Genomic DNA, 59,915 nt, shown 5'->3' with positions numbered 1-59,915 from the left:
CCCTGCTGGGTCGGACTAGCGCGCTGGCCCTGGCTTGAGTTTCCTATGATGACGCTCCTGTGCCTGTAAGCTTGGAGATAATTACATTAATCCTTTATAGACGGAAGAGTGTTTGCTCAGTCTAGAGTCAGCTAGTCCTCACACAACCCATGTACTCCAGTCTGGATGCATTTGTGTGTGAGAAAGCAACACCTGCTGAATATTCACTGGCTCGGCCTCTTTTTTAATAATGTGCATCTTAGCCCATTCCATCAGATACACTCTGACCTGCTTCCTAAGGCACAGCGCAGTTCTTCTTAGGCAACAGTTGTCTAGACAGGGTGACTGTGCATATAGTCACGCACTTCAGAAGGGCTTATAAAAGGGCAAAAGAGGTGGAGGGAATGGAGAAAGGGGCGGCGGGATGATTTGTTATGGTCTTTCAGGAGAATTCCCAAGTCCCAGATGCCTTTTTCCTCGCTGCCACTGAGCAGAAAGATTGGCCTATATATCTGTTCAAGTAGCCTCCACCCCTCAGCCAGCATGTACAGACATATCTTGTGATCTAGATCCTCCGTGCTTTTACTCACTCCCGTTTCAGTTTTTCCCCACTTCCCAAGGCCCATTCTCTTCTCTGAAGCCAGCTGAGCCCATTAGCAGAGCGCATAGAAGCCAGATCAATCTCTTTGACAGTCAGATCTTTCAATCCAGACGTGGAAATGTATTGCACGAGAGGCAGGGGAAATGCCAGACTCTGACAAAAAGGTAGGGTTTGAAAAGGACCCCGCAGTGCTGAAAGCGTGCCTGGATCTGAGGCTGTTGAAGTGGTGGCCTACCAGGGGCGGAGGGGTCAAAGGTCACCAGGCAGGAAGCAGCACTCAGGCAGGAAGCAGCACTAAAGCAGGACAGAACGAGGCCAGCTGTCAGCAATTCATGATCACTGTGGAAATCATCTGCTTGTGTTCAATAATTGAAGAAACGACCTTTCACCAGTCTCGGTAAAATCCTGCTGCTCCACGACAGTTTTTTTTGTTTTTTAAGAGCTAAGCCTCCCAAACACATCCAAAGAGGTCAGTGTTGAGAGCGAAGATGCAGATCTTACTCAACCTGCTTAGGAGAAAAATGTGTGGCGGATAAATAATGGACTGAGGGAAGGGGTTATAATTCACGGCTGAGGGATAAAAAGCAGTGCACGCTTCTGATTAAGACGATAGAAATTAATTAAGAGGAGCTGTGGATTCGCGCTGTCCGGTTGTTTTCATCCATTATGTGCTTCACAAATGGATAGGGAAATGCTCTGAGGCACGTTAAGCAATTTCTGACAATGTGTAAAATATCATGCTTAGTACAGTGAGACGCAAACACTGCAGATGCTGTTATTCCTGATCGATTTAGATTCACGCAGTATTTAGTCATTACAAAGAATTACTGTGGACACGGGTTTTTTAATATTCATGTGAATTTTTGGTCTGCTTTTTGTTCATAGATTTTGCTTGCTGGGATGAGATGTTGTCATTTTCGTGGAGTTTAGTAGACTTAAAGTCAGAAAATGGCGCCCCTTGTGTTGAAGTGTGTTGACTGCTCGAACTGCCCCATGTTAAATCTTAAAATCTGGCGTGAATCATTAAAAGAGAACCTTTTTTCACTCATTAAATGCGATTATTAATTACTATTATTATCACACATGATTAATAATAAAAATATGGTTATTACATTTAATAATTGTTCATTAAAAAGATTCAAGTGCTGTGTAGCGATGCAATAATGAAATAAATGTATCTTTTAATGTTTATGAAAAAGCAGAGTAAAGTTCTTACTTTGAATTTTTCAATTAATGCCAGAAAAAAAAAAAAATATATATATATATATATATATATAGATATAGATATATAGATATAGATATAGATAGATAGATATAGACATTAAATATAATGTCTATATATATATATATATATATATATGTCTATATGTATATGTTGTTTAGCCTAGACTCTGTCCTGCCATTTAGAAAAACAGAAAGAAGCTTTAATAATGTCAAAATGAATGCATATTTAATGTCTTAATGATCTTTGATCATTTTTTTCTACAGAAATGTTGAAATGTTAATACTGTAATACTGTTTGTGTCTCTAACAAAGACAGTGTATGAAACCTCATTTAATCGCTGTCTGTTGAGACATGAGAAATTTGACAAATGGCAGAACCAGCAACTTCAGCACAGGAGTTATTCAGGCACTACAACTAGCCGACTGTCCCTAAATCCATTTCTAATGTAGTTAACCTTATACTTAAAGACAGTTAAGATGTATGGTCTAGCGCAGTTAAATGCGCTGCTTATTCTGACAGGACAGAAAACAATGGGTGTTGAATAAAAGTAAGATCCTGCATGGATGCCTGATTATCTGCACTTTATCTTCTATTACGCATTAACGTCACTAAAGAAGACCACATCACACACTGATGGAGTAGATGAGTGTGGTGTGTTTCGCACTGAGGGGGTCGTCTGTTGGCTTGTGATGAGTCACGCTTTATTTGCTCTAACAACAGATGCTCTGTTAGAGGAGCAGAGAGAGAAGGTGACTGAACTGGCTTATGATGAGCTGGAGAAGATAAATATGGCTGCTGTGTCTCCAGTAGGACATGATTCAGTGTTTACGTTACATCATAAATTACCTAATGCATCAGATAACTCATATACTACACTGAGCTGTTCAGGGTCTCAGACTCATTATTAGTTTCCATGGCAACGCTCATATCACGTCAAAATGAATCCCTGGGCAGTTTTATTGTTGACACTTATTTATTGTATCTATTCATGAACATATTACATGGTAATAGTAGTCTTTTATTAAAATGGCATGTGAAACAAATATTTATAGAGACTGAACCTAGCTATCTTTATCAAGTGAAGCCATTTTTCTGTGTTTTTACAGAGAGAAATATACATTTTTATTTTGTAATATTCAATATTTCTTTGCGGAACGTGATTTTAGAATTAATGTAAAATTTATTTTCATTTTATTGCTCTATTTTAGTAGTATTTATATACTATTAATGCATATTTTGAATTGCTTTTTTATATTTTTATTTACATTTTGATTTTTAAATAAAACTAAAAACTAAATAAAATCCTGCACATAACTAATACTCTAAATGTAACCACAAACATAATACACAAAATTTACATACATTGCGTTATATTAATTATATATCAAAAATATATATAAGAAGTGGAGTTGATGTATTTATTGGGTATTTTCTCCTATCGATTACCTGCAGATAAGCGATGGTCGATTGTTAATTACAATTAAGCTATTTAAAATAATATTTAAATGTAATTTTTAAAACATTTTTGTAATCTTGCTTTTTAGCTTTATTTATTTTACTTTTTATTAATGTAAGTGAATTCATTTAAATGCTTTTTTTATTTAGTTAGATAAATTAGGTTTTTTTGGTTTCTTTTTTCCATTTGGTCCCATTTTATTATGAGGCTTGTACTTGCAGTTGAATTAATACTTTTGTAAAAACGCATACAAGTGCATTATATCATTGTACTTCTTTGTATTTTAAAAATATGCGTAGTTACATCTGTAATTCATTTCTATATTTATATTCATAATTGTACTGTTGTCCTCGCACTTTAAAATTACTATATCCCAACTCAATAGCAGCAACTGCTGCTTTAGAATTTTTTAATGTAATTCCACCTAATATAAAGTGTAACCTAGATTTAACTAATAAACATGAGTGCCAAGGAGTCCAGATAGTTCATTGAACTATCTTTTCATTGCCAAGGTGTTCCTTTTTGTGTTTTGCTGCCCTATTGACACCTTGCAAAACATAATATTGAGGTTCGTGAGTTCAATGGATCTTATTCTGTATAAACATCCTCCTTGACATGGGTATGTGAGGCTGCAGATAATCATGTCAAATTTACATTTTTTCTTTTATTTCGTGTAAACTGGACATGCAAACTCTCTAACGCTAATCAAAAACCACTTCCACCCTCAGTCTCCCAAGAAACGTAAGGTGAGAAAGCCCGTAAGCCTCACCTTCACTGCCCAGCCCACCGTGACGGAGCTCCAGACGCATGTTTCAGCATCGCCGCACTGACACTAGCCCCACAGAGAGTGTGTCCGCCTGGCTGAGAAGATCCTCACTGACCTGGAAGGTGAACGATATCATTGGCTTCGCATATTATCATGCTAGCACTGAACAGGTACATGTTAATATTGGATTAGCCAAGTGCTTAATTAATGTTAATGATAAAATCATTTTAAAACATGCAAAAAAAGGGGACTATCCGTAATTATGCTGAGTTTTGGCCATGGCAAGCACCACTCATTTTCTTCAGAAAATTTACATATCTAGTTATTATTATTTTATTAACTTTAGTAATAATATATCTGCTTCAGTGCTGACGAACAATTAATCGCGATCCAAATAAGTTTTTGTTTACATTATTTGTGTATTTTTTTGTATACATATGATATATAATGTGATTGCTTATACATTTATATATTCATGTTCTTGTATTTTATATTATAGAAAATATAACTTATATTTACATCTCTATATGTTAAGTGTGTGTGTGTATATATGTGTGTGTGTGTGTGTGTAGTAGTGTGTGTGTGTGTATATATATATATATATATATATACACACTAAAAATTTTTATTTTGGATGTGATTATTTTAAGTTATGCTTAGTGTTATGGCTAGAGATTGTTAACAAATAATTATAAATACAATAATAGCTTTGTTATTAGATTTAATGTTATTATTACACACCTGGACTTGCTGCGGCTTCTAGTGAGACGACTGATACAAGTGTTATTAAACATTAAACTCTGTCATCCGCAGGTGCTCATGTTTGGTTCCTTGTGAGAGGGCAGAGCTCAGCCTGCTCCCGACAGCAGGAGAACACCTGATCCACACGCGGCAGAAGACGAGAACAGTGGGAAGATCTCCGAGAGCTCCCAGAGCAGAACCGACTTCCACCGCAACGCTGATGCCTCCGCCTCCATCTGTCCCTGACACAGACACTCCAACACCAGAGCAACTCACAGCAGAGGGCAGCAACGCTTTAAAGCATTACGAGCAGCAAGATCCAAAGGTGCTGAAGTCCCGATGAGTCCCCCCAGCTTAACCAAAGCAGGTGGCTGCTGGCGACTCAAAACTCCAGAGACGGCATAGCACTTTCTTCAAGTGCCTGGTGAACGTGGAAGGAGAAGAGAACGATGTGGTGGTGGAGATGCATTGGGTGGAAGGGCTTCAATAAAGATCGATGAACCAGTTTCTGCACTTGTTTGAAGAACTCGGCTCTTTCGATACTAAATCACTTCTGAACACTCACACAAAATTAAACTGAACCTACACTCATCATATTTTATTAGCAACCGATTGATGTTGTGATTCGAATTTCTATTACGCTGTAATAAAACATTTAAAATAATTTTGCTTGTTAGTGTCACTTTGATTAAATGCACACATCATCATTTTGGTTTATTTGATGCAATTTTCATTAACAAAACTAATAACTGCTACTTTTGTTTCAAATTAACTCCTAATTTGCTGCTTATTAATAGTAAGGTAGTTTTTTAGGGTTTGGGTATTGGTAGGATTAGGGATGTAGAATGGCGTATTAATAAACATATTAATATACATTACATGATATTAAAATACATTAAAATAACTTCAGTTATTAGGACAAATTGGTTTATTATGTTATTATTTATTCATTTAGGAGTTATTTTTTTAATTTATATTTAAGCATATTTTTAATTGTAGATTTTAATGTTTGTCAATTAAATATTATTAACATTTTCAAGCAATAGTAATGAACAGACAGATCTGTCGAAGAATTGGCTGAAAAGAAAAGGTTAAGGGCATGGATTTGGTTTAACAGCATTTCTGGAGAACAATGCCTTTAAATTAGAAAAATTTAGCATTTCTCAGAAATGATAAAGATTTGAAACAAATATAAAAGAGATTAAAAACAGTTTTAGCTTTCTTCTGATGTCATATTGATTGTTTTTTTTATGTTAAATATATATTATTTGAAATACATTTTCTTAATAGTAAAGTTTGTCCTTTGTTTTAACTAACTAAACTCCAGTTTACTTAAGAGGCAAATGTTGGACAAAAGGTTGTCCCATATATTTTATACATGAAATATTTGAAAGCGAACGACTCGATAATAGGTTGTGTTCCTTTTTGCTTTTTGCCTTCCTCTGGAATGCCTTTTTGGTAGTTTCACAGGAGGTTTGAGTTAGTATGTGTGTGTCCCGAGAGGAGCAGCTTTCCTGTTATGAAGGCCTGCCTTCCCAGACGCTTATACTAACTCAAACCTCCTGTGAAACTACCAAAAAGGCATTCCAGAGAAGGCAAAAGCAAAGGAACACAACCTATTATCGAAGTCGCTCGTTTCCAAATATTTCATGTATAAAATATATGGGATAACCTTTGTCCAACATTTGCCTCTTAAGTAAACTGGTTTTGCTATTAAAACAAGGACCAAATCCTTACTATTAAGAAATGTATTTCAAATAATATATATTTAATGAAAAATGTCAATGCCCAAGCATCAGAGAGCTAAAACTGTTTTAATCATATTTTTATATTTGTTTCAATCTTTATCATTTCTGAGAAATGCTAATTTTTCTAATTTAAAGGCATTGTTCTCAGAAATGCTGTTAAACTAAGTCCATGCCCTTAACCTTTCTTTTTCAATAATTCTCGACAGATCTGTCTGTTCATTACAACCTTGAAAAAATGTTAATAATATTTAATTGATAAACATTAAAATCTACAATTAAAAATATGCTTAAATATAAATTAAAAATAACTCTAAAATGAATAAATAATAAATATAATAAAACCAATTTGTCCTGTATTAACTAGGTTATTTTAATGTATTTTAATATCATGTAATGTATATTAATATGTTTAATATTAATACATATAAAGCACATTCTACATCCCTAATCCTACCCAATACCCAAACCTAAAAACTATCTACTATTAATAAGCAGCAAATTAGGAGTTAATTTAGCAAAGTAACAGTTATTGGTTTGTTAATAGAAGTAGAATTGCATCTTAAAATAAAGCCAAATGTATTTATTTGTGTGCATTTAATCAAAGTGACACCAACAACAAAAATTATTTTAAATGTTTTATTACAAACGTAATAAAATTCAGATCACAACATCAATCAGTTGCTAATAAAATATGAGTGGAGGTGGAGTTCATTAATTTGTGTGGTGTTCGGTAGGTTTGGCTACCTGTCAAAGAGCGCAGTTCTTCAAACAAGTGCAGAGCTGGTTCATCAGATCTTTTATTCGGCCCTTCCACCCAACAATGCATCTCCACCAATTACATCGTTTTCTTCCTTCACGCTCACCAGGCACTTGAAGAGAAAGTGCTGTACTGTTTCTGGGTTTTGAGTCCCCACAGCAGCCACCTGCTTTGGTTCGCTGGGGACCCATCGACTTGGCACCTTTCCCTGGATCTTGCTGCTCGCCGTGCCCTTTGGCGTTGTGCCTCTGCCGTGGGTTGCTCTGGTGTTGGAGTGTCTGTGTCAGGGACAGATGAGCGGAGGCATCAGCGCTATGGTGGAGGTCGTTCTGCTCTAGGAGCTCTCGGAGATGTCTTCCTGTTCTCGCCTCTTCTGCCGCAGGATCCAGGTGTTCTCCACCGCTGTCAGGAACAGGCTGAGCCTGCCTCCACAAGGAACCGCTTTATGAAGCACCTGCAGATGACAAGTTTAATGTTTGTGGGCAACACTCTTGTATCAGCCATCGCTCTCTACACTAAGCCTACAGCAAGTCAGAGTGGCTGCTTATCATTAAACATTAAATAAAACAACAGCTATTATTATTATTTATAATTATTTATTTGGCTAATTATTAATACATAACACTACATAACTTAAAAATAATCACATCCAAAATAAAAGTTTGGTGTGTATATATATATATATATATATATATACACACACACACACACACACACACACACACACACACACACACATATATGTACACACACACACTTAATATATAGAGATGTGAAATATAGAGGTGTATTTCTATAATATAAAATACAAGAAATAAGAATATATAAATGTATAAGCAAATATTTTCGCATTATATATCATATGTATACAAAAAAATACACAAATAATGTAAACAAAACTTATTTTGATGCGATTAATTGTTCACAGCATTAGTAGTAGATATATTATTACTAAAGTTAATAAAAATAATAATAACTAGATATGTAAATTTTTCTGAAGAAAATGAGTGGTGCTTTCATATGTCAAAACTCGCATGGTACAGTTAGTTAGGTCCCTTTTTTGCATGTTTTAAAATGATTTATCATTTAACATTAATTAAGTAATTTAGCTAATCAATATTAATATGCCTGTTCAGTGCTAGCATGATAATGTAAACGAAACCAATGATGTCCGCTTCACCTTCAGGTCAGTGAGGATCTTCTCCAGCCAGGCGGACACACTCTCTGTGGGGCTGGTGTCAGTGCAGCCGATGCTGGCGCCTGCGCCTGAGCTCCGCCACGGTGGGCTTGTGGACGGTGAAGGTGAGGGGCTTACGGCTTTCCACCTTAATGCTTGGCAGGGGGAGACTGAGAGATTAGGATGGAAATTAGTTTTTGATTAACGTTAAGAGAGTTTACATGTCGTTTACACAGAAATAAAGAAAAATGTAAATTTGACATGATTATCTGCAGCCTCACATACCCATGTCAAGGAGGGATGTTTTATACAGAATAAGATCCATTGAACTCACGAACCTCACAATATGTTTTAGCAAAGGTGGTCAATAGAGGCAGCAAACACAAGAACACTCAGACGAAAAAGATAGTTCAATGAACTATCTGGACTCCTTGGTGGCACTCCATGTTTATTAATTAAAATCTAGGGGTTAATTTTTATATTAGGTGGAAATTACATTAAAATTCTAAAACGCTGCTGCTGCTATTGAGTTGGGATATGAGGGTTTAAAGTGCAAGGACAACAGTACAATTATGAATATAAATATAGAAATGAATTACAGATGTAACTACATATTTTTAAAAAATACAAAAGTACAATGATATAATGCAATTTATTGTGTACGCTTACAAAGTATTAATTCAACTGCAGCATAAGCCTCATAATACAAAATGGGACCAAATGGAAAAAAGAAAACCAAAAAACCTAATTTGCATCTAACTAAATAAAAAACCATTTAGGTTGAATTTACATTAATAAAAGTAAAATAAATAAAGTTAAAAAAAGCATAAGATTACAAAAATGTTTTAAAATTACATTTAAATATTATTTTAAAGAAGCTAATTGTAATTAATAATCGACTCATCGCACATCTGGTAATCGGGAGTAGGGAGAAAATACTCACAATATATCAACCTACTTCTTTATATATATTATTTTGATATATAATTAATATATAACACCCAATGTAGGTATATATTTTTGTATTATGTTTGTGTTACATTTGGTAAGTATATTAGTTATGTGCAGGATTTTATTTAGTTTTTTAGTTTATTTAAAAATCAAAATGTAAATAAAAATATAAAAGCTAATCTAAAATATGCATTATTACTAGTATATAAATACTACTAAAATAGGACAATAAAATAAGAAAATAAATTACATTAATTCTAAAGTACGCTCCAAGTAAAGAAATATTGAATATTACAAAATAAATGAAGATATTTCTCTAAAAATACAGAAAATGGCTTCCATGATAAAGATAGCTAGGTTCCAGTCTCTATAAATATTTGTTTGACATGCCATTTTAATAAAAGCGTTTACTATTACCATAGCAATATGTTCAAGTGAATGAATGCAATAAATAAAAGCCACAATAAAACTGCCCAGGGATTCACTTGACATTATGAGCGCTACATGGAAAATCCACACGAGTCTGAGACCCTGAACAGTCAGTGTAGTACATGAGTTATCTGAATGAGAGTAATTTATGATGTAACGTGAACACTGAATCATGTCCCACTGGAGACACAGCAGCCATATTTATCTTCCAGCTCATCATAGCGATTCAGTCACATGTCTCTGCTCCTTAACAGAGCATCTGTTGTTAGAGCAAAACAAACGTGACTCATCTACAAGCCAACAGATCACCCTCAGTGTGCCGGTGCAAAAACACACCACACCTATCATCTACTCCATCAGCGCGTGATGTGGTCTTCTTTTGGTGACCGTTAATCGTATTGTAATAGAAGATAAAGTGTACAGATAATCAGGCATCCATCACAGGATCTTACTTTATTCAACACCTCATTGTTTCTGTCCTGTCAGAATAAGCAGCGCATTTAGCACACGCTAGACCATACATCTTAACTGTCTTCCTCGTATATGTTAACTATACATTAAGTAAATTGGATTTAGGGACAGTCGGCTATTGTAGTGTGCCTGGAATAACTCCCCTGTGCTGAAGTTGCTGGTTCTGCCATTTGTCAAATTTTCATGTCTCAGCAGACAGCGCGATTAAATGAGGTTTCATACAATTGCCTGTTAGAGGGCACGAAAGCAGTAAATTACAGTATTAAAACATTTCAACATTTCTGTAGAAAAGACAGTCAAAGATCATTAAGACATTAAATATAAAGATCATTTGACATTATTAAAGCTTCTTTTTCTGTTTTCTAAAAATGGCAGGACAGGGTCTAGAGTACAAGTAAATATATACATATAGACATATATATAGCATATATATATATATAGACATTATATTTAATGTCTATATCTATCTATCTATATCTATATCTATATATCTATATCTATATATATATATATATATATATATATTTTTTTTTTTTTTTTTCTTACAATTGAAAAATTCAAAGTAAAGAACTGCTTTTCATAAAACATTAAAAGATACATTTATTTCACGTTGTGCATCGCTTTCTGACAGCACTTGAATCTTTTAATGAACAAATTATTAAATGTAATAACCATATTTTTGTTTATTAATCATGTTAATGATAATAATAGTAATTAATAATCGACGTAATGGTGAAAAAGGTTCCCTTTCTTTAGCTGATTTCACGCAAGATTTTAAGATTTAACATGAGGCGAAGTTCCCAGGCAGTCCAGCACACTTCAACACAAGGGGGGCGCCATTTTCTGATCTTTAAGTTCACTAAACTCCAATGAAGCGTGACAACATCTCATCCCAGCAAGCAAAATCTATGAATGCACAGACCAAAATTCACATGAATATTAAAGAAGCCCGTGTCCACAGTAATTCTTTGTAATGACTAAATACTGCGTAATCTAAATAATGATCAGAATAACAGCATCTGCAGTGTTTCGCCTCACTGTACTAAGCATGATATTTTCATACATTGTCAGAAATTGCTTAACGTGTTTCAGAGCATATTTTCTATCCTATTCTGTGAAGAGCACATACGGATGAAAACAGACGGACACGCGCATTCCCATCCACACGCCTCCTAATTAATTTCTATCCGCTCAATCAGAGCCGATGCACTGCTTTTATCCCCAACACCTGAGAATTATGCAACCTTCCACCAGTCCATTATTTATCCGCCACACATTTTTTCTCTAAGCAGGTTGAGTAGATCCTAAAACGGTTTCCGCCTCAACACTGAGCCTCCTTGATGTGTTTGGAGAGGCTTCAGCCTTAAAAAAAAAAAAACAAAAACTAATCGTAGTTTTGGGGATTTACCTGCACTGAGACTGGAATTGAAAGGTCGTTCTTCAATTATTGAACACAGCAGATGATTTCCACAGTGATCCGCGGATGCTGACAACTGGCCCCTGTTCCCGTCCTGCTTATGCGCTCCTGCCCGAGTGCTGCTTCCCTGCCTGGTGACCTTTGACCCTCCGCTCTCAAAGGTAGACCCACCACTAACAGCCCCAGATCCCAGGCAACGCTCAGCACTGGTGTCCTCCAAAACCCTACCTTTTTGTCAGAGTCTTGGCACTCCCGCTCTCGTGCACACATTTCACGTCTGGATTGAAGATCTACCGTCGTTAGATTGATCTGGCTTCTGTGCGCTTCCTGCTAATGGGGCTCAGCTGGCTTCAGAGAAGGAGAATGGATGGACAGGAAGTGGGGAAAAAATTAAACGGAGAGAGCGAGAAGCACGGAAGGATCTAGATCTAGATATGTCTGTATGCTGGCTGAGGTGAGAGGCCTGCAGACAGATATGTAGGCCAATCTTTCTGCTCATGCTTGTGAGGAAAAGTGCATCTGGGACCTGGGGAATTTCCTGAAAGACCATAACAAATCATCCTGCCGCCCCTTTCTCCATTCCTCCACCTTTGCCCTTTTATAGCCTCTTCTGGAAGTGCGTGACTATATGGTACAGTCACCCTGTCTGGGCACCTGTTACATGAGCTGCGCTGTGCCTTAGAAGCAGGTCGAAGTGTATCTGATGGAATGGGCTAAAGATGGTCATTAAAAAAGAGGGCTTGAGCCCAGTGAATATTCAGCAGGTGTTGCTTTCACAAACAACCAGATCTGGGCATACAAGTTACATGTGAGACTGAAGACTCCACCAGGCAATGACTTTACTCACTGCAAAAACAATGTATAAACTGTTTGAAATATAGAACGCTCATCAGAACTGGTTAAATGTTACAACCATCCACATCTGTAAAGGCATTTGCATCCAAAGAATGCACAAAGAAGTGAGTCTCAATATCATATCAAACATAAACACATGAATCTAACTTCAAATTTACACAGAAACAACAATTACTTATAATGGCTTACAATTCCAGACATAAAAAAAAATCTATACAATGTATCACTACCAGTGATAATTCTTTAATTAGGGTTTAACATTACAGGATCACATCAGTTATCTGTTGATGTTACAGACTCATTAATTTATCAATATTATGATTTAATTGTTCATAATCATTTCTCATGTTTTTATATTTAGAGGACCATCATTTTACTACCACATGTCCCATTAATTTCAATGAAATTTAAATTTACAACATCAAAAAAATGTCATTATTCAATATTTTCAATTATTGTTACTGTATACCTTTATTTTATTTAAAAAGACATGAAAAATTCATAAAACAAAAAAATTACAAATATATAATAATTAAAGTGTATAAATTAGCCTTTTCTAAAGCAATTCAGCTTGTGAGATTTGTTATAAACTTATGCGTCTATGATCAATTTTGCCAGCTTAATAAAAAAAAACTATATGAAAGTGTAGTGTATAAACTGGCACCAGCTCCCTCAGAAGGCTTAATGAAAGAGAATCACAGAAACAGATTCTACAATCATTAGCCAGTGGAAAGTATGCTTGAATATCTGATATGTGGGTGTTCGGGTGAACTATAGGGTGAAATCAAATCCCACTGCTCTTCAGTAAAAACAATTAATTAGGCTTGACCTCTGCAGGCAGAGGCACCAAACAAACAGAAAGCGGAGAAAGGAGGGGAAAAGTGAGAGGGCTGGACGGGAGAAAGAACCCCATTAGTATATTAATTAGAGTCAGTAGTAGAGGAGTTTGCTGATTTAGCCAGGAGAATGACTCTTAATGAAGGGTGACGGGACTCTGACACCTTCTGTGATGAATCAAACCACACATCAGGCCCGAGCTGGAGCAGACTACTGACACCAGACTAATAACCTGTAGCAGGGAAAATGCTCATTCACAGATATCACAGTGTTTGACTGCACAGACGATCGGAGTAATCGAGAGGGGCCAGGAACTAATGATGCTCAATGAACTAATGAAATCTGCTCCATTAGCGCTCCCTCATGTCGTGGGTGGCATCGCTTTAGGCCATGCTTAGTAAACCTATTAAGACTAATTAACCCAAAGTCCCTGAGGGAAACGCCCACTCATTTATCTGTAAAGATCTCGAGTGGCAAAAACAGACATACCTGGTCACAAAACTCACCCTCTTGTTTCCAGCTCATCTTTCCAAAAGGTGCCAGGCTGCACTCTTCCCAGCATGCAACTGTACCATCTGTAAATGAAAAAAAAAGGCTTGCAAACCACCAGCTTGGGATACCTGATCCATGGGAGTACCATCAAATAAACGGCAGGACGCAGAACCGTGGTTGAATATGGCCCGCCTCTGTGAACACTGGGCTGGCTACTTTATATTTAAGAGGAGGTGCGAGCAGGTTTAATTAAAAACCCCATCTCGACAGGAGCTTTGAAGCTGGGCGTTGCAGACAAAAAATCAATGAATTTTTCACCATTATAAAAAGAAGATGAGGCTTCACTAAATAGTGTCTGGCAGAGAGTGGGAGATAACACGTGTTTATGCATAATTGATTGGTGCTCAACTCTTAATTTTCTATTTCTTTCGCTTTCTAAATTGACAGAATCTGCTATTAATCACTATGAATAGCTTAAAGGTCAGTGAGCATGTTCCATGAGCCTTTTATTTCTATAATGTACATCCATAGTCCAACAGGATATCTATGAATAAATGTGTGACTGTGGCATATTGCCAGATGCAAACACATTTTGTTCTTATGAGTATGTGACAGGACCCATTTTTAATTAGGATATTTGAGCAAAAGTCTGTGGTTTAGTTGTCATGTTCACTAATGTATTCCTTCTAAACCATAACTATGTGCCATTATCGCATCATCACACCAACACATACAAGATACATTTGTAATATACATCTTGTACACACATCAGAAACAATGTCACTTGACAACAGCCTAGAATAATGCTTAAATGGTTATTTAAATACTAATTCATTAATATAACTATTAATTTAATATTTCATTTAATTTTTGTGTACAAATATTTGTAAACTTTTTTTTTGCTTCTGTACTTTGTATATAATTATACTGTCATACTTCATAAAAGTACACATTATTTTTTATATCATGCACTTTTATGACCAAATTTTAATATATGCAATAAAAACAATTATACACTACAGAGGATTTAAAATAAAGGGAAAGCAAAGTAGTCATTTAAAACCTGGTATGCAATTTTGGCAAAATATGAAATCATTGAAAATGAAATGTTTGCCTGCATCACCGAAAGTCAAATAGATTCAGAGGCAGAGCAAATTACAAGCACAGACATTTTTTCTTAGAAAAATAATCAGTCATGCAATAATTAGACACACATACTACCTCCATGTTGACTTCAACAGTTAATACAGTCATGTATAGACTGATATTTGTTGGGTGGTGGTTTGGGGTTATCAAAGGGCAATTCACTATTAAAAGCAAGAGAGGTGGCAGATCTAACACACATTACACTGCATACCCAGCCTAAGGGGTCTTAAGAACGTTTATTCTGGTGGAATGAAATATTAAAGAGCCCTAATATCCACACATGCTCCTTTGAAGTGGAGAGGGAGGAGACTGCGTGGCACCCCGGCACACCCGACTGTTAACTGGGTACTCAGCCTCTACTCAGGGCTTCTGGAAAGGGGTAAGCCATATCTCTTAGTTATCAGACTCAGGAGAGAAGTAGTAACAATTACTTATTTCAATAGCACAGATTGTCTGGCATGAGGAAAATCAGAGTTGTATTTAGGTGAGACTGGAGGAAAGACTGGGCAGTACTATAGATCTGAGGGGCTGGGAGAGGAAGAAGCATCTCAGAGGGCCAATCAGAATGCCTGGCTGGCTCTTACAGGCACCTGCAAACACACACACACACACGCATCGCACTCACGCTGCTTCTTACGACAGTCTGCTTGAAGCAGTCTGAACTCCATGAGAGAGTGGAGCTGGTAACACAGCGAGGATGGAAGAGTGCCCAGCTTCCCCTAGGATACTCCAGTCAAATCTCTCAACACAAGCAGAAGACACACAAACACTCCAGGTTTAACACTACATCTGCTATTACATAAAACAGCAATACCACCTAACTTTCTGACTTGTCGATCTTTCTATACAGTTACATGACCACTTTCCTCTTGGGGTCTGGCAGCCGCGACATGTCCAATCAGGTCTACTGTTGGTTGCTCTGCCACCCCTCCCCGTCCGCCTACCCAGCCAGCTCCACTGACAGTCCTTGGCACGGGGGCTTGTTGCCTGCCCTGTGTCACACACACAAATGCTCTCGCTGGGCGGCCCGGATACCGCTCTCGTAATTATTTACTTTGTCCGTCAATTAATTACGCAAAGTTCGTATGACAGATCCATCCTGCGCATCTATCTGCCCTGCTCCCTTTCATCAGCATTTAGCTCTTCCTTTCTGGCTGTGTCAGTAAAAACACCTCTCTGCTGGATCATACACAGGCGGTTGTTTACTTCTCTTCACTTCACAATCCTTACAGCTCCTCATGTGCTGAGATCAGGCCAGATTGATATATCACAAACACCGTTGCCAATTTTGAAAGTTGGCTTTAAAACTATAGCTATCGTGAGTTGCAAAGTCCAAGCTTCTTAGGGCCACTTTTGAAATAGGAAAATGTCATAAAATTATATTGTGTAAAAATAACATATGTCATTTAGATTTTAGATTTTCAACAGCTAGATAATAGATAGATAGATAGATAACATATGCAAGAATGTGTGTGTGTCACCAAGCCTCTTCTTCAGCTGCAGACTGTAGTGGATGATCTCTTTCACAAATTCCAGTTTCACCCTCAGCCATGATCTCGGTGACCCCTCCAGTGTTGATGGAGCTGGGTGGAGGTCTGGTGGGAGTTCATAATCTACTCCTGACAGGGACACAGAAAAGACGGGAAGAAATGGAAGAAAGAATAGATAACGGCTATTGTCAAGGTGCACAAAGAAACAGATACTGCTAGAAAACAGCCTGGGAAGTGGCAGTTTTGTGCGTGGTGTCTGTTCACAGAGCCTGCGCTAATTTTGTTTCTAACTGGTTGGCAAAAGAAAGGTGGATTGCATGGCGAGAAATCAGAGACAATGGACTCATCCTTGAGTGCATCCATCAGCAAAGTCTTCTCTAGACCTTTCACCACTGCAACATTTACACGTGGTGGTTCAGTGGGTTATATTACATTTTAAACTGTCGAGCTCTCTTCTGCATCACATGCACACACACACTCACCTTTGCCGAGCTCTGCAAGGTGGTTTTGTTTCAACGCTTCCTTTTGCAGACACTGAAGCAGATGTCACTCCACTTCCTGTGGCGAGAATGAACTCCGCTAGTCCATAGTGGCTCCCAGCAAGGGTATATAAGCAGGAAGCACCAGTACCTGCACAAAGCCAAAACCAGTTATGCTGACAAACTAAATGACAAATGAAATATGATCTGCCTCCAAGCCTTAACTCCCAAACACATGCTTCATGTAGTGGCAACTGTTCAGACTGACTAACAGAGTTCAAATCATGAATACTTTATGAAAGCATGCATCAATTCTCCTTCTTTACCTTTGCAATATGATCATATTCAATTAAATTCTGTCCTCTAGGAACTTAAAATGTGAACACAACTATTAACTATTAACTTTAAAAATTGGGGTATTTGAAAATCAAATCTGAACTGTGTTCATTTCAAATAAAAAGTAACCGATCGAAATCACAAATTTCCTACCACAAAATATACAGAATAGTATCAAAGAACTTATAGTTTTAATTCTAAAAATAAAACAATTTTACTCACCAAATGCGTTAGAACTCCTAAATAAGTACATTGGTATGATAATATGAAGCGCAAGCAGAAAGTGACGTATGATTATAATGCAGTTAGACTGAGGCAGGTGACAGCTATGGTCATCCAACATCCAGTCAGGCAGCCTTAAAATGGACTCCCAACTATAGCAGAACTAAACAAATGATGGACCCCTATAAGGTCTGAAGAGAAGAGAGATTAGAGCTATTCATCATATGTGTGACACTAACGAAAGCTAATCTCATCCCTGAGCTGGCAAAGGTCGTCAATCTGCAATTCTAATCCTGACTCAACAGAGTGCTACAACTATATCATCCACGCATTTCCGATCTGAGCAGCTGGAGCCGGCCCATCTGAAAGTGTATCTATATTATTACTCTTTCATGCATTATATATATATATATATGTGTATATATATACACACATACACACACACATATACATATATACACACACATATAGTTATTAAGAGATACACACACACATATTACACACATGTTACATATATATATATATATATAAATACACACAGAGAGCTTATGAGAGAGAGATTCTATTAACTGTGATCCACTCCTTCTACTGATACTCAAATAGTAAATATGGATAGTTGTTTAGTTATTTACAGACAGGACAGAGATTCCAGCTGGGATGGCTGTCAGTGTGTGTTGTGATGGTGGTATTTTAATCCAGAGGATCTGGTGGCATGTCAATGCCAGCACTGGTCTTACTCTCCACCAGCCCGTGTGTGTGTGTGTGTGTGTGTGTAAGCTCAGTAGGTCTCAACAAAATGCCCTTCCAAACCTCTGGTACCACCAGCCTGAGAGACCGCAAAAGCTTTAACAGGATAACACCAGTGGAGCAAAGGCCGCATACCAATGTCGATGCTCCTCCGTCTCTGCCCCCAATCAGGTCCTCCACCCAGTGAATGTGAATGTTAAGGCAAGAGTGGTACGTGGGGATGGAGCTGCTCCAGGGGATCTCGATGGCTAGGCTAAAATCCTCTTCAGCAGTGGTGCATGTGAGAGCCGGTCAGCTTCTCCGGTCCCAAAGTGCTAAGCCTCAGGGAAGCTAAGGCATGCTTAGTGGGGTAACAGATTGAAACCATAGAAAAGGATCAGCTTAATAGCTATCTTTAAAACACAACACATACCCTCTTCAATTCCATTAGTGATTCCTCATAAAAACATCCATGCCGGTAGAAAGACACGAAGCAGTAGCTGCCGCTGGTTTGCAAAAATGTATTAATGGAGAAAATGCCTTCATAATCACTGTCCTTTCTCTCTAAATCCTTTATGTACATTCTTAAAGCTATCAAAAGAGCAACGCTACGCTTCCTGCGGTTCTCAAAAGCAAGGAGGGTGAAGCAGGTGTAATTAGGAGCTTTAGCACGCTCATTAATCTATGGATGTAATTAAACGCCCATGCTGCAGACCATGTCTGGCACCTCCGAAGGAAGCAGGATGTGTGTGAGCCACAGATAGGATACTGTGAAAAAGCCATGGTGTGAATGCTATTTCACAGAGCCTTTAAAAAAACACCTGCACCCCATCTAAGTGCAAGAGCCTCACAAACGTAAGCAGATATTAAGACAGAACGTGCTCTCCATGTAATAACAGACATGCTAAGCATTACCTAATTTCCAAAGAAAGTTACTTCAGCCCAAAACAGTTTTAAGACCATGAAATTACATTTGGAGTGTCACATGCTAAAGAGGAAATGTGTAGCAAAACAGCTTTCTGTTGACAGAACAGCATTTTGGCTGCTAACATTTGCAAGGTTAGATACTATATTTAGAGATTGCAGTGTAGCTATGAAATCTGTTTGGAGAAGCAGAGCAAAGGGTTGGGGAAAGCTCTTGTTATATTTAAGAATATGGTTTGTGACAATACATATCTGTGGATTTCTGTGTAGGTGAATATTCTTGATATGGCAGTCAGGTTTCAAGCTAAACTAACCTAAACTACCGATAGATATTACAGCAGTGGCTGATATCTATGAGACCAACCAAAAGCATTATAAATCCAATTAAGTGTACAACGATAATGCTCAACATATAATGGTGTACATACTTCAGATTATAAATATTAAAATATAAATATCAGCAAACTAATAATATTTAAATGTGTTAATAATATTTCATCAATTACATAAATATGCAGCTGTTCAAGAGTTAATAACAGTTTAATCTTATAAAAAGGCATCATTACTTCCTGAATACTGAGATCCTTAAGAATTAATACGAGAATATTCCCTTATTATAAAATGTTAAAAGTGGTGATTCTTTTGTGTGGAAACCTTTGACAGAAAACTATTTAATTGAAATATAAATATTTAACTGGCCATAAAATGCCCTATTTGTCACTTTTGATCAATTAAATGTGTCCTTGTTTCACATAAATGAAACTGCACATTTTTTAACAGTAGTGCAGTAGTTTATACCTGTTTTTGTCTGCTGAAAAAAAAAAATAAAAAAAAAAATAAATAAATAAATTATATATATATATATATATATATATATATATATATATATATATATATATATATATATAAAGAATAATTGGTACAAAAAAACAAAAAGCATTTTAGCTTCAGTTGTCATCAAAAACATTAGTGACCACTACCCAACACAAAGTTGCTTAATTTATTCTAACACAAGAAGAAGACGTAATGAAAGCACAAAACAAGAAAGAAAATATCATCTGCTGTGTTTATCCGCTTATGTGAAAAATCTAAATTTACAACACATTGGCCCTAATTAATCCAGAGCCTATTAATCTTGAAATGTGATCTGAGAATTAACATGAATATGGATGTCATGTTGTTATTTCCATGATACTATTTGGATTGCCTACAATAGCAATGAAGCACAAACAACAGTAAGTAAAACGAGGGGTGTAGACTTTACAAAGGAGGCCAAAATGATACAACAGTCCCAGCAGCCCATCTAGTCCTCAGAGTGTGATCCTGTGTGACTGTGGCTGACCTTGCATCCACCAGGTCATAATCAGTGTGCAGAGTAATGGTCACAAAGAGCTGTTAACCTGCCTCATTTTTAGCCTCTGTTTGAATGGCTCGGCTCACAGGACGAAGACCGAGTGCTGCAGCCTCAGCCGCTCCACAGCAACCGCTACAACCCGCCTGCAGAGAAGTGTGTGCCGTGGAGCACGACAGCCATGTGATGTGTGTTAGTGTGTAGAGGATGTTTACAAGACGTGAGGTGGAGGTATATGGGCAGATTAGATCCCAGTGGATGAGAAAACGCAACCCTGACTGGAAGGGGATCTTGCAGGAAGGAGCGATCGTAAAAGTAAGGTTTAGAAAACCAGAAGACTAATATATAATGAGTTTGAATATCAAAAAGTCACTGTATAACTGTCTATATCAGAAGAAAACCAAAAATTGCACTATAGATTTTTAACACTACACTGCTGCTGCCGCGTTAAGAAATGATGTGGAAATCAGAGTCCTGAAGCAAAAGGAGTGTCTCTAACCAATCAGACGTACAGGGCACAGTGCATGGGTCTACTCATCACACCGCAAGCCACTCTAGAGTCTGCTTAGCTATGTTTTAATCCACCGAACTCTCAAAGCCAACCATTAGCAAACAAAGCATGGACGCTGAACACATCGCTCGCAGCTTTTATTGTGTTCTGTGAGAACAAAGAATCCAGCTGTGCAGTTTTTACTGATAACGGAGAGTCAGAGCGTGTCTTAGAGGACTGACGCCCACCAGCTGTCAGGCTTTGTCTGTCGACCCACAAATCTCTAGCTCACACAAAGATCTCAAGCTTCAACTTAACACTGCTGTGGAACACGAGCCTGCTGAATATCCTGGAAGACTTCGCCTGAGATTTGAGGATGCTTTCAAAAAGCAGAAACTGCAGTAATATCACCCATAATAAACTACACTTACTTACATTCTAAACTGTTTGATTCTCTCTTCTGTGAAAATCAAATGAAGCTGCTCATTCCATATAATGAAAGAATGGTGACCAGATCAAGCTCCCAAAAGATAAAAGAAACGCTATTAAAATCATCATAAAAACATTTCAGCTTCAGAAAGTCATACACAGTTTTGTATTTGATGAACAGTCACCCATATTGAATAGTGCCAAAAAGGTTTATTGTTTGGAACACTGCAATAAATGCACAGAATAGTGAAATCTGAGACTCTGTTTCACAAAAGCAACAGAAGCTTAGTGATTTAGGGTTTCACATTAGGCTATACTTGAAAAACATCAAAAATCGTAGAAATCTATTTTTTTTTTTTTATATTAAATTATGACTATCCCTAGTAATTGTAATCAAAGTTCACTTTTATTGCAATGAGAAAGAGTAACTTGATAGCCTGCTAAATGTCCTCTTTTCTCTGTCTACAGGTTTATAATAACATAAGGGTGAATAAGTGATGACAGAATTTATATTTTCTTTCCTTTGTCACAAGCTGATGGCTAATGCTGTCATAAAGGCCAAAACTGACACCCCAATCCAGAGTGGAGTGCAAGAAATTAGATTAGTCCTGCCTGACGGCAGAGAGGATGAGTGATGCAAGACGCCCTCCGTGTCCCCCCGTGATCTCATTTGCAAAGAGCCGAGGCTGAACCCCACACTATGCCCGACATCGCAGGACCTCACTCGTGACAGCCCTCCACTGCATCAACACACGTAATTCCACTCTCTGCCAGTCTGTGAGATTAATGCTAGCCTTTACAGCGCTAGAAACTAGAGATCATTTATAGCATTTTCACTGACTGAAACTAAAACGAAAGAGATAGCGTTTCACAAAATAAATATTTTGTCAGTGTTTTACTCAACCATGCCATATTTTAAACCTCAACGCCTTACTGACTGAACAAACACATGCCAAAAAATATATGTGGCAACACTTGCGAATGTTGAGCAAAATGGTCCATACAGCTTGTCTTCTAAAACGGTATTAGTTTATGAGGACAAAATTAGTTTAAATGACGGTTAATTAAAAATCGTCAATAATTACTCAAACCTCATTTCCTTCCAAAACCGTGAAGACCTCTGGCTCATCTTCGAACATAGATATTTTTGATATTAAAAAAATATTGCATAACCGCTATAATAATAAATGTTTCTTTGAGCATTAGCCTTCAAAACAAAAAGATTTATGAAATATTATGACACTGAAGAGTGAGTAATGGTTATCAAAAATCTATTACATTACAAAAAATTTAAATAAATTAATAAAAACAATATCTCCATTTTAAGAATTTACAGTATTTTGATCAAATAAATGCAACATAAACATAAAAGACCTCAAAAATGACAACATACTAATAACACAGTTTACCAATCCCAAAAATGAACAGATTTATAGTTTGTAAAAATATGATTGAGTAAATAAATGACAGAATTTGGGCTCTACAATGTCACAATTTCATCTAGAATTTTTAACTCCCTAGTTTCTTCCCAGGGTCATACAGCTTACTGATGGACGCTGCCTCTCTCTGGTCTGCTCTCTAATCCCATCTCTCTCTGGATGACATCTGCACTCCCAAATCTTTCCTCTCCTTTCATATCTTTCCTCCAGTGGCAGCAGAGGAAAATGATGGGGAGCGATTCTTGTACCCATATCCTCTTGTGAGTGTCTCTTCCAGATTAACCCCATCCTCAAAAACTGTGGCATGAGACTTAGAAAAGAAATGTGAAGAAGCTTATCAAACGCATGGCACTAATGTCTGGAGTCTGGAACCACGAAAGGAGAAGCTAATGATAATTCATATATATAAAAGACTTAATAATTCAGCAAACTCTACATCTTAAAAACTAACTTGCAGTAATTAACTTGTGAAGCTTTGTTAAATATCAGATCAGTTAGGCTTTAACGACATCTCAGATCGTGGCCGCAGGAAAACTGAGAGACGGAATACTGTGCACATATGCAAATTATCTTTCATTTAATAAAATGTAGAGGGAAAAACCTGATGGAAACAAATCCCACAAACAAACATGTTTGATTTTTCTTCCACATTTAATAATAGGACACTAAATTTGAGATATCTCAAGCCTCATTATTATCACACAATATCTTTTTTATATCATACATACATATGTTATTTAGTAACACCTGAATGACATCTACCAAATTAAAAAGATGCAAGAAAATAATTTATATACCTAAATAATTGTGTACTAATAAACTAGCATTGCTGAGAAGGCCAACTGATACAAAGTTTTATATTAAGATGTGATATACTGTACAAATTTAGACTAAGTTCGTAAGCATATACATTGTTTTACTCTGAGCTAGTACTGTGTGTGTGAGTGAATGAGAGACAGAGAGATGAAGAACATGTGGTCTGGGACAGCAGTGAATGGTAAGGTGCTGTAACGTGCACCTGCTGCAGATGGAAAGATTTCATGTTTTATATATATAAAAATACAAAATGTGTGTCAACTAACACCTGCTGCAGAATTCATTTACATTTAAACAATGTCATTTCCTGTTGATGCTGAGACTGTCAGCCCACACACACACACACACACACACACACACACGAGCCATAAACAAACTCCATCTGTACTAGACTTGGCTCACTCAGAACAAAAGGACACAAAGATCCCAGCTGAAATGCTGAATGTAACAATTTTTAGCAATCAATGCCAAGAGATAGTATATATAAAAAAAAAGAATGGAAAACACCATATTTTTATTCAAATGTAACTGAACAAAAACCTCTTTCTCACAGTTAAGACCAAAAGTGTCGGCTCAAAATGTCCTTGTTATGGTTGCATCTGACCCAGATCTGTGTTAACTTAATCCACCTGGATAAACGTGGCTCGGCTGTTGGCTTGATCAAAGCGATCAATCATGCATAAAACATGAGGAACAAATGAGCACCTAAGCTGATCAGGTGTTTATGCACCATATTTGACCACAGACCACTGGTCCAAAAAAACCACTGCTATTTAGATGAGTCATAATAGCACCACAGCTGGAAAGAATATTTCTGTTTAGTTCAGAGCTTCTATTCAGAACTGTATTGGTTTACGAAATTCTCTTTATGGATTAACAGGCGTTATATTAATATGTATTATATATTGTATATTATATATCCTATAGCTCACCCCATAAGCTTACTAACATTGTGCTGAAGAGGTGGTATGTGTGTGTATACATATATATGTTACATACATACACACACACACACACACACACACACACACACACGATAGATGTAATATATTTTTAAGAATTTAATATAATTTTTTATATCTTTAATCTAATAATCTAAATTTAGGCATTATGTAGAGTACACAAAATGTGTTCATTTTTGCTATTAAATAATTTTATAATAATTTTATTTTTAAAATTATATTTAATGTCACAGCAAAAGTAATAACAGTAAAACAAATTAATCATGGATAATTTAAATTTCTATATCACTCAATATAAAATATCCAACATAGAATGACCATGGCAATTATCATCTGCAATTGAAAATCCCTATTCAGCTATGAATTGATTTACAGAGTTACTGTAGATAAAGGAGATCTGTATGCTGCATATATGCACTAGCAAAGGAGCCAAAGCAAAGAGAAAACAATAACCGAGGAGGCAGTTTGTGGTGGATAGGTCATGCTCCCAAGCAATAGACCGCAGAGGCAAAGAAATCCAGGGGCGTTTGTTAGAATTTTCAAAACCACTGGCTAGGAATCAGCAGAGGAAGCACGGGGCTCTTTCAAGCCGCATCTCAAAAGAGCCCGTGGCCAGATCTGGACAGCACACCTGAGAGAAAAGCCAGCAGAAAGATGGACATACTCAATGCTATCAACTCCAGCCTCCAGGTGCACCGACGTCAATATAGCCCGGGGGTCAGGAACAGCGCAGCCCTGCAGCCCAGCTTCCTCTTTGTTCCTCTGCTTCTGGAAGCACACATTTCTTTTCTCTCTCTCCATGTCACGCTATAATGACTTCTCCTGCTAGGAAATGTGATGACCAGACAGGACGTTGTGGGCGGTGGGAAGACAGGCCACTACGGGCCTTTGTGATATTATTATATTCATATCACCATCATTATAATATAACAAAACACAATAAACACAGTCTCATGCCTCATTCAAAGACAATGATTTTCATTTCAACAAGTTAAGAAAAATTCACAATCTCTAAAAATATTAAAAACTCAAAAAAACAAACGGTATATGTATGCGATGTATGTATGTGGTTGCATGTATATATATATATATATATATATACATATATATATATATATATATAATTATATATTTATTTACTTCTTGCAGCAATGTGGTGTATGTAAACCTATATAAATGTTAATTTTAAACATTAACATTTATTTTGAATAATTTATTTAGCCAAGACCAGCTAAATGCCAAACACTGAAATGTTACAAAAGATTGTTCATAAACAGTGACCAAATCCATTAATCAATGTATCTGTTATTATTTATACATAAATATACACAATTACAACCCTACGTTGATTCCATTAATAGCAATTAATCAACAGAAAGCACAAAGCTGACGGTAGCCAAATTCACTTCCATATTATAGAAAAATGCTACAGAAGTCAATGGTTACCAAATAACAGTTTGGTATCCATATTTTAAAAATATTTTCTTTGTGTTCAACAGAAGACAGACAGGTTTGGAACAATCACTGAGTAAATGATCTATTTTCTTAATTTTTACATCATCCACCTTGGATCTCCAGATACCAGCATTTCCACGAATTGAAAACCCCTACTGGTCAGTCAATCCTCCATTCTCAGTTCCCTTGATGATCTAAAGTCACCAATCAAAGACTTATACTTCAAAACAGAGTCATCGGATACCTCTTCGCAGACACACACCGCCTGACATATTTCATATCTCAGTGTCCCAATTACAACTTCCTTCCCACCACTCCAAACACTTGAGCTGCATTTCCGCTCCAGGATGCTTTGTGCCCCCTTCCCACCTGCCACTCCACGACTCATGTAGTGCTTCCTCTACAGATACGGTAGCAGGAAACAGCCCAGTATCGAAGAGAAGAGCATCCCAGATTCCCGCTTCCTCTCATGCATGCATAATCACAGCTGACTTTTCTTTCAGCTGCCAAAACGGCTCCAAAACAATCAGTAAATAACTTGATGCATACGGTGCCTGTAAAAACCGAGGCTTGGATAAGAGCGTGAAGAGTTTCCAGTGAATCTGAGCACAGGGCAAGAAACAGAAGAACAGCTCAAGAGATCCGGGAACCTCAAACGCAGAAACCCCAGAGGCTGAGATCTTTGCTCCAGCCAAGACTTCACTGCTTCTTTAAGCTGAAAGTCTGTAGGCACAGCGGCTGACGGCATGCACCAGTCCCCAAAGCCTTTGGGATGTTTCGGCCCAGTGGAGAAGGAGCACACACACTATCTTTGCAAGGTCAACGTGTAACGTGCACAACCAAGTGGGGACTGACTGGAAATATGGAGACTTGGCAAAAAAAAAAAAAATGCAAGATGTTCAGCCTCAGACATGACTGTAGGGCGTTTGGTTTCGGCGATTCCTGGCTTGGGACAGGAAGTAATCTTGCAAGTGGGCTGCAAAATGAAAGACGATGAGGAGAAGGGAGAGGGAAAAAAAAAAAAAAAAAAAAACACAGGCACAATTTTCCAGAGAGGAGTCCTGCTTGTCAAGTCTATTTTCTGGACAACAGCACGGCAGCTCCGTCCCTCCCTGGAGCTCTGGATGCGCTGCTGAGTATCGATACAATCACAGCAGGAAGCTCATCCAATCATAACCTGCCTAATGGACAGGCCTAAAATACTGCGCCAATGTGATTATTGATCCACAAATAACTCATCTCCCTTTACAAAGCCAAAGCAGAAGCCTGCCTACCGACTCCTCTGAGACTACCTCCCAACCCAGCAGACACAACTCAACATACCAGTTTACGAGCATAAAATATTATCAAAAGAATTTATACACAGTGAATTTAGTTAGAGACAGAGTGCTTGTTTGTTCGAGGCAGCCAGCGCATGTTAATGGCGTTGTAATGTTATAAATATGAGAACGTTTTCTTCTATGACAGTTTTAAGGAATCTTTACATTTGTATGGAAGAGGATTAGGAGTCAAAATAAAATGTTGAAAAAAAAAAATAATAATAATAATAAATAAAATGTACACAATTTCAAATTTAACAAACTTAATTTACAAGAAAAAAAGTAATTAAATTGAGAGAAAAAAACCTTTACATTTTAAGGGAAAAATTTGAATAAAAGCAGAAAGAATAAGCAATTGTAAGTCAAGGTTCATTTTACTGTTTGGAGAGTGTCAAACAGTGTCTGCAGTAGAAGTAGCTTGGAGAATAATGCATGGATCTAGCATATGGTGTGATTGAGGTTTATTCTCAAACTTTTATTTAGGCGTTTTTCTCTAAAAAGTGACCTTTTTTTTTTTTTTTTTTCTTAAAAGACTTTGATCTCAAGATTTTTGTAAATTATTATTATTGCGTGGTCTTAATTAACTTTGGGTACCTTGTCCATGCAGTGTCTGAAAACAAAAAAAGACACGTCTGGAAAATTAAATAGTTTTACTCAGCAAGAAAGTGCATTTAATTCATTAATACATTGAAAATGTTTCACTGAAACATTCAACATTTAAAAATGTTAGAAATTTTTTTATATTTATATTTTAAATTCATCAATTTCAGAACTTTCTATTCAAAAAATCCTGAGAAACATTTAACGTGCTTGAAGTATTCCACAAAATTACTAAGCAGCACAACTGTTTTATAATAATCAACATTTATAATAATAAGACATGTTTCTTAAGCAGCAAATTAGCTTAACAGAATGATTTCCTGAAGGATCATGTAACGCTAAAGACATAAATAATGATGCGAAGATTCATCATTGCCTTAAGTGGAATCAATTACATTTTTTATAAAAAACATTTACTGTGTTTTTGATCAAATAATTGGCTTTGTGTGTTGATTAAAATTTTTTAATAATACAAATGTGTACACTCATGAATGACACTACTTTTGCCAGCAGAAAGAGTGATATATATATATATATATATATATATATATATATATATATATATATATATATATATATATATATATACACACACTGAGGTTGTTTGGTCTGAAATCTTTAAATTAATATCACATTGTTCTCAAAGGCAAATATGTACAGATCACAAAAACACATGATAGATGTTTGTGGGTTGTTGTTTTTATTTTTATATAGATCAGTCTTTTCTCCTTTCAGACTGCTAGAACAAAACAACACTTTTATGTCTTACGTCATAATTCCTCTAGGAAGTCATAAAGCGCGATAAAAAAAGAAGTTAAAACACAACATGACTTACGTCACTCTGCCAGTCAGTGTGGTCTGCACGTGCTTCTGGAATTCAGGATATTTAGAGGCCAGATAGACAAAGTCCGGAGGTTTATCCTTATAGCGGTTTCGAGGATGCATGGATTTATTCAGCGCCATTCTTTCTGCAACAAAACAGATTGCACATGAAACCCCGACCAGCAATCAAAACAAAGCCCTAAACCCCAAATGAAAATTCCATTCAGTTTTTATTCACACTCGCATTGTTCCTAACAACTATACGTTATTCGAATTCAAAAATAGAGATATCAGGCAGAACGACTGAGTCACCATTCACTTTCTTTTTGGGGAAAAAATGTTCTGTAAAGTCAGCGATGACTGAGGCCGTCTCTAATATCGCGCCAAACGTCCCGTTACACAGAAGTCATACAACGTGCTTGGAAGACATGAGGGTGTGTAAAAGACGACACAAGTAAGATTTGTGGCGAACTGTTGCTTTAAGTTTAGTTTTTAAAGTGCGATACATACGTGCAGACCGTGTGTATTCAAAGACAACGTGCTGGATGTGTGTAATGTAATAAATTATGAGTAAACGTGTTTAAGATCAATTCTGTTAATATGCATTAAGAGAGTAACGTTAGCCAAACAGCTATCTGATTCGCCAGACAACACGCTGCAAACACGCATCTGTAACGAACAGCACACGCGACACGCTACCGTTTCGTTAGATCGGAAGAACATATAAATACCAAAGAACGAAAACTTCAGTAGTTTCTCAGGGTTCAGCACACTTGGCTGTCATTGGCAAATCACGTTGTCCCAACGTTCAAGTGTTTGTTCCTGGGTTCCGCTTTAGTCACAATTCTGCGCCGGCGCACACATATGACGTCATGGAATCGGTTTATTTATATGCATCATTTTTAGAGAAAAAAATCTTGCTCTTATTTCAAGAATCTGAATTAGCATATTTTTTACATTTCGTTTTATACATAATTTACTGTTCCCATTTTCTGTAACCCACGTAACTAGTTTTGTGTTAGAAAAAAAAAAGTGAAATTTTAAAGCACTGAATATGTAGTTAACTGGAACCACTGTAAACCAGTTTCACTTTCCTGTTTGACTTCATTCATACAGCATCACTTCAAACAACAGACAAAACATTCATATTTTTCTTTAATTATGTTTTACAAACAATAACATCCAGATATATTGTTAACAATTGGCTACAATGTGAACAGTGATACCATAAAAAGCAAAGAGTCCCATTCAAGCTGTGAAGTCTGGAGAGCCTCCAATCTATTCACAAAGAAACAGCTGATGATAGATCTGTGGCTGGAGGATGGACCTACAGACAGGACCTCCACCGAGTCTGTCTGTACAAAGAACCCATCCAGCGTGTGCAGCAGTGGGATTGTTTAGGACCTGCGAATGGCAAACTCTCTCCTCTGGACACATAAAACAGGACACCATCATTGTCAAACCAAGAAAGACCTTTTTTTTTAAGGTTTGGAGAAAGCCAATCATAAAGGGAGTAGCGCTGCTCATGAAGGGTAATAAACTCTGGACAATGCACTAAATACGCTTTAAATTACAAATGATGAGATTAAGCATAACTTAAGATTACCCACTTTTTTTTTTTAGGTTTACAGCTCCAGTACATTTAAATCTATTTCTGTGAGCATTCAAGAGCATCTAAATCAAGAAACTAAAGGAGGCATCATTGGTGCTTTTTCTTGTTATAGGCACTTCTCCCTTGGGTTGCTCAGTCTACCACAATCCCATAGCGAAACAAAGTCATCTTCGTTCATACAAGCACACACAGATCGCGCCTCTACAACCATGTACTGAGCGGCCACGATTAGCATGCCAGCTGACCTATCTGGTAGAATGTCTAGCTCCATCAACCAATCATGGCGCGGCGTATTTTCTAAAAGATGACACTTTGGACATCAAGCACGGCCAATTGCTCCCCACCAGACAGCTCAATCTTCAGTGCGGTTACATGCAGCAGTGCTATGTGGACAGGTACAGATCTCAGACTAGTCACTATCAGATTTTCAGCAGCAGTAGGTACATCCAGTACACACACAACAGAAATTGCTTGATAATAGCATGGTTAAGCAGTGAATTCTTTATTATATAATTGCATTGGAATGAAAAGCTAATTAAAATGATATCCGTTTATGCATTTTGAAGCCTTACATCACTTAAAACCTTCAGTCGATGTGACCGAAGATCTAACAATAGCAGGGATGTGCAATTAAATTCAATTTCTTTTGTCTTCGCACAAAGGCATATTTTCTCCTTAAAAAAGATATGGAATGGTTTATCTCCATGTGTAGGATTATATATCAAATCTTTTCCCCATTGTGTATTCATTTGTACATTTATTAAGAGCTATAGCAGAGAATGTGCCACTCGTCACACTAAAGTAATGGCTTGAGCACCTGTGGTTATTTTAGGGATATTCAGCTATGGTCCACAGTATGAAGATCCCTTTACAATAGGAGTCACCATCAGGACTCTTCTCAGAGAGGACAAGCAGATCATTAGTTTGTAGCTCCACAACTCACAGGTATTTTTATAAGATCGAGCGTAGCCCATCGTTCCATTTTTTCACCATGGAAATCTTTGCACCCATTCTTTTAGGACAGATTTTTGCACATCCTGATGATGAGAAACTTTGAGCCCTTGTCATGCTTTGCACTTTAGGTCCAAACTGAGGTTGTGATTTCTGCATGTCTTTAGTGAATCAAATCTCAGCGTAACTGCCATAGGGCAGCAGGATCATTAAACAACAAAAGGAAGAATTAGGGCCTTCATCTGAATGCAAACAACAAGCGTTGAGGGTCAAATCAAGTTAGTACGTAGAGGCAAAGTTTACGGTGCTTGTAAGTTTGAAGTGCTCCTGAGTAGACAGACTCAACTGACCACCGAGGTCAAAAATCAAAATCTTCACTAAAGCTATCTTTGATTCAGGGCAAAAAAAAAAAAAAAAAAATATCAAAACATAAAAACAAAAAACACTCTTGCACGCCCACTATGCAGCATGGCTTTTTGGATGCGGGAGTTTCATACAAAAATCACTCCTATAATTAAGCACAATTCTCTCTTACAGTGTAAAAAGTCATCTCTCTGGGATTGTACTTCTCAGTAGGACATGTCATGACAAGCGTACAAAGATTTATTCCCAAAGGTTTCCAGACAAAACACATGAAACGTTCTTAGATGCAACCATTAAATGTTATCTAAATCCACAAGAAGAGAATGATAAGTACACTCCAGAAGTGATGTAACAAAGCTACAGAATAACTTCGATAACAAGCCCCATAGACAATCAGATCAACTCTCCACCTCAGCATTATAGGTTAGTTCTGTAGCCTTTGCCCCTTAAAAAGGTCTCAAGCTAGGCACAAACAGACTAAGACAGTGGGGAAAAAACTAAATATAATTAAAAAAAATTATAGACAAAATAAATCAGACACTGTCATTAAATTATCAGTTTAGTGCCCTACATTTAACCCAGTCAGCTTCTGCTGCTGTAGGTCAGGCTGAGTGAAAAGATCAACCTGTGTTAAACCTATGGTACTTCTAGACAACATTATGTAAATTTACAGTATACAGTTTTGGATTCACCATGCAAGAATAACTTTTTTTTTCCATTTAATAGCTCGATCTACATCCAGAATAATTTACATAAAGGACATGTTATTGAACCGGAGCTTGGTGGGTGATAACCGTGGTGTTCAAGTGCATCCAGAAGAGCAGGAGGAAGCTGAGGAGGAAGTGGAATGGGTCCGGGGGTGGGGTGGAGGAGCATGTAGGTGTTGTGAAGGGTCCTGTGGGTGCGATCAGCGACACTCCCACACTTTACTGTTTGATCTACGCTCCCGGTGGCGACGTATGGAGCCGATTTGTGAAATCTGTAGAGAGATGAGAGGCAGTAATTTAGGATCACTGATATGAACTCAGATATTATACAAAGATTAGTGATCGACCAATATCAACTGTTTCTGTCGTTCTTTGTGCTGCCTAATTCTAGCAATTTATCACATAACTGATAAAAAGCCAAAGATATTGCTTGATATAATAAAAAGACACTGTGTAAAATTTACATTTTTACACGTAATCAATCCAACATGGCAGCATTAGCTCAGCCAAGATAAGCCAATGGCATGAGATTAGGTAAGGGTTACCTATTCATTTGACCAATGGAAGAAGAGGCAAACATTGTAAATGCAGATTGCACCAGTTCCATTTGATGACGCTCATGCCACAGAAATGACACATTTCAACTTTTAAAAGGTACATAAAACACTTCAAATAGCAGGATTCACAAGCTCAACCGCTGTCAAGAGACCTGAAGCCTCAAAACGAATGCACCAAAACTATAGCTTCAAATCAATAGTCTGGAAGACTAGTGCTGTATACTGAAGTGCTTTTAAAAGCAAGTTTGAAGCTTCACATGAGCCTACAGGGAGCTGGCTGAATAACATCAAGCATCTCTAGAGAGCTACAGTGCCTTGATCCACTAAAAAGATCTGGACTCAGGCAGTTTAAAGACTGGAGGGTTCAGCGTCCTCTCTGCACACACTGCCAACGGCTGACAGGACTCTCTTTTGTAGAGTAACTAAATTGATCTTAACCTGAGAAATCACTTTTTAGGGAAGCGAGGATGTGCTGTACACTTCTAAAAGGCATCTTTACCCTTACTTGGTCAACAAACATCTGATATGCATTTTAGAAACCAATGGATGTTTATACGACCACTTACCCAGAGAGGTGACAAAATGTTCATGGGCACTCAAGGTCTTCATGCAGCGCTTGTTTTTGTAGTCCCAGATCCTCAAAGTCTTGTCATCAGCACAGCTCACGATGAACTTTCCTCCAGGGTGCACAAGAACCCCACGGACCCAGTTATCGTGGCCAACCTGAAGACCAACCAAAATGTTTCAGATTTGGCCAAAAGCGTCAATCTTTTCATGAAGTCACATTCTGCAAAAGCAATTTTACTAACTTGACTTACCAGTGTCATAAGGCACATGCCAGTGCTCACATCCCACATCTTGATAGTCTTGTCTCTGGAACCAGACAACAGGAAAGGACCAGGTTTCCCGCTCTTCTTGGTCTGGCAGAAAAAAACAACAACAGCGAAAATATTTCTACTTTCTAGTTACATTTAGTGTCACTTTATGTTTTATCCTGTTATCTCACTGAAAAGATTCATTCTGAAACCATTGTTTTTGTGTCAAAAAAATTGCATCACAGCAGCTTCCCAACACTGATATATAACAAGTGTGTGAATAGATAAATATTTATGTTTTTCCTAGAAAAATACAATAGTTTATGGGCAAGTCTTTATCCCATAACAAGGTTACACAAACAGCTTTTTAAGACTGATGCAATACAAATAGCATCATTAGAGACAGCAGAGACTCTAGCAGAGGCGCAGATATCCAGTCACAACAGCACTCTAATGAATGATGGTCCTTTTGATACCACACCTGAAAATAGACTACTCAGCCATTACACATCTTGTGCAGTCAATGAAAAGGGGGATATAGCAAGAGCAGAGGTGTTTGGGTGATAATGTATTTAGATAGCTCTGTGAAGAATGGACAATCATTACATTCAAGGCCTTTTCTATTATTCCCCCTCCATAAAAGGCCAACTCTGCTTTGGTGAGGGGGGGTGGGGAGAGTGCGAAGAGACACATTAAAAACAAAATTGCTCTTGCTGAGAGGTTGGCGTGCTCAGGCAAGTGTGTTCAGGCACATTTGTACCTTTAGACAGCTGCTGTAATGACATACAGGGCTTTGTAATTAACATCTGTGACGGTGTTACTGGTGTCAAGAGATTGTTTTAATTTCACCTGAACAGGTTTGACAAGAAAAAGACGGCTGACTAAATGTGTTCATTTTTTTTTAAACACAGGAGAAAGTTTCCTCTACATAACAATAGAAATTACTGTGGGGGTTAAAGGCTCTGTTCCACATGCTAGGAGGGCTAATGCTTCATCAGATAAAGATGAAATTAGACACGGTTGATCATAAGACTAGCACGAAAAAAATTTAAATGGTACTTTCTTCACCTTAGGCCATTAGCCAATACCACCTATGTCAATTCACAGACTATTTCAAAGCGTTGTACATGACAAATTTAGATAGAAATCAAAAGGAGCTATCAAAATGTGTTTAAAGGGCACAGCACAGAAGAAACCAATAAAAATCTCCAAACATCTGGACAAAAGATAATACATTGATTATCTACACAAACAAAGATCCATTGATTCAAACCTTTTGTTTTTTTATATGCAAAGTTAACAGAAGTGGGCAAAAATGTGTTGACCTGTATTAGCATCTAAAAGCCGGTTTCTTATAACCTCTTTCAGGAACTCTGCACATTATGTGTTACTCTTATCAATAACCAGTGATGGACCAAAAAAGTACAACAGTAAAAGAATAACACGCGTATGATTTTCATATACAATAATCAATGCTACAATTCAGCATTAAGGTACAGTTTTGTGAGCAAATAAAGGGCAATTGTTTACTGGCAAGAGTGTAGTGGGTTCACTGAAAAGAACTGTTAATGCAAGCGGTTTCAAAAGGAATAAAAAAATTACAGAAAATAAAAAGATGCCTGCCATTAGAAATGTTTTTTTTTTGCTCTCACCTCTGAGCCAGTTGCCTCAAGGATGGTAGGATGGGCGCTTTCAGGGGCCCAAGAAATGCACTCCACAACATGCTCATGCTCACGTAGCTCTGCCTTGCATTCTTTTGTGGCCACCACCCAAACACGCACCGTCTGGTCATTAGAACTACTAGCGATCAGGGTCCCGTCTTGGTTGGGCCGCACCATGCGAACCCACTCTCTGTGACCGGTGAATGTTTTGACACAGTACCTGTATTGCAATGCCAACAAACACAGATTTCACCACATTTAGCAGATTCAGGAACATTTCTAGTATAAATGTTTGCAAATTCACATCTCAAAAGAGTTTGCAAGTCATATCAGAGGTTTCCATTACAACACGAAAAAATGCTTTGTTCAACATTTACACAGGTGTTTTTCAGCTGAAGAAACTCAATACAGTAACTAAAAGGCCTGCTATGTTGGAGCAGCCTATGGTTAGGTACATTAATCTGAAAACAACAAACTTTTTGGCCTTTTAACCAATATATACATTTTAAGAAACCTGGCTCAATGACTTACCCAGTGGCCACCTCCCACATTTTAATGGTTTTATCTCTTGAGGCAGAAACTATATGATCTCCATTGGGCATAATAGCTACAGATGAAACATTATGGTCATGCCCTGAAAAAAAATAAAGCACAAAATTAGGTGTAAAAATATTTCAGACTGCCCTGAAAGAGTCATCTAAAGAACCACCAATGTCTGAGATGGATACATTGAATTCATGTTTCAATTCAGTACATAATAAACACAGTTCCACCACACAAATCAAACAGTCATGCACATTAACATTTTACAATGAGTGCTTAAGCTTTGAAACATATTGAACAATTTAATGGAGAATAAGATGCTGCTAATTTGCCTTGGGCTGCTTTGTTCTCGCAGTGTGCGGGAAAAGAGATGAGCTAATTACATAGGACGCCATTTTTAAGCTCTTGAATAGATGATGAAACTAAGTAGCCTAGAAAAAAAAAAAAGCAGTCTTAAATATGGGGGGAGAACCGTAAAATGTTATCTCGTCTCGAAGAGGATAATTAAACTGCTGTCCAAATCTCCTAATCTTCCTCTAAAGCAGCCGACCCACGTGCGAGACGGGCGAGGGAGAGCGTGAGCAGAAGGGGACTTGCAAACAGAAGGAAGGGGGTTCCCTTTGCCACCTCTTCAAATCTGCGCTAGAACAGTCTACCCTAGTCTCAGGGCAACATGCCAGCTTTAGTGATGGGTGTAAATTACGAGCCTTTGGATTTGTGGATATTACAAGCTGGCACACGCATTATTTGGATTATTACCACTCAGGATTTATGCATTTTTTATATGGATTAAAAAATGACTTGAGGAAAACTCTTGAAAAACATTGATTCATTTTTGTCTAAAAAAATGACTCCAAATCAACACAGCGGGCACACAATCCATCATTGCGGTCCAGAATCATTGCAAAAGCACACATGTATTTTGATGCACAGTGTAAACGCAGATAAATCTAATAAAATATTTGTGCATTTTTTCGCATGAAACTGAACTGCTATGAGAAATAGTGGCTGGATGGCAGAGAGTTATGCCCCCATCCCCCTTCTCTTCACAGCTTTTCACACCGGCAGTTTTTTTGCTTTTCCAAAACTGTGATGAGACGTGACCCGAGCTGAAACGGGGGGGGTTTCTTGACACTTACAGTGTTAACTACCCATCTAACAGGGGAAGATATGTTGACATAATACAGAACCCTTAAGACAAAATGCTAATTCACTTGTGGTGTGATCTCCCATTAGAAAAGCCTGAAGGCTCACACTTCAGAATATAACGTACAAAGAAATTAGGATTTTAAACATGGAACACATTCTGAGAGCAAGAACAGGATCTTTCGTAGAGTGAGGGGAAAAGAGACTAAACGATCAAAAAATAAATCTTAAGAAATGTATATAAAATATTCACACTTCCGTGTTTCTCATAAGTAGAAGTCAAAGATTTTCATGATTTACAAAGCTGATGACTGTTGAAATATCGCAGTCTGTGAAAACGGTCCATGAACCATAATGCATTGATAGGTATTTTTTATATTATCCAAAGTGATTTAAACATTAAAACGATTATAAAAAGTATTATAAAAACATCAATGAACAACATAGTAATATTTGAGAAAATGTGTTAAAGGATGGCTTCTAATAAAGGAAGAATCTCTTATGGATTTGTTGGCAAGCTGGCACATTAATGAGCTGCATTCAACACCTGCCTCCTGACACTCTACTCCCCCCTGAGACGCCCCTTCGCTCCTAACAGTTCCCAGAACCAATGACAACATATGACACCACGCTCACCGTGCATTGTCCTGATACACTCGAAGCCCTGGAAGTCCCACAGCTTAATGGTCATGTCCGCTGAACAGGAGGCTAGCAGCTTTCCAGTATGATCAAAGGAGATGTCCTGCACAGAGTCTGTGTGGCCCTTTAGGAGTCGCTCAAAGTCGCCCGTTTCATAGTCCCATACCTGGATAAGGCACAAAACACAAGCTCAATCTCTTCTTCAATAATAATAATAAAAAAGCCATTAACCTGTTTGGCATAAAAGACAGGTCTGGGCTTGTAGATGCTATTATACATATTTTCAGTATAACATTTGTCTGGCAGTCAGCTTTTAAAAACTAACATTCCAGATTGCCCTCTGGATATAATTAATATATTTCATTCAGACTTTATCTGCCTCAAGAAAGAATTATCAGAATTTCTTCCCATATTAACCTTACAGTATCTACCACACTCCAAGCAAAAACTGTGGCTGAATATTTTGACATCATGTTTTCCCTGAAATTCAGTTTTTCATCATTTTCTTTATCATTAAAGCATTTCTGTCAAGTGAGGCGAATGTTATCAGCTTGTTCGCCTGGATGCAGCAGTATGATAAACAGCCTCAGGGCTTAATGTGAAGATCAGGTTTCAGCAGTTTCTAGGCGGCAGACACACAGGGATAAGCTCTGTCTGCGGCACAGGGGGCTAGTGACAGAAGCCCTTCCACCTGCTTATCTGTCTCCTGCTTCCAAAGAGGGAGACTGAACCCAACCGGCCGTGTTCTGACAAAAAACAGGCACACAAAAAGCCTGATGTGGCACACCTGGGTTAGTCAAGCACGTAAGCTTCACCCATGTTGCTGAGACTGCAATACTATTATATAGAGTATTCTACTTATATCTGCCCTCATTGATCTGTCTGCATGTGCCTGATCATCAACTTGCTCACCTTGACAACAACAAAACTGTAGGACCACAGCAAACCAAAGCCAGCATTTTGGCTGATACCATTGTGGCAATAATTATTTTCATACAAAAGGCAGATAATAAAAAAAAAAAAAAAAAAAAGCTAATTCTGTAATTAAATGCTATTTTACCTAAATTAATGACAAATGATTTAGTTTTTTTAATGATTCAACTGAACTTATGCCTCAACAGTAGAAATGTATAGCATGTACAGAGATTTAGTAAACATAAAAATATTATATAACTATTAATGTACTTATCTATGCGTTTTTATAAGTCTGATAAAACATTTGTGCATGTAACTGAATTGTCATGTGAATTAGTGGCTGGATGGCAGAGAGTTATGCCCCCATCCCCTTCTCTTCACAGCTTTTCACAATGGCTTTTTTTACAAACCTGTGGTGATATCTGAATTAATGAATTTAACAAATAATGAAAAACTGTACATATCCATGGGAAATGAAAAAACTATTATATTCTAAAATCGACTATGCAATGCTGCATGAACATATAGGTCTTATTTTAGACTAGAGCGTTGATATTTCAGACAAACTGTGGCAACATATGACTGCATGTTTGAATGCATGTCAAATGTACATGTGCATGTATAAAATATCACAGTTATAACACGCACACACACACACTGAACTGCAAACCATTTGACTGATTCAATAACCAGGCTAAGCAGAAGCAGAGATGTCTTTTCAAGTAGCTGTCAAACTGCTGATTAACATAAAAAGAAGAAAATGTTCTGCCACAGACGTCTTGCCACATTTACATTACACTGAGCAAAGGTGAGAAAAAAAAAGCATCTGGTTGCACAGCTTCAGGCTTCCTGACAATTAGCTCTGGATATGTGGATGGAGAGAATGGCACAGAATATAACTGGACCAGCTCAAGCTGTAATGTTGAAGGGGTGCCCATGCTAAGATGGCGAGGACTCGAGATTTTAGGGAAGGGTTTAACAGCACAGAGTACAAAACTAGGGCACAGGAGGAGGGGGCACAGACAGGTTGGTGGCCATAGCTGCCGGCATTACATGAATCACTCGAAAAAGCAAGCGTTCTATAAAAAAAGAAAAAAAAAAAAAAAAAAAAAGAATGGAAGAACCTTTTGTACAACTGATACCAAATAAAACAGAACATAAAAGAGGGGGAAAACCTGCATATATTTTACATCCAAATTATTTGTCTGATCTAAAGAATAAAACATTTCTTGACCGTTTAAAAAAAAAAAAAAAAAAAAAAAAAAATGTTACCCACCAAAACATCCTTAAGTGGTTTAGACTCAATTTGTATCTGTCCTTTTGCAAGCGTCAATGAGGTTGTGTGTACGGTTGCTGGGCACGATTATGAACGGCAGGCAACCAGAAATAGGGCTTATTACAATGGGAATGCCACACTGCTTGTGCGGACCTGTGTTTTTTGTGCGTCTCATGAGCCCCTGTATAACCAAAGCAGCAGAGAGAGAGTACAATGGCTGCCTGCAGTCACATTTCCAGCTCATTCAAGACAGCACTATAATTATGTCAGGCAGCAAGGCAGGTGAGCCAAAATTTGAGGGGCTATTTTCACACTGTAAATGATGATTTATCACATCAAATCCATCAGAAATGCAAGATCAGTTTTGGAGGCTATGAGAGATTTTAATAAACCACAAAAGACACAGAAGACCTCACCTTTATCGTTGCGTCCTCTGAGGCAGAAACTATGACGCTGAAAACAGGATGGAAAATGACTCTGGTGACAGGACTCCTGTGACCGCTCAGGGCGTATCTCTCAGGAGGACGGGGAATCCATTCTTTGGGGTCTCGCTTCTGTCCAACTGGTCCACCTAAAGTAATCTCTTCTTTTGCCTCATTCAGTTTTGATTCTAATTCCATCACCTAGCAGAAGGCATAATAGTTAGGTAAGACTCATCATTACAGACATCAAATCGCATGAATGAAAGTGACATTTGTGGATTTGGATTTACAGCTGCAGTTGAAATGCAGCATTTTTTAACCCTAAAATTCGGCATTTCAGAGCATGAATAGTCAATGACTCAAGGCTGCCTCCATGGTTCTTAATAGGATTTGCATTAAATATGAAATGCACAAACCTTTTCTGTAATCTGATGACTGAAGTCCATTTCTTTTCCAGTAGACCCGCATACTTCTTATCCAATTCCTCATTCTGGTGACAAAAGATGACAAAAACATTACACCTTAAAAATCATTAAAAAAATAAATAAAAAGGCACAAGAATTACATACAGCCTTAAGCAAAGGAGGAGGCATACACCTATCACCCCAGTGCCAACTGTAAATTCCCTCTAAATCCCTTCACATGGGTTAATCTCTGGCAGACAAAGAGCTTACCAAGATTACAATTACATAAACACAGCACTGTGAAAAATTAACTTTAGGTGCCTGGCACTCACTAGACCTCAAAATGAGAGAATTTATTCCCACTAATTTCCTCTAAATCAAAAACATTAATAGTAAAAATAACAAATACAGTACCCCTAATGGGGTGTCCAATATCTTACGTTTTATATGAATAAATAAGTTACAATACTACATCTACACCGGATGTGACCACTGTACAGAGATACCTAGTTTTAATTAAATTTGGTAGATTTTTACATTTAAAAATTATATGCCTGAAATCCATTTTATCCTCTGTACCTTCCGCATTGTCAAGAAAAAGAAAAAGTGATTGTTTAGAAATAATGGATGCTACGAAAGCACAAGCTCCCGAACACTGTGGAAAGGAGGAGAAAGATGTGCGGCTGGCGGTTTTTTTACGTGAACTGCCCTGAAGACTGTATACACTGGACACAACAAAGTGACCGTAGCCAATGATTTGTACTTTGTGTCAGTCTGTCATAATTAGAATGAGGGTCTGTTTACTGGCAGGATTTGTCCAAATGCATTTCTCTGCAAGTACCCTATAAAGCTATATAAGCGTCAACAAATTTATGCAATTTAATTTATTCAGGATATACTATGTGTTACATTTTAAAATAACATAGTGTTATTTTACATTTTATTCAATTTCTGTACAAGAATACTGTTAGCACAGTTTTTTTTTTTTTCATATTTCATTCACATATTTTCATTTTCTATATCTATGCTTGTGTTTTGTTTATTTCCTATGCTGATCACCTACAAATATCACCCCAAGCATTGATTTATTTTTTTTAAATCGAGCTATTCAAGTCATCTTATGATTTCTCCTCTCTTTATCGCAATGCAAGTTTTTTTTTCCTCAATATTGTGCAGCCCTAATTATAATTCATTATATTAACCTATATTACATTACATATACACACACACACACACTTACAACTCCACCCATTAACTCTTTAAGTCCAATTCTGAGATATAACAAGAATAAAACATAGCATTTCCAATCCAAAATGCAATCTCACAGTCTCAGCCAGAAAGCAACATGCAGAAATGTACACATGGCTTTCTCTAGACTGTTCTCCAACCATCAAAAATGCTAAAGCATCAAGCAGCTCCCAGATCTATGGGTATTGAAAAAACTCTGGCGCGCAGACAAAGAGAATAAAAGAAGAGAGGCTCTTCTGGAGAAATATCAGAGGTGTCCAGAAGAACAGGTGCTGTCTGTGTGAAGAGAAGTGAAGTGCGAGGGGTCATGTCATGCATCTCTGAGGGAGAAGGGCAGTTAAAGCCTCTGCAGAGGACTGATCCACCATCTGCCTGGACCCTCTGCTATGTGTGTTGGCCAATGGCTAAATACCAGTCCTATCAGCCATGCCAGGCTCTAATCACTGCCGTCTGACAGTCCATCAGCTTCCTCCAGCCCTCAGAGAGCCACTTTTCATCTACAGTTATGCCTAAAGTCACAAACCCCTGCCACCACTCAGAACATCTTAACAGCTGGAAGGATCGATGATGAAATCTCTTCTGCTAAATGAGGCTGTGTTAATAGCATTCTGGTTAATTAAAGATAGCTTTTAACACCACAGACCACCCCTCTGTTCACAAATCTGATCAATAATTCATGCTCTTTCTTCCCTGTACAGAGGAAATAAACCGTTAATCTTCTGTCCAAGCAGGAGTGTTTTCAAACAAGTGTGACAAGCTCTTGCATTTCCAGATGGCATAATACAGCAAGGTATTTTCTGCTGAATTTGAGTAATTCTCCTGGTCTTCCCTGTGATAATGGAGAGACACCATTTAGTATGTCCCTTTATCAGCATGAACCATCTTTGAGACAAGAGGGAGCGTCGAGTTTTACATCTGCCACACATCATAATTATCTCTGCACTGCCTTAATTCACGTGTGCCGTCAGTCACAACCTCACACAGAGCGCCAATTAAATGGGGAATACTTCAAATTAAGAAATATTGGTTTGACTGGGGTTTAAAATGGAGGGGGGTTCCCACACTTACCATGTCTAATTCCGCCTCCTTTTGAAAACTGAATATGCCTCTTCATATCCATTGGAACGAAGGTAATCAGCTATCGCTCGGTTTCTGAAAAACAAAGAAAAGGCTAATTAGTTCTCTTGATAACCAGGCTTTATGATTGTGGATAAAAAAAAAAAAAAAAAAGAGCTGTAGTAAGTGCTTTCGACAACTAAAAGAACATGCATGTCTGAGCAGATATTCATTGGTACACTGGAATTTCATTATGGTAGACAAAATAGCTACTTATGGAAAACTGCTTAGGCATACATGGAGAATCAGCCTTGATAAGAAGAAAGTGTGTCCAAAGATGTGTCCTTAAAAGACATTTATGGAGGTAATTTGTTGGATTAGCATGTCTGGATCAATCAAAACCAGAAAGAAAGCATTATTGGTAAATTACTTGTATTATAAAGGAATTGCGTACTACTACTTGTATTAATTAATTAGAAGTATATATACACACACACACACGTTGACGTAAGACACACACACACACACACACACACACACACCATTGGGAATGACTGAAGCAAAAGATCTGCAATTTCAATAAAACATGTCAGGAAAAAAAAATATTTCCAGCTAAAATACAATGTGAGCACATTCACAAAGAAAATTTAAAAAAATGCTTCATACTTAAACAGGGAAGGAATGTGTCAGTTTAAAAAGGAAGCTGCCACCTCTGTTTTCAACAATTTTGAGCTGCTGAGGAGTCAGCAAGACTGTGGTGAGCGGAAGATATTCATTGATAGTGGCGATAGTGAAGACAAAAGAAGGCTGTCAAAGACGCCACTCTGCTGTCCAAACTCTTCCTGGCATTGTGATGGCAGAAGGATCCACAGCCATGAGAGAACAAGCAGCCCAATATGGAAATGCTGTTTCCACGAGACAGCCGCATTGTTCACATGTACTCTTAAATCAAGATCAAAATCAAGATGGATAAAAGGAATTAAAATATCTATAGTCCAGACAACAAAGAGTCTAACAGCACACACAGGCAGTGGAAAACTCTGGGTGTGGCATGGTTAGAGAAAAATGATAGGATTATATATACAGTATGTATTTGGTGGATGGGCCAGTTCACTACAGAGCAGACAATGAAGTGACCGAGTTCTAACACCATATCTACTGCAGCCTGTGACAGTGAGGGTGTTCTGATTAAAGCCAAGGTCAGCGTGAGGTTATCTCTCTCATGTGACAGGCGGCAGGAATGAACTACACACTGCTTCATGCTGGAGGGAACGTGTGTGTGCGCGCGTGTGTGTGTGTGAGAGAGAGACTCGACTCTGCTTTCAGTGGGACATGCTCGACAGATAGCTTCCTAAAAGACACAGCCGAACAACAATGCGTCTTTGTGAGTCAAACAGCCGTTCAGCAAAAACAAAACTGTGATGATTATGGAAATGTACATTCTGGAAAGTTTTGGGACTGACAACTGCAGTTAAATGCAAGAGAGAATACCCTGAATTAGTGTGCTGTGTCTACATTGTTATACAAGACTGGCGATGACAAGCAAAGCCATGTTTTGCTACTGCACTGCTGTTGTGGATGACAATAGGTCAAAACATTCAGTAATCATACCAAATTCAAAATTATAACATTTTTTTAACTGCCTTTTGTATTATACCACAATTAAATCACTCTTTCTGGCTGCAAAGTATGAAAGCTTGCTCATTCAATGAAGTCTTTGAAAGTTTAAAAGGGACTTGCTGTTAGGATAAGTCTTTTTGCAAAACAAACATCATTTACAGACAATAATAGAACAGCTATCGTGAAGATCATTAAACAGCAAATGCAAATACATGCTTATAAGCTTCTTTGAAGCATTTAAAAACAGCAAGATGAACTACAATGAAGACAAGAGACAACTACATTTAACTGCAGTCTGTATGTGACCACAGTAGCTATAGTCCTCAAAGCGGAAAATCTTTTTGAAGCTCTTTAGAATTAAGATGGCCAGAATACTACGTTCCGGCGATTCATCTTGGATGATGTGTTGACAGACAAAAACTAAGATTGTGTCTCCTACCAATAACAAATTGCCTTCAATTAGCTCCCATTATGAGGTAAAGTGCCATGACATTTAGACCCCCAGATCTCCCCCGTCTCATGCTAGTCCTCATACACCTGCCTACCCACTGCTGGAAACATCATTCAAAGCCAAGATTACGATTATAGCCAGCAACAATAGCAATTTTTGGGAATCTTGCTATTTATGGTGGAGTCAAAATCAAAAAAAAAAAAAAAACTTTCCAAGCTTTAAAAACCCTTCCAGCTCTGGCTTGTAAGAAAGGACATGTAGTTCTGAATACAGCGAGAAAAAGAAAACATTGTGAACAAACAAATGAGTGCTCATAGCTTTGGGCTGGTCTCCATGGAAACCGAGGAGAAGGCAAAGAAGCGAAGCAGTGATGGACCTGAGTGGGCAGAGATGCTGAAAACAAGGAACAAAAGAAACTCTTCATTAATAGAGGGCTTCCTCAAACTAACAACTGTCTAACAACCAGCAGATCTGCATCCCTAGTCAGCATTTTTGGGTGACATGGGAACATCTGAATGTTCAAACGCAGTAAGTACCTAGGATAACACATCAGGTTTTTTGCAACATGAAAAAACTAAACAACAACCTTCTTCATAAAATGTAACAACAGCCAGGTAAATAAGGCCATAAGATTTTTGGGACAGAATCAAGAAATTCAGTCACAATGGAATTTTACTAAATAACATAACAGAATATAATTTAACTGAATAAATCAAACATTGTGCCACATATAAAACACAACTTGAACTACTGTGTGTCTGAATATTAAACACAAAAGATTGCTATTTAAAGTATACATGTGTCTCATCTTCATGTGCCCTTGACTTCGCAAAGGAGTCCGCTGATTTCAATAACTGTATACTGCTTTTGGTAATTAATTAAACATCAGCTAGATCGAATAAGGTAATAGTAAGGGAAAAATCATTTATGTTTAGTTAGAGTGAGATGAAATTACATCAAACGGTTTTTGTACCTAAACAATTACAGCTCATTTCTCTCTCAAACAAACAAGGCAGCATGCTTCAGTGGCTCCTTTGCTTCATATCGAGTTGAAATATGATCAGGGCTGATTTTCATGCCACCATGGCCAGTTTCTATGATGTTGGGAAGGAGAATACAATTGCTTTGTTGTCAGCTTTCAAAAGCTATGCGTCAGTGCAAGAGTTTCTTTATGAATCCAACTGTCTTTGAATTTTGTTTATGATATAGATGGTTTTGTTACAGGCCTGAAAAAGTTGATCTGTTTGTTCGGGCTTGCATAACTTCCATTTACCAGAGTTCCATGGAAATAGGATAAAGAATCTGCTAATTATAATAAAGAAAAGGCTGTCTGCTCGGAAAACTGCTTGTGGGCAGACATTAGCAAATACATGTAGTACAAAATATAAAATAGGAAAATGTAGGCATTTAGATGCTAAAGCATTCATTGTGGTGTTAACAGCATCTACCAACTATATGAGCTAACTCCACCCTCCAAAAACCAAAAATCATTTTCGTAGGGGTCTACCACTTTAATACATCCTTAAAACTGCAAAATTAAGGCTTCAATAGAACACTTCCTTTTTGGTAATTCAAATTTTATTAATTAAAACATTAAAAATGGAATCCATAAAATTTTGGAACATGGAATTGGAGGCAAATAAAATGGATTTCATAACTTTCGTAACAGTAAATTTAATCACAGTATGTTTTAGGACCACATGACTGAATCTGCAGCTGTAAATCTAAAGTAGGGCGGTGGCAGTATGTGTGCAAGATGTGTAAAGTGAGCATGAGAGAGCGGCTGCAGGAGAAGAGGCGAGGAGCATTACCTCATTCGTTCTGAAGAAGAGTCATCCCGCTCTAACATCATTTCCGCTAAGTGCTTGCTTCCGGATCCACATCACCACTGCCAGCCAGACAGCATCCCATACCCCTCCCACATCGACTCCACAAACCCTGCGCATCACTCCTCGGTAAACAAACACTGTCTTATCAGTCTGCGATGAGCCCTGTGGGTATATCTTGTCTGACTGCCTCTGGCGTGTGGATTTGCTTTGCTTATTATCCAGCTGCCATCGTGTATCAGAGCACAGCATCACATGACTGCAGAAGTCCCTTTGCAGGCTTTGGGAGATGGTAACCTTTGTACAAAAGAAAAAAGAGTCTGATCTCTCCTGCAGCTATCCTGTACATGAAACAACATGGCCGACAGAAAGTGGCTTTCATCAAAGCCAGCACTCTCTCTGTGCAGCTCTATCTAGGGATTCTACAGCAGAGCTGATTATTCCTGACAAAAGGCACCTGAGCAGAGGTTGCTGTGTTTCTGCTGAGTAAGCACACACAATGTGTTCTGAGCATCCAAGTGGACTTTACACAGGTTTCCAGTAAGAACCAGTCGGATAAACCTTTTCACTCAGTGTCTAACCAGAACAAATGAGCTCCCAAAACCAATGACTCAAAGTAGTGAACCTAAAGACATAATGCAGGAATCACAGAACATCTAACATTGTTTGACCTATCCAGTGTGCTGTAGTATGGATGAAATAATGAGTCTCTTTGAGAACTGATGACTAACAAAGACATAAAGAGGAAAACCAAAAAGGGAACTTGTAACAAAATCCATGATTATAATGGATGCACCAAAAAAAAAAAAAAAAAAAAAAAAATATTGATAGTAAACACCCTAGCAACCAAACTTCACTACTAACTAAAGCCCTAAGTATACATTGTACAGTTGAACGCATAGCCTTTCAAAGTGTACTCCATTTGAAGTTGTGCACACATTTTTCCCTGTCAAGTCATGATTGATAACATTTTTGAACTCTTCTAAACCAAAGCTTAGCGGTCTCATACCCTCTCACTCACAAGTACTTACAATGTGAGTGTGTTGATGCAATCTTCAATTTGTTTGGAAAAATGTAAAAAAATCAATGCGCATATGACCTGACTGTATAAAGTACACACTGTTACAAAAATGCGTTGTTGTGTGTGTACAGTATACAGTATGCTCGACCTGTATACTTTTAAATACATTAAACATTCAAGTAGCAGCATAGAAACATCTTAAATGTCTATTCTGAAAATCATTCAATGCTACATTGTAATACCTTGAAAAATTTGCCACTACAGAGAGAGAAAGTCAAGTAACTGGTAAAATAAAGCATACAGATCTTATTTTAGTGATGCGATGAATGTAGGTTAATTGCAAATGCTTCATGTTCAGGCAATTCAGAGATGGCAGACCTTGAGTTAGTGTACGTAAAGGGCACAAGCAATTGGATGTGAGTGTGTGTGCGCACAGCATGGGAGGTTTGAGCCAGCTGTCTCACATACACGCGCACAGACTCTTTCACAGAAGCGTTAATGAGATTTGGGAAGCTCCGGAGAGGCCACACCCCCTAAGACGACTTGCAGAGCAGGGTCTTAACACTAATGCTGTGTTTTTGTTTACAGTCATTTAAATAAGGTCCCAAGCCATGGCACAATCTCATGTATGCACAGGCGCATACACACGCGCACACACACACACACGCAGGCAGGCAGTCAGGAGCAAAGGGATTTCCACACCCTTTCGAGAGGAAGCTTTAGATTACGCAGTCACATTCCCCTCGCCGGTATGAAGGAGTGGTGGTTGGCACAGTAATCTCTGACTGCATGTGGCACTAATGCATGTATTATGCGTGTAAAGCTTTGCTCGGCTCCTCCTCAGGAATCTCTTAAGCATAAACAACTACAAAATTGCCATTTAAATGCCACCTAATGTTTGAACCTTTTCTTAACATCAATTTTTTGGCATTTCAATTACCCCGTTTCAACCCTCCGCAATAATACAATAAATCCCTGTCTGAGGTCTAGACTGACTCTAGGGATGCTGAGGTAGCATCTAAGCCGATGGATGAAGCCCCTAAAAGCAGCAGAAGGGCCGTCACCTCCTCTGTGTGCCAGTCTGCAGATTAAATCCATACTGTTGATGGGATTCCTGCTGACTGGCTGGCGGCAGCTCCATCAGAGCTCACCAGGGGCTGGCAAAGCAGCTACGCTTTAGAATGAGGTAGAGAGGTGGTCTCCAGGGACCATTACTGCACACACCTGCCACACCTACAGCACAAAGCTAAACCATGGCTGTCATGATGAAATGAGTTTGAACTATTTAAAAACGTAGATAAATGCTATCGTCCCTTTTCATAATTTGCTAAATTTTTCCTGCTCAACCTTGTTTAACAGAGATTGCAGTGCGGAGTTGAATTTAAAACTGCTGCCTAGGCTAAGAATGAGCATTATTTAGACATCGGCTATTTGTAGATAATGCATTTCTCAATTAACTTGCAAATCTGTTTAATTAGAATAAAATCCCAAAGCCAAAGAAGGTAAGATCTATAACAAGATACAAGCACTACAATTAAAATAGAGACGGCCTAGAGCACATTTTCTCTCAATTGTAGAGTCAACAGCAATATTTAGCTCCTATATAGGAAGAGAAGCCTGACCCATGAGCTCACACTGAGAGAGTTAAACTCTCGCTCTAGGAGAGCAATGACTCCTGAGACACTGTTAACATGAAAACAGCAAACCTTCCATCATAAATAACCACATATCCGTTATACCAACACTTAAGGTCTACTGAGCAATGCACAGTGTTTATTTTTACAACAAACCCTTGCAGGCTTCAATCTGCAAAGGGTTCATTGCATAAACACAATGTGCTCTTGTATGAGAGGCTCTATTATGATTTTGTAACTAAATATAGCCTTTTTAAGATGTTGTGCCTCCGTATGACCAAGATAAACATCACCAGGAATCCTGGCAGTTTTGTTTGTGAAACATGCAGTACTCTTAGACTTACACATGTGATGAAGGCTAGTTAAACTCTGCTGTTTAACAAAATTCATTTAAAATAAACATGAAAATATGACTATGAATGAAAACTAACCAGGCAAAGCTCATGAATAAATCTAATCTAAAAGTCAGGGCCAAAGTGAACAAAACCTCTTTGCGTGCCCCAAGAAAAGATTTTGAAAGGGTTCAAGTATCGTTTCTGTATGGCTAGCAGCTGAGCTCTATGCATTGAGAAAAAGCCTGAATAACTCGAACAACACAGATTCAATTCATGTGCTCTGTATGAAATCTGCCAAAGAGGAAAATAGACTGTTGAGGCATGCGGTCAGCTTGTCACTGCCTCCCATTTCTCCTCTACTTTTGTCCTAATGAATCCAGCAGTAATGCATCAAGATGCCCCCTGGTATTCTACCAGCATTCACAATAACAGCCCAGCATTTGCTGCCAGTCTAGCAAGACTATTGACATTCATGGTAACATTCAAGCTGCAGAGAATGGAAAGTTAACCTGATTTTTTGACTTTAAAAGTAACATTCAACTCTTCAACAGAAAATCCATAAAGCACAGACTGATCATCTCCTCTGCTTTAATGCCAGTTTCAGGATGAAGTAAACATGAAACAATAAAAAGAGTACAACTTACTGTCTCAACAATTCTGTCTCATGCAGTCGCTCAATTAGTGTTTCAACCGTGGAAAGACATCAATATAACAGCTTGTAAACACTCACGTAACATGACATTTACCTCAGAAACAAGCAGAGTAATGTAGCACCAACTGACTCATGTATGTTTTATAGCAATAACTGAAAGATTTTTTCACCTTGAGAAAATGTAGCATGTTCCCAACCCAATATATATCCAGAATGATCAATATGGAATTAAATAAAAATCAGAAATGAAATTGAAACTGGATACGCTTCACATTAGGATAACAAAAGATAAGCTCCTGCAAATCAATATCTTCATTAGGTTTTTCACATACTCCGCTATGGATGAGGGGTAAACAGCTTTACATATTCAGCTGGTTTTAATCTCTGCCTCATTACCTCATACTGATGATTAAAAGCTCTTATCTATTCACCTTATGCACGTTCGAAGGTTAATTACTCTGTGTTTGGGACCTCAGGCCAAATTTATCCTCATATAGCTGCAAGACAACTCAATAACTAGACCAAACTAAATTAAAACAGCATTTGTTTTCACTGCATTTAAAAAAAAAAAAAATCCTGACAGCAGCTACAATCTCTCTCAAGCACATTACGATGACGGCTATCCTGATGGGACACAAAGGGTCATTTATGTCCAGGCTTTGTCTAGACCTCCTGTAGACATCTGCTTATTGATTCATCATGACAGTGAACTGGTGATCTTTTCAGCTGTCAGACACCCTCGTGCAGCCATGCTGTACTTCACTGTGATCAAAGATTTAATGAGTTATGAGCGCTTCTCAGATAGGTTTATGATGATGTCTGTTGCACATACACATATTTGCTGATGTATTCTCTATCATCTGTCTTTGCTGTGTGGGTTTGTAAACTTACAGCTCATCACGTTGCCTCTGTGACAGCACCATGGTGGCGACGGCGGGGATGGGACGGGGTGGGGCGGGGTCAGGTGTAGAGTTTGCAGCAACTGCTGTCTCCTTGGCAGGAGATCAGAGATAGGACGCCGGGTCCGGCTTGCAGGGTGGTCAGCAGCTCACCCCAAACACTTCTCCTTAAATTCAGTCTCCAGGAACACCACGCATTGACAGCCTGCAGGCATCTACCAAGCAGTCGCTCCCTGCATCTGTGGAGGAAAAGGACACATGTGTCATTCACAATAACGGACCTCCTGGTTGGAAACAGAATGCAAATAAGCACAGTCCAGATGAGTAGTGGTCACACAAGCTTAAGGCAACAGTGGAAATATGCTAGTGACCCTGTTCCTGTGACGATAGCTTTGGGGGCTAACACACATTTCATCAGGTGTTCCATCTGCTCCATTTCCCCCAGCACACATCTCATTCTAGCCTGCATTCATTCATTCCTCTCTATCAGCTGCCATGTGGAGCATTTTGTTACGGACTCCTGCTGCCCCTGTCGGGAGCTCTGAACACGTGTAAAAGGGACCGCTGACCCAGATTTTAGCATCAACCTACTTCTGCACTCCAGTGAGATACAGTTTGACAGCAACAAGCAGGACTCAGAGTTTCTCTCAGCTAAAAGAGAGAACACCATCTAGTCAGGATGGCTACTTCACAACAAGAGTATTGCGTGTATACATGTCACAGTATGATTTATTTATAATAGTTTAAAAAGTCAAATTTCCCTTAAGTAAATATAAAACAGATGGAACAACGGGTGGGCAAAACAGCCAAATTATTTCACTTACAGGACTTTACAAACCATTGCTTAAAATACTACGAAGTATTTTAAGTAGGGATGCACCGATATCGATATCGGTATCTGGTATCGCCTTGATACCACATTTTCTAAAGTACTCAGACTTGTTAAAGTCCCCGATACCGGGACCGATACCACAGTCTATGTTTGAGCGCGTGTAGGTTAATCACAGCGCCGAGTGCCCGCCCCAGACCCCGCTGCAGCTCAGAGCGGTAGAAGGCGAGGCGAAACATGTCAGCCGTGTGTGGAACTATTTCAAAGTGAATGAAGGCGACAAAACAAAGGCGGACTGCAAATTGTGCTCAGCGAAATTGTCCAGAGGAGGCTCAAAAGGTAGCGCATTTAACAATTATCGAGTACATTGCACTGAGTGACCAGCCACTCTCGGAGGTAGAAAATGTGGGATTCCTGCGTCTCCTTCATGTTCTGGAGCCTAGATATGATGTCCCAAGCCGCTATACGACTGACACGGAGCTGCCTAAACTACACGACTCCGTGAAAAAAAAAAACATATCCACAGCCTACTGCAAACCTCCTTTGCGTTTAGTTTCACCACGGATATTTGGACAAGCAGTGTTAGCCCCGTGTCGCTAATTAGCCTAACCTCCCAGTGGATAGGCGAGAGTTTCACGCCGCAACGAGCCATATTACATGCGAAACAATTCCGCGGCTCGCACACCAGCCAGGCTATAGCGCATGTGTTTGAGGAAATGCTCCAGACATGGGGTATACCTAAAACATCAGTACATGTTGTACATGTACATATATTAATTCCTACCTCAGTTGCACTGACTGCCACAGTTCTATGTTGGTGGATGTTGTTAGTTTATTCAAATATTGTGCACTAAATAGCAAAGATGTTTATTAATGCCCCATGTGTTGTCCAAAGCGGCAGAGTTTACAACAAACTGAAAAAAATACTTGAGTTGCACTGTCACTGTTTACATTTTGACAATTATTTATTCTGTAATATGTTGCATACAACATGTTTTCATTTTAAATAAATGTTCTTAATTTCAAACTAGTCCCTTGTTTTGTTTTGTTTTTTGTTATATGACTAAAGCTGTTACCTGTAAATTTAAATCATGTTTTTATTAAGTACTGTATCGTGAGTACTGAAATGCAAGTACTGTACTCGCTTTTCCAAAAAAGTGGTATCGGTGCATCCCTAATTTTAAGCAATGGTTTGCTGTTAGAAATCTCTCAGTGATGGATTTGTTTATCCCAAACATGAGGTGTTTCACTTAAGACATTAAATTGAAGGGCTGCATCCATTTGAATAAGTTGAATCAGTTCAAAATGTGGATGCTTGCCTCAGAATAAGAGTCTAAACAACTATGACATTGAGTATATTTTCAGCTAATTTACATCTTTAGGTGAGCAACCTTCAGGTGTAAACTGTCAAATATTGTTAAATTACAGTAATAAGAAATCACTTTTTAAAATGAAATGATAATTAGTATCAAGATGAAATCAGTATCAAGTATCAGTAAATTGACTGATACAAATTACTACAATTTTGTTACTGAGACAGTCATAGTGACTAGCTTTATGATATAGCATCTCCGCTGTTCAGGAAATCAGAATAGCATCCTGGAAACACACAGCCTGATTAATAAACAGCTAATCCAGCCATTACAGTCAGTGCTCTCTGAGACAAGTGAGGGGAAACACTAAGCCTCTTACAGACCTGCATCTTGCTACAGAGGGTCTATGGGACTACTCATGAAGAACAAGAGGTTAGCATACCGCATTCCTTACCCGAACACTCAAGAGACATTCCACACATAAATCTGACAGGTTCAGAACCGAGTAAATCTACCAAGCAGACGAAATAATGGAGGAAAAGGCAATTACAAGTGATAAAAGAAAAAACACTTTCAGTATCTGTCAGTGCTTTAAGTATCAATATCTGACTGTTAACAGCAATTTCATATTAGGGAGGCACCGAAATGAAAATTCTTGGATGAAGGCGATCAAAAGGAAACACTGCACTGAAGGCTGAACACCGAAAACATTTTTTTTTTCTTTTTCTCTCACCACTGAATAAATTAAATAGCCAAAATGTGCTTTTAATGTTTTGTCTAGCTTTAGAAAGTATATATATATATATATATATATATATATATATATACACACACACACACATATACATACATATACACACACACATACACCAACAAAGACATTTTTGAGACCCCCCCCCTCTTGAATCAGGCGTGTATTTTTTCCTGTACAAATAAATGCAGTCTTGCTGAGCAGGAGACAATTATTTAAAAACCATTAAAAATATTACAGATCCTAATTTTAATACTATGTGTGACTGTTATAATAAATGTATTAATAGAGCTGTTGTAATAATTATCATTTTTATTGTCTTTTCTTATGTTATTTTTAACAATGCATGAAAATGTTACAGAGCAGCTCACTGTTTTAGTGCAGATTTGGACTTTGACCCTGGCTAACAAGCAGATACACAGTGAGCTCGAGCAGCAATGTCTAAACAGGCTACATGCAATCCATACATGTATTAGAAAACATAACGGTCTAATCGTTTATGGTCATTTCATGAATTCAATCATCAACCAGCAACAACCACACTTCTCAAAGACACGAGAACGGTCTTTTGCTGTTGGTGCTTGTAATGATTGTAGCATCTTTCAGGGACACTTTTAAATGCTTTTACACTGCATTAGCGCACGCCTATATTTGATTACATCACACTGTTGTTAATTTCGGTTGTTGAAAATTCTGTATTTTGTAGAGATGCCACCAAAATTAAATGAGAGGTAGGCTACTACATGAACAGAAGCACGGTCATTACACAGTAGATCCAAGTGAATTTAACCACAGCCGTGAGCTTCAGGACAAACAAGCACAAAGCGCACGTGAAAGTCTGACAGTATGTGAGCTTCGTTCATATCAATACATACTGCATTACAAAATGACATAAAATTAATGCATATAGGTATAAAACTAATAATGAAAGCAGTGTGCACGCATCTCCCAACGTTTATTCTGTGCAACAAAGCCGCCAAAGAAGAGAAGTTTGTCTCTAGCGCACACGTGCCAAGCTCAGATTTTGAAATAGACGGTGCATTTGAATACTCACGTGACAAGCACGCAGGCAAATGACATCATAGGCTATAATCGATTATTACTTCGTTTGATCATCGATGCAGAATGGTTCTCGTCCGCATCGCAATGCAACGATTAATTTTGACACTCCTTGAGTTAACGTGCTTTCAAACCAAATATTATTAATAAGAATCAGAGAACAGCCTTAATCAGCAATTGACCTGCTGGGCAAAACATTTATCTGTAAATTGCCAGATCCTAAGCACCACTTGAACTATGAACGACTAGAGAAGCTCTGATATGCTGACAGGCCTGTCATTACAATGGTTCAGATAATAACTGAAAAATACAGAGAAGCAGTATTCAAACCACCATGTCATGACAGTCTCAGTAGGTTCGCCAGTCCCAGCAGCATTACATGTGATGTGCACCAGACCTCTTTTCCCCTTTTAACTGGGTGTTTTAACAGCAAGGGCGGCAGGAGACGATGCCAGGAATGTGAATGATATGCAAAGAGCAAGAAGAGCTCTTTATCCTCCATCTCATTCCTTCCTTTCTTTTTGCACCATTTTATTGAAATGGGACCTGTAATGACATAGCAGCTCTTTCAGTCTTTGCCATGCAAAACATTAACAGCAGCTGAGGGAACCCAATTCAAGTAGACCCAATTTACCAGTAGCGCTATATTTGTTGCCTCCAGTTCAATTTCATATGAGAGCATGCTTTGGGACTAATCTTTGAAAATTAAATTAAGGTCAAAAAGCGCAAGTTCAAGCGACAAAGAGCATAATAAGCTCTTGCAGATATAAGCTTATACATTCTCAAACACGCAGGCCCAAGTCACACTTCGTACCAAATGGAGCCATAACATAATCCTGGCCGTTTCAGCACATAAACACAATTATTAATAAATAAAAAAAAAATAAATAAAAAAAAAAAACAATGACAAGATGTTATTGATTCACCATCTTGAAATCTACTTTTCACACATCAGAGCTTTTAGTCGCCATGGTGAAAGCATTACTGATCCCCACTGGCACTGAAACGCATTATGACCTCTTTGCAGATGCACATCCAGTGAACGAACCAAACCCACAGTAGCAGTACTTCATGCCACACCACCTCCATCCCAGTCACTGCAAACCGCCTTTTGGGACTCCACAAACATACAATTACCCTGCGTTATTTCAGCCAAGGGTTTGGAGGGGTCTCTAGCAACCGTCTGTGTGTAGTCGAACCACACAACTGAGGCAAAAACAATCCAGTAGTGATTATCCGTTCCTGCTATAAAAAGACCAACGCTGAGCGCTAACAAGAGCATGTGATTAAGACAAAGACCGAAACAAAGAAATCAGGAATCGGCTGTGTTCTGCTCTTCACCTTTTGTTTATTAGTATGAAAATAATAAAGAGATATTTAACAAGGACTTAGACTAGATTAACATTATACAAATGTTGATTGATAGAAGTGTGATCTGTTACCAGCATTTCCCATGCATCTCAAACACAAAAAGAGTCCTGCAAGTCTGTCATTTCAATAGTTTCTTTAGTTTTTAAGACAGATGGCAAAAAGAAACATCCCTCTTTGAGGAATTGTGCAAGCTGGTAAAGACAGCCGGCCAATAAAGCTTGGACTAATAATCACTTTTCTCATTCCCTTGATGGAATTGCCATGATTACCGGATCACAGTACATTTCCACTAAGAGAATGCTGAGTAGCAGCTCATCTGAACGGCAGAGAGTTTAAAAGATCAAAAGATGTGATCTGAATATACAATGTAGCAGCATATTATTAGAAAACATGAAGTGTCATGCCAGACACTGAAATGAATGTTTCTGAATAAAACCTCATCTAGACACTGCTAGGTATAAGACTATAACAATAAATCAAACACGACAGTAAAGTCATTTATAATTTTATAATAAATGCTGCTATTTTCAACTTTATTCAAAGGGCGCTAAATTATATATATATATATATATAAAAAAAAATCACACCTTACACCAAAATATTAAGCAGCACAAGTTTTCTACGCTGATCATTGAACAATAAATTGGATTAATGAAAAATTCAGCTTTTCCACCACAGGAATAAATTACATTTTTAATTATATTTGAATACAAAACAGGTATTTTAAACAGATACATCATTACTATTTAAAAGCATCTTTCTCAAATAAATGCAGCCTTCTCGAAAGTCAAGGCATCGCTACAGTTGAGTTAATACTGCTCTATGCCTGCTTAAAAGACACAATGACTAAATAATGCCAGCTCAGAGCCACCTCAGCCCCCAAAGCATGCAGTTGGAATTGGTGTGCATAAGCATTTGAGACACCTCCATGCAGCATTAAACAATGTGTAGACACCAAAATGCCACTTCAGAAGCGCTTCTGTCCCACCTTTACAGGGTAAATTTGGCATAGGATACTTTCAACAACATCAAACAGTATTAATGCACATTAATAATTCTGTTCAGTGAACTTAATCCAAACTATAACATGCTTGCAATCATCAGCAACCATCCATGATACCCGTCGAACAACTAGAGGGAGTGTACAGCAAACTTGGCACGATATCTTAAACCATAACTATTAGAGAACATCCAAAGCAAACAAAGCATTGACACTTTGATAAGCAACATGCATACACTTGCTTTTTTTAACATGCTTACATTTGCATGCAAGATGCAGTTCGTAATGCAGCAATCAGTCCTTAAATTAGTGCATTAATTGCTGTCTACATTGTTGGGCTGATACCACGGGAGTGATAATCACATCCCATCATGACAGATCATCGGTGTCCCTGTGAGCAAGAGCAGTACCGGGTCTGCATGCAAAGAATCAGCTGACCTACATTTGTGACCGGTCCAAATCGTCAGTGCAACTCTAATTGAAGCATACACGCAAACGTATAAAGCATGTTGTTGTATACGCAAACGAACTTAATTGTCATACACATCGGTTATGCTTTATAACCTTTTGAGTACACGAATATATAACAACATTAAGCTGTCCGAGCCGGGCGTCTCAACACGTTTTGAGAAACAGCCACGGTGTTTAATAAATTTCGAAGCTTGTTTGAATACTTAACATGTCAGGTTAACAGTTATCGATCCTAACCGACTTCAAATACGCTGTCTAGGTAGGACGTTCACTAGGTTTTGCAACACAGCCTTCATCGCCCTTATTCTCAACGGGCATGCAGCAAAACCATGATTTGAATTGTCTCATTTTCCTGTGTTTAACCAAACACAACGGCACGCGGCTGGGTCAACATTAAACGTAACATTTAGAGGTGATAAAACAGAGGTATGCGTTGACACGGGCGTTAGCCAACTGTTGCTAGCTAACATGACATTGATGAAACGACGTGTTGAATCGCCGACAACACCGATCTCTGACGAGCCGCTAAAACCGTACACCTTAGCGGGATGATTTCTTACATTTATAGCGACGGTGTTCAAACGGCGCACATCCGTGGAGCTGTCGGTATATTCACGACTAAAGAAGAAAAAACAGAAGCTGAAGTATTTCTCCAACGGCCGCATCCGCCATTTTGAGACATCGAGAAAAGGAGGCGCAAAATTACAGCTACAATAGCACTTCGACCGGCGAGTTTTATCAAACACGACCGCGAATAAGCTGTTCTTACCCTACAGAGTCAGCACTGAAGGTTATTCCTCAGAAGACACCGGTAGAGAACGGAATAAGTGTTATTTTCGTGTTGAAAAGGGGGGCTGGAGTCTTGGGGTCTGCTCCTTGCAGCGCCGCATTCGCCTCTACGGCACGGGAGCGCGCATGGGCTGACTTCAGCAGGCGGAGGCGCGCACGCCCTTCAATATCACACCCTCCTTTCAAATACTGTGGGCGTTTCTCTAATAAATACGCACCTCGTCGCCTGGTTTTGCGGATGACTTCAAAAACGGACCGTGAAAAATTATTTCTCACATGAGCCACATCAATGACTTTAATCTGGGTACAATCAGAGCGCGTGATCTTTATTTGTGAGAGTCTCAGCTGGAGTCAAAGCAGCACCTGTGTCATGCTCAAACCAGTTTACATTATCAAGTGTTTGAATGCAATTTTTCACCTGAAGCTAAATACTTGACTCTAGACCAAAAAAAGACGTATCATAAGTAGCACGGGCATGTTTGGAGCAATAGCCCACATTATACTGTATGGGTCAAACTTAATTTTTCTTTTACGCAAAAAATAACTAGGATATTAAGTACAGATCATGTACCATTAAGACATTTAGTATATTTCTTACTGTAAAAATAGGAACATTTACTTTTTGATTAGTAATATGCGTTGCATATTCATATGCATGTTAATTTGGACAA

At 38.1% G+C, this 59,915-nt stretch overlaps 2 pseudogenes; both read right to left on the bottom strand.

The window, feature by feature from the left end:
* Positions 1-7,263: 7,263 nt before the first annotated feature.
* LOC122358639 lies at positions 7,264-29,754 on the bottom strand (annotated as a pseudogene).
* A 3,830-nt stretch (positions 29,755-33,584) lies between these two features.
* On the bottom strand, positions 33,585-51,711 carry LOC122359582 (annotated as a pseudogene).
* Between the last annotated feature and the right edge of the window lie 8,204 nt (positions 51,712-59,915).

Source organism: Puntigrus tetrazona, chromosome 15, assembly GCF_018831695.1.
Source record: "Puntigrus tetrazona isolate hp1 chromosome 15, ASM1883169v1, whole genome shotgun sequence".
NCBI lineage: Eukaryota > Metazoa > Chordata > Actinopteri > Cypriniformes > Cyprinidae > Puntigrus > Puntigrus tetrazona.
This window is presented reverse-complemented; position numbering and strand designations above follow the sequence as displayed.